Raw genomic sequence first — 72,089 nt, forward strand, 5'->3', positions numbered from 1 at the left:
TTCTTTCTTTCTGCTTCTCTCTGTACTTTTCTTCCGTGAAAATATCCAGAATTCTAAAAAATGATGGGTGTGTCCTTCTATTTCCGGCTGCCTCCTCTTTAGGGTACTTGGTTTACCCTAATTAGTAAGTCAAAGTCAATTGTGCCCTCTTGTCCTTTGCCACACCATCCAGGTGACTCATTGTACAACATTCTCGCCACATAGGCATCACTTATTCTTCATTAAGTCCAGCTGGAATTTGTCACGTTTCTTCACTGGTCCTTGCCAATTGTTACGATAGGTTTGCTACAGCATTAAGAATACAGCAACATGCTCTTTCCAGAATTGTTCCTCTTCATGGTCCAAAGTTCCCAATCACCTGTTTTAGCCTCCTTTCCTGATTAACATAAACACGAAACTACATAAATCACTAAGAAAAATATGATAATACAGATACACAGTCCCTTGATACAAATATACACTAAATGGACACAATTACACTACTTACAACTCATTACTCTTTTGTTTTGGTTTGAAAATTAAGTTTAAAGATGTGAAAATAACTCTAAATCCTAGAGTTATCAAATACCCCCAAAATATGGGTTGAAGGTGGCTGTGGCAGAAGTGGGTTTTGACCCACTTCCAACCAATAAAAATGTGCCACGTAGGCAGGGTGTTGGGCTTGCTTCAGACTGGACTGGCATTGGGCTTGCTGCAGTGAGGCTAACGTGGATCAAAGGCTGGGAGAGGTGAAAGCTGGCTTTGCTGGGCTTCACGTTATTGGGCCTGTTGGGCCTTTGGCAGATGATGTTGATGGTAGAGTTGGTCACATGGTGGAATGGCTGAAAGGAGGAGCTGAAGGGAAAAAGGGAATGGATGTGGACACGTGGCGCGAGGAGAGCACGCCACCTGGCAGCTGGGTGGAGAAAGAGGCCAGCGGGCCTGGGCTTTCGTTTGGGCCTTCGGGACTGGGCCAAACTCCTTCAAAAATGCCATTTTCTTCATTCCTTTCTTCAACTTTATTTATTTATTTCTTTTCTTTTCTTTGTGACAAAATGCATATTTAATTCCTACAAAATAACAATAAATTAAATCATAATTAAATATTTTCATTTATAAAATAAATCATATTAATTCAATGAAAATATTAATTAAACTTAATTTATTTTGGCTATTAAAATCAATAAATAATGCAATTTTTACCACTAATCAAGTCCCTTGAGAACTTGATCGAGAGCTTGCTCACATGCAATTTTCTCAGAAACCCGAGAAGTCTCCCCAAGGGACACACCAACGGTGGTGGGGCTCGTGAGAGATACACCCAGAAGGTCTGCGTAACCACCAACCTTTGACATTTCGGTGCGCCACCTTTCTATGCACAATGACAATCGAAGTGGTGACACTACCACCACTTGGTCCCCCTCCATTTCCCATGCACAAAGGGGATCACTTCCTTTCCACAAAAGGGAAGTTCATAGGTCAAAGCAACCTAGCCAACCTCACCAAATCAATCACGATGCCTCTCGCTCGACGACAAGTGTCACGCATCCCATGCGTGACTCCCACTTAATCGAATAATTAATGCTGATCTCATTACTTAATTCTCTGTACTAAATGTCGTGTATTTGTAAGGATCTGAAACCCTATTTTCGATCTACCATTGTTACCTTGGCGCGCGACTATCCTCTTCCCAAGTTGTAAAACCTAAGAGACTTGTAATTCTTGCAAGCCTTAAGTAATACAAGTGACTCGTAGACTAGGCCACATTAACGAATGAATCATGTGAAAACCCTTTTTTGTTTTTCTTTACAATTTTCTACAAGTTTTTCTTTTGTTTATTAGTTGACAGAAATTGGAGTCAACAAGTTCAATCTAGGAAGAGGGAATGTGAGAAGTAGAGAGAAATATATTTTAAATTTTGTTTCTATATTAAAATTTATTTTTTTTAAAATACTTTTTTTTTGTAGCAATTTTTAAAAAATAATATAATTTAATTTAAGATAATATAATTTCCAAAAGTATTTTAGTCATATTTAAGGATTTTGACCAAAATTAAGTAAAGAAAATTATTTTAATTTATTTTGCAAAACACGTGATTTACAAATACACTTTTCAAAACAGAAAGTCTAATTGGATAATTATAAAAATAGAGTGGCTAAAATGGTATTTTCCTATTTATCTTAACTAAAAATCTTATAAAATGTTGTAAAAAAAAATCTAAGAAAAGGCACATGAGTCGCACGTGTTAATATGATAAGTGAAATTTAATAATACCAACACCGGCATAAACCAATTTTTCGCGATCTAAAAGGCTAGGGCTCGCTCTGTTATTGGTTTCTTTCGTTTTAGCTGGGATCTGAAATCTCTTCTTGATCGCCGGTTCTTGTGATGCTCCCGGAACGAAGGTTTCAATTCGGTTTGGGAAGTTCACCTTATAGTCCCACCCACCGGTAATTTATGGTTTAGGGTTTTTCTTTATTCTTTGATTTTCATTTTTTTTTTCTGCGGAAAGCTTTCAATTTTGTTTTCAACGCAGCTTCAAGTCTAAACCTTTTTTTCAGTTCAATTTCAAAATTAATTGGGTTTTCCCCGCAATAAAATTTCTTGCCGATTACTTTTAGTTTTACCGGCAACATTTTGAAATTAAAGAAATTTAAGTGTTTTTAGTATTTTAGATTACTCACACCGAGTGGTATTCTCAGTTTTCATTATTTGAAGAAATTGGACCCAAGCATATCATGACATCAACATTTTTGCGAAAAAAATTCCATATTTTTCAATATAATTGATGTAATTAATGGCCAAAACTTTGTGTGTGTGTTTTTTCTCACTGTCCATAAATTTTTAACCTAGATCTTTCATCCTCAAAAATTAGTCAAGCCCTTTGCGGTTATAAGTGTTGAGTTGGGGAGTATTGGTTGGGATAATCAGATATGGTAATGTTAGCTCCATGATTGATACACATGCAGACATTCGAACTCTATTGGTGGTGATTATATCGTTATACACCATACAAACTCCATATCAATTGGAAAGGATCAAATTAGTGGTTTGCTATGATTTTGGATATGACTGTAACCAAGGCAAATAGGTACCCGGGAAGCTATTACGGCAATGCCATTCAAACAGCTGGTGAGTCTGAGGGTTCGGGTAGCTCAGGACGAATAGACATGGAAATCGCTGCCTCTGAGGCTTCAAGCGCCTTGACGAGGAAGTGTATAAGTTTGAATTCTAACAAGAGTGCCGACTTCTTTGTTCCTAAGCAAGTTGTTACCTTGTCAAATTTGTCACGATCTGAGAGAAAGAATCTGTTGCATAGATTGAGAAAGAGTCTCGGACAGACTCGAGTGATTCTGAAGAAAATTGAATTGCAGAAGGCTAATGGTCTTGCAAGGTCTTCTTCCAGCGGCATTCTTAGCTGTAGCAGTGGACAGAATGTGCCAAACATTGGAAAGTCCAAGAAATCCTCAATGGTAACTCCTGGCCAGGTTAAAAATTCGAATGCTGGAGGTAAGAAAGCTGAAATGAATCGGAGTTCTTCTGGAAAGTTTGAATCAACAAATCGGACTTCAGCTTCAAGCTCTACAATTGTGATGTTGTTGAAACAATGCGAGGCATTGTTAAAACGTTTGATGACTCATCAGTTTGGATGGGTATTTAATGTCCCGGTTGATGTAGTGAAGTTGAATATTCCGGATTATTTTACTGTTATCAAGCATCCAATGGATTTGGGAACGGTAAAGAGCAAGATAGCTTCTGGATCGTACTCAAATCCCATGGAGTTTTATGCTGATGTGAGACTTACTTTCACAAACGCCATGACCTACAATCCTCCAGGAAATGATGTCCATGCTATGGCTGATACCCTTAATAAATTTTTTGAAGTGCGGTGGAAGGCTATTGAGAAAAAGCTGCCAAAAGTTCATTCTGAACCACTACCTGAAAAATTAGGTTCTGGTGTGGACTTGGAAGTAGCTGAGCCAACCCCCCCTTCAAAAAAGAGGAAAGTTATTCCTACACAACCCGAGGTAAGACCAGAGCCAGCGAAAAGAGTAATGAATGAGGACGAGAAACATAGGCTAGGCAAGGAATTAGAATCTTTGCTGGGTGAGAATGAGATGCCTGTACATATGATAGATTTCTTGAGAGAAAATAGTTCACATAGCAAGGACTCTGAAGAGGATGAGATTGAGATTGATATAGATGATCTCAGTGATGATACCTTGTTTACACTGCGTAAGCTTGTTGATGATTACTTGGGGGAGAAGCAGAAAGCTCAATCACAAGCTGAACCTTGTGAAATAGAGGTATTAACTAGAAAATGCGCGAAGCAAACTTATCCTTCTATGAAATGCTCTAGGCAAACTTATCGTTTTTATGCTATCTTTTGTAGCTTTTGCACGACTCAAGTTTGAGCAATTCATCCATGCATCATTACAAAGGTGATGTTCTGTTGTTTGGTTGTATATTTCTCGTTTTAACTCTGTTTGGATGTTTTTCACATTGCTGTGCATTGTTCTTGCTTGTTTTATTAAATTGACATGATTTTGTAACTTGTTTTTCCTATGTTCTACACACATTTAGGAAACGAGCCAGCTGATGAGGATGTTGACATCGGTAGAAATGACCCCCCTGTCTCCAGCTGTCCTTTGGAAATAGAGAAGGATACAGGCCATGGGATCAGTAAATGTATCAGTTCAGGCAGCTCCAGTGGTAAATTTAGCTTGTTGTGTTAATTTCATTATTTATTTTTTGTGGTTTTTTTTTTTTTACTTCTTGGATCTCCTATACGATACCTGAACTTCCAATGTGATCTGAATTCTTGTTTTGTTAAGAGTGTAAAATATATAATTTAAGGTGCATATTGGGATTTGGGAGAGGATAAAAAAGAGCCTTCAACTTAATCAAAACATAGAGAAAACTTAGTCACTGTATCTTGTGTATGATCCACAGATTCAGAATCCAGCTGTCCTTCAGAGAGTGAGTGTGATGGTGCAAAAGCCTCAACTTTGGTTAATGCCTCAAAGGTATCTTGTTATTTTATTTATTTATATATTTATAAGGTCATACAAATTTATTTATATATTTATTTTATTTTATATATATAAAATTTATTTATATATAATTTATTTTATTTTATTTATATATTTACTTCTGACATAAGCAGTGGTTTCTTTTAATACATGTTCTTTTCTTTTCCTAATCAATGAGTTCTGGGGTGATAGTAAATGGTTGGTTTTGTCCTTCAGGTGCCAGAAACATTGGACTCTGGAGCTGAATTAGACAAAATGGCAACTGTTAGTGATTTACATGAAATAAATCGTAAGCGTTTTTCATTAGGATCGCATTCTATTAATAGTTTTGTACATCTAGAATTATTCTGATCCTTAGAGTTTCCATTGTACAAAATTATGTAAAATTGGAGGTTAAAATTTGATAGAAGGGTTATTACTTACTGGTATATCATTAAATTTATTTATTTATTGTTGCTGTTGCTACGATATTATGTTCAAAGTTCTCTGCAATTCAACTATTTATTCACCAAAATGGTTTTTTTGACTTTATTATTATTGCCTTGATCTTTAATTTTTAATTTGTTGCTAAGGTCGTTGATTTTAAGAACAGTTTGGCTGTCTCCAAATGTTTATGTACTCTCGATTGCCTTAAAAATAAGTTTGTCCGAGGTTTTATATTACATATTTCTAAAATTTGCTAATTCCTTGGTGGTTGTACAGAGTCTGATAGTTGCTTGGACCAAGTTGAACAACCTCTTGAGCATAAGCCAGATTCTGTTGAATCAGAGAGCCGCCAAGATGGTAAGCACAAGAGTTAGAAAACTGTTCTACTTTTGGTTTTGGGGCATCATGTCACTGATCTGTCCTTGAAATAAATATAAAAATTTAGCGGACAGTGCACCAAGTGGGAGGCACGTATCCCCTGAGAAGCAGTACAGGGCTGCACTATTGAAAAATCGTTTTGCTGATACCATTTTAAGAGCTCGTGAAAAAACTCTTAATGAGGTAGGTTTCCAATTAACACTAATTTTATTTCGACCTGTCTATTATTGAGTCACTTTCCACTCAGTATGTGATTTCTGTGCAATTTTTATTTGGCTGGGATCAGGGCGACAGGGATCCTGAGAAATTGCGGCGGGAGAGGGAGGAACTTGAACAGCAACAGAGAAAAGGTTGCAATAAAATTTCATTCTCTTATGTTTGCTTTTGTGCAAGGAAAGTGAGATGAATACATGTTTCCCAATTATAACAAATTTACAGTGACTTATGTTGTTATTTTGAACTTTGCCAATGTATCACCAGAAAAAGCACGGTTACAAGCTGAAGCAAAGGCTGCTGAAGAAGCTCGAAGAAGAGCAGAAGCAGAAGCTGCTGCTGAGGCTAAACGGAAGAGGGAACTTGAGAGAGAAGCAGCACGACAGGCATTACTACAGGTAAATAACTGCACACTACATGTTGCTCAGTCTGTGATCTTTTTTGGATCTTTATTGGAACACATGGTGTTTGTGCAGATCGAAAAGACTGTTGAAATTAATGAGAATTCCCGGTTTCTAGAAGATTTGGAAATGCTTAGGGCTGCCCCTGCAGAGCCGATACCTAGCTCTGTAGACGAAACTAGCCCAGATCACTCACATGATGGCTTAGGGGGGTTCAAGTTTGGGAGCTCTAATGCCTTGGAACAACTTGGCTTGTTCATGAAGGAGGATCATGAAGAGGAAGAGGAAGTTGAGGCACCTTGTGCTCCTAGGTCTCTAAATGATATAGAGGAGGGAGAAATTGATTAGGTACTAGTGCCTTTTTGTATTCATGACTGAATTGAGAAACAAGAATATTATATTTGTTACCAAAAGGGGGAAAAGTAAAGAAAAGTAGTACTTGGTTAATGTTACCAAAAGGGGGCTAAAGTTCTTTCTTGTTCATTCTGATGGCGCTTCTAGCGAGACATGCAGAGAGCTATCGCAGACGAGTGTATATATAGGTGGTGTATGGTTATTCTTCCAGACAGAGCATTGAATTGCAGAGATCTTAGATGTTGGAACTTGGAAGTACACTACCATAGTGGAGTGAGTCTTGAGTGTGGCCTTTGCTCTACCAATAAGTCCAGGGAAGCAGAATGTGATATATATATATATATATATAAATATACACCCCTCACTCTATCTATTCTCTAGGTTGATTCTATTACAAAAATGATGTTGAGTCAGTGGTGTTTTGTGATGGCCGAGTGACCTAATTTGAGCTTGGCGTCAAAATCAAGTAAAGGAACTGGTATATATCTTACTCTGTTTTTAGTGGTACGTCTAACATTTGTTAGTCTTTAGTCTTAAGATGCAATTAGCAATTTGTTTTTTCCTATTTTCTCTGGGGTCAGTTTTATGTAAATCGTAGTTCAACTGTAGAGATTTTGTTGTAGAGCAAGTGCCCCCGAATAATATATAGACATTCTATGTTATCCAAGTGCCCCCCAAGTACAGTACTATATCTGCATTATTGTATTATTGTGAAAATATCTCAATGAATGAACAATCAACATTGGGTGATCAACACCTAAGCTCCAGCTCACGATAGAATTGAGCGCTACCTTTAAAATGAGATAAAATACCTTATTCTCTAAAATGAGATATTTTACTTTCTTTTTTTACCTCAATAAATAGTTGGAAATAACTGTTGAGCTATAAATATTTTATTAATTTTCTTTTTCAAAATTTTTATATATGCGTGATATTATTATATTTAAATATTTTATTTTTAAAAATGAATAAAATAAATTAAAAATAGAATATTTAAATGATATGGAAAAAAACAATAGAGAAATTGATGCATGAATAAAATGAAAAAAGAAAAGTGGATTTTTGATGACGGATTTTAAAAAATAAAGTAGCACATTTGTTGTGCCTGAGGCAATCTCAAGAATTGAGAAAGTCCTCCAATAAATGGTCCCTCTTTGAACAAGGCCACTACAAAATTAGAAATTCAAATTCAAAGCACCAAAGCTTCAAGAACACATTTGAAACACAATACATTTACCCAGTTTCGTCACAAATCAACCTACACTTGTGGGATCAAATAACTAAAAGTTATCTAGTTAATCTTATTGATCCTTGAGAAAATTCTCACGATTTGTGAAAAATATCATGCCAAATAGCAGCTGGTTTTTGAGGAACATGATGAAATTGAAGTGTAGAATGATAAGCAGTAGGCAATATGGTGGAGTGAAAGACAGACTTTGATGAAGGCAATCTGTTGGGAAGAGATGAGATAGTTTGTAGTGTGTATAAGCCGCGATCAAGCAAGCCTTGATGAAGAACTTTCTTCGAGTGAATGTCCTTAACAAAGAAAGAGTTAGAATGAAATTCAATAAATACATGGTTATCAAGGCAGAATTTTGATACATATAAAAGATTAGTAGTAATATTGGGAACATGGTAGACATTTTTGAGCTGAAAGGAATGTTGATTAGTTGTAAAAGAAGAATTACCAATAGATGTAATAGGGAGTTGATGAACATTACCTATGGTAACACTGCCAGAACCAGAGTAAGTGGATGAGGAGTCAAGTTGAGAGGCATTAGGTGTAAGATGGTGAGATGCACTCATCTGTGACTGTGTTGGAGTTGGCTAACAGTGCTGAGACATTTGAAGAGGATGCCGAGTTAGAAGCAGGTGGTGCAGGTACATTTAGATCAAAGCCACGATAATAGTGGTAAGCATTGTGACCAGGCCTGAGGCAAAGTTGGCATATGAGGCGTGAAGCATTTGAGTTGAGACGGACTTGCGAAGAACCTCGACCAGAGGAGTAGTTGGACTGAAATGCTTGCTTAATGGGTGAGTTCTTGAAAAATGAGGTTGGCAAAATACCACATTTGTTGCAAAGTTTTGCTGCTCCAATCTTGATTCATGAGCAAGAAGAAGACTAGAGACCTGTTCGAAGGCAATGGGTTTGGTCTTGGATGTAACCGATACCATAAATGAATTGTATTCGGAATTGAGACCAGCAAGAAGGTATTAGACTTGATCACGATCAGAAACCTTCCCAGAAATGGCAGCTAATTGATCGGTGAGGTTCTTGACTTTGAGGATGTAGTCCATCATGGATAAAGATCCTTTCTTGAGGGTCTGGAGTTGTAATCGGAGTTTCATTATGCGAGCATGAGAGGAAGAAGAGTAGATCCGTTGAAGGGCGGACCAGGCAGCAACACTTGTTGTTTGCCCAACGATTTGGACCATAATCTCTTGAGAAAAGGAAGAATAGATCCAGGATTGGATGAGTTTATCCTTCCTGCGCCGTTGAATGAAGTCCGGGTTGAGACCAGTCACAATTGGGAGAGTTTGAGGAGGAGCTTCAGTTGTGTCGTTGAGGAAATTGTCAATGTCATTTGCAAGAATAACGTTCTCCATCTGAGCATGCTAGAGGAGAGTAAGTTAGTTAGAACGATCAAGCTTCACAGGAAGGCCATGGTTGAGGGCCTGAGAGAGAGCAATGAACTATTATTGCGGAGCTGAGAGACTAGAGAATGTTATATTATATTATAATATATTGTTTTAGATGTCTCCTATTGTAATATATGACATAGAGTTATAATATTTAGATATATGAAATTTATCCAAATATGTAACATATTTGGTGTTACAAATTTGTAGCTTCCAAATATTACCCTTTATTGTGTAAATTTGGTGTTACAAAATATTGAGATGAATTTCATAAAGTTATATGTGAAATGGCTGTTAGAAATATGATTTTAACTTCAATAATATGTTTTGGGGATTAGAAAATCATTTGGGAGGGTTTGGAACCGTTTGGAAAATAACACATTTTCAAGTGTTGAAATTGGTTAGTGACCGCAGCTTGTGGGACAGAGAGCAGTAGTCGCGGCCACTGATGTCCCTGGCCGCAGCTATAGGTGTAAATCTGACCAATTTTTCAGTTTTTTCAATCTTTGTTAAACGGCTCAAAAAACTCAAATAACTACTAAATCTAATTTTTAATTCCATATTAATCAAATTAAACATTGGTAACAACCATGGGATTGGTGGAATTTGAAATTCAAAGGGTGTCTCTAAACTCTATAAATAGGAGCCTATAACTCACGTGAAAGACATAACATTTCTATCCATTAAAGTATTTAGCTGAAAACGCCTTGATGCTTGATAATTCCATAAAGCTTTTCCAATATTTGAGAGAGATCCCTTAGTGCTTGAGTTAGGGAAAAATAAGCTTTTAGACAAATGTTTTAAACCTTGTTCAAGTTGGTGATCCACAATACTCTTCACTTAGGTTGTGTAAGTGAGAGTTTTCTTTGTTTTGTTCTTACAATTTCTTCTATTGCTTTTCTTCTTATTTGTCTTGTTCTATTTACTTGTAATTTTGTTTAGAGTTGTAATCTTCTTTTCTTTTGTTTCAAACATTTTTACTTTACTTGTAATCTTTTGCTTAGAGTTGTAATTTTCACTATTCCATTCTTCTTCTATTCTTCTTCTTCTTTTGTTTATTTGTAATTTATGTTATAGAGTTGTGACCTTATTTAATAAATCTATATTTATTTGTATTATATTGCCTAGAATTGTAATATTCTTACCTATTTCCATTGAGGCAATCTAATCGTTCCTAACAGAGAAACCAGTAGTGGAGGCAGGTGGAGGAGGAGTGACTGGAGATGTTGTAGAAGAGGCTTGAGAACCTTCGTTGGTGGCCATGGCGATCAAGAAAGTGAGAGGAAAGTATTTGCAGAAGTGGAGGGTTTTGGCTCGGATACCAAGTTAATGAAATTGGTAAAATGGAAAATCAACAATAATGAGTGAATAATCGAGGTTATGTTATTTATAGAATAGAGAATGTACACAAAATGTAAAGGCGGGAAAACAACATTGAAATAAAGCAAACTAAACTAATATAACAACCCCAACTAATAGTTAGTTAAACTGAACTAAATCTATACATTAACAAAGTGCTACATACATTCTGTATAATGTTTAGGTGCACATATCATTACTTATAGAAAGATCATTCAATTAATTTTTTATTAGATTTTTAAGAAATAGACAAAAATAAATTAATTGAAATTATTTAAAGTAATATTTTATTTATTAGTTTTTATAACAAATAAAATAATTTCCATATATATATATGAAAATAAAAAATATATATTTATTAAAAAAAGCAAATCGTGGAAATTATTAATTTTTTCTTGAATTATTACATTTATTAATATTAGACAAATGATAAATATATATAGGGAGCGACTACAACGCATCTTATTTTTTTACAACACCGGTGCATTATTTTTCTATTTTCGGCATCTGGATAGATATAATCCCAAATTTTTATATGAAAGTGTACATTATAGCTATCTAGAACATCTTACAAATTTTTAAGAAATTCCGAGTAAATTATGGTACCAAAAACATGGTCTGAATTGTCTGTTTTCGGCTTTGTTAACTATTCATAATTTCTTGAAAATTTGTAGGATATTCTAAATACTTATAATGTACACCGTCATATAATTTTTTTTAATTATATCTATCCAGGTACCAAAAATAAAAAAAGATACACCAATGTTCAAAAAATGAATGAGTTGTAGTAGTTCTATATATATATTATACTAAAAGAAAACGAAAAGTGATTCAATTCTTTTTCAAAAAATTCTCACGATTTGCTTTTTTTTTTTAACTTCACCGAGATAGTTATTATTGTTATACCCAGATTTCGAGCCATGTTAATTATGACCTCGAAAGTTGGATTTGCAAATAAGTGGACTCATAAGGTTGGAAGCAAGCTCCAGGATCATATGCCGAGCTTGCAGGATATGGACGATCTCGAGTATGGTGACCTCGAAGAGTTCATGATCTCGAAAGATAGCCCCGGAATCACATCCATCTTCGGAGACAACTTCGGATCAGGGTTCCCGAGCTCGACGCGCATACGATCTCGAACAGATTGGGTGACCTCGGAAGATGTCTCCAGCTCGTAAGGTGACAGGAAACCTGGGAGACTAAAGCCTTAGAGATACGCAGTAACCACATTGAATATCTACAAGTATTATAAATATGAGATGTAATCCTCATTTATTAATGTAAATCCCCTAGAATCGTGGGATATTATTTGATCAGTTATGTGTTTCCTGGTCTTCAGGGACGTTTCCTTTTATATTTGATTATAGGCATTTAAGGCCATTTATTTTATTCACAATAAGAGTAACTACCCAAAATATGTGGGATAGTATTCTGCATCCTTCTCTATAAATAGAGAAGTCATGCGCCATTGTAAAGGACCGAAAATTCTGATCCTTGAGAGAAAACTCTGAAGAATTCATGCTTAAGAATTTTCAGAGATAATCTTGAGTTTAATAACAGAGACTCGTGGACTAGGCAGATTTAACTGCTGAACCACGTAAAAATCGTGTGTTTGATTTGTTTTATTGTATTTGGCCATTATCTATTATTGTTTTTGTGCTCTTCTTTCACTGTTTGACGAAAAACGGCGTCAACAGTTTGGTGCTTTCATTGAGAGACTTAAGCATTCATCCCTGAGAGATTCATGGCCACGAACAATCAGAACACGCCTGATGAAAGTTACCCAAGGCGTCCTGGAAAACAACCAATGGAGAACCCGGATGCTGAGGAGAGAAGTGGGTCTTCTGATTCTCGGGGACCACCGCCTCCACCAAGGGATGAGGACATGTACTACAATCTAGAGCGTTACGTTCCTATTGTAGAACTGGAAAACCGGCAGTTGAAACAGCTGTTGGCAGAGGCCAATAAACGGAATGAGGAGCTGACTAGGATAGCCGCAGAGGTGCAGGTGGCTCAGCCCCCGCCTCCGCGCGAAAACCAAATCCCTCCTCCAAGGGACGTGCATGTTCCTCCCCAGAGGCCCCGTGGGCGGCCACGAAAGGATGCTGCCACAAGGAGGCCGACTCAACCTTCGGCGCCAGCAGAGCCATCTGCTCCTCCTAGGCCCCAGAGGAGTACCCGAGCTCGGGTCCCGCCTAATCCACCTGTGGAAGTGCCTGCAGGAACTGAGAATAACCGAACTCCTGCCGAGGCTCGGACTCAGGTTCCTGGTAGTGCACCAAACGCGACTGACCCATCTCGGGCAAATTCTGGACCCTCTAGGCCGAGGCAAGGGCGACAGCCACCGTCGCCTATACGGTTCCCTCCGTCTCCCATAAGATATCCTTCACCTCCCCGCAGAAACGCTCAACCTGTTCGAGATCAGGATCAAGGGAGTACGAGGGAAAGACAAGGAAATAGGGAGACATTCCAGGAACGGAGAGGCGCACCCTCTGAGAAAAGTCAGACGTCTCGGTCTCGCACTGCGGAGACGAGGCGACATGGGAAGAATACATCACGAAATGACCGATCAATGAGTTTCACCAATGACGAGTCCGGAGAGCCCAGGTCCGTCAGTAATCACGACCGAGGTCGTAAAAATACTGGAAGTCGCAAGAATCGTCATGACCTGCGAAGTCATCTAAATCATAGTAGGGGGAAGGAAGATCAGACAAATCCGGACCTGAAGGATCGCTTGAATAAGCGTAGAGATCCCTCACGGAGACGCGAGCCTGGAATCACGATCAATGACAGTCAATTTCAGACAACACCTCCTACTGACCTAGTCTAAGCAAGGATCGATCAGCTCGAAAAAGCCTTTAGGCTTTTAAAGAATGAACGAGGAAATGGTCGATATGAGGACTCTGATGAGGAGCTCGAGCCGTTTGCTCCACATATTTCCAACACCCAATTTCCTCAAGGATTCCGGATTCCTCACGTCCCAGCGTTTGAAGGAAAAACCGACCCATGTAGTCACCTGAGTACATTCAACACTATTATGAGAGCCAGTAACGTGGGTTACGAGCTCAGATGCATGTTGTTTCCAACATCATTGGCAGGACCTGCCAAAAGTTGGTTCGAAAAGTACAAGAAACACTCAATAACTTCATGGGAACAGTTGTCTAAAGACTTCAAGAAGCAGTTCCGAGCTATGGTGGGAGTCAGACCAGAGGCATCCACTCTGACCAACGTCCGACAACAGCCAGGCGAAACACTGAAAAGCTACCTGACGAGATTTAATCTGGAGGTCGCCCGAGCTCGAGATGTGGATGACAGTGGGCACCTTATGGCTATCCGAGCTGGTGTTTTACCCGGAAGTGCCCTTTGGGATGACATGCAAGGGAAACCGGTGAGGTCAATAACCGAGTTTAACAGACGAGCGCAAAGGTTTGTCAATGTAGAGGAGGCGAGGTCAACGCTCAAGGCGACCTCGCAGACCGAAACTACAACGATAAATATTAACTCCGCCTCAACCTCGGCTGACCCAGCAGCTCCGCAGCCTACCTCGGAAGATCCCTCAAAGAGGAAAAAGAGCGAGGGAAATAACCCCGAGGTTGAGGGAGGAAAGAAAAAGAAAGGAGAGAGGTATTTCTCCGTGTATAAAGTACACACCGAGCTCAACGAGTCTCGGGAAAACATATACCTGGCTAATGAAAACCAGGTTCCCTTCAGGCGTCCGGACCCAATGAGAAATCAAAAATCTAAGAGGGATTCCAGTAAGTATTGCCGGTTCCACAGAGACACCGGACACACAACTGATGAATGTCGACAGCTGAAGGACGAGATCGAAGGGTTGATCTCGAGAGGTTACTTCCGGCAGTATGTCAAAAACCAGAGTACTGGACAGACTACTACGAGCCAGAGAGTAGCCGTACCTTCGACGGCACAAAATAATAACTCCCAACCTCGGGAAGAAGACAGGCCCCCACCGATAGATGGAGAGGACGTGATAACCATCTCGGGAGGGCCTCATCTCGCAGGAGGGGGCAGAAATGATCAAAAGAGATATGTAAACGAGCTGAAGACAGGGGACGGATCTCCTTATGAACCCGAACCTAGGGCACCGAAAATCCAAAGGATTGAAACATAACCGATAACCTTCACTGAGGAGGACGCTTCCCATGTTCAGTTCCCTCATCATGATCCATTGGTTATTACTCTTCAGCTTGCCAACAAAAGAGTCCGCCGAGTTCTCATAGATAATGGGAGCTCGGTCAACATTCTTTATAAAGCGACCCTCGAGAAAATGGGGCTCTCCCTTCGCGACCTGAAGGCGTGTGCAACTACTTTGTACGGCTTTTCAGGAGAAGGAACTGCCTGTATGGGATCCATTGAACTCCCTGTGACCTTGGGAGACTATCCGGTCTCGGTGACCAAGATAATGGAGTTCGTGGTAGTAGAGTTACCATCTGCCTACAATGTACTGCTCGGGAGACCCGCCCTGGTCGGGCTGGGGGCAGTTTCATCTGTGAGGCATCTGGCCCTTAAGTTCCCAACTCCAAGCGGGGTCGGGACATTAAAAGGAGATCAATTGGCAGGAAGGGAATGTTATAGCATTTCTTTGAGGGGAAAGAAACAAACGAGCGCTCAAACACTCGCTATCATACAAAATAAAGATGGAACAGTCTTAGAAATTGACGAAGAGATCGACCCGAGGATTGAGGAGAAAGTTGACCTCGAACCTTTAGAGGAGCTCGAGGAAGTTGATCCCTCGAAGAAGGTGAAGGTCGGAAAACACCTCCGAGACGAGGCAAAATAGCAATTAATTTGCTTTCTGAAGAAAAACCAGGATGTCTTCGCATGGTCACACTCAGACATGGTGGGGATAAGCCCGAATGTTGCGAGCCACGCATTAAACATAGACAAAAGCTTTCCCCCGAAGCAACAAAAGCGAAGACAGCTGGACGAGGACAGAAAGAAAGCATTAAAGGAGGAAGTTGACAGGTTAAAAGCAAACCATTTCATTAGGGATGCCTTTTACCCTGACTGGGTAGCCAATCCAGTGTTGGTCCCAAAGCCCAATGGGACATGGAGAACCTGTATTGACTACTCGGATCTCAACAAAGCTTGTCCAAAAGACTGTTTTCCGCTGCCAAGAATTGATCAGCTCGTGGATGCCACGGCGGGGCATGGCTTGATGTCATCCATGGATGCATATTCTGGATACAACCAGATTCCCATGCATGCCCCCGACCAAGAACATACGAGCTTCATCACAGATAAAGGGCTATACTGTTATAATGTTATGTTGTTTGGGCTCAAGAACGCTGGAGCTACATATCAGCGACTCGTAAACATGATGTTTTCAGAGCAAATAGGGAACAACATGGAAGTTTATGTTGATGACATGCTTGTAAAGTCTCAACTTAACAAGAACCATTTTGATGACCTCGAAGAGTGCTTTGGCGTGCTCAGAAAATACAACATGAAGCTAAATCCTCAGAAGTGCACTTTTGGGGTATCTTTGGGAAAATTTCTGGGTTTCATTGTCAACTCTCGTGGAATCGAGGCTAATCCCGACAAAATAAAGGCCCTGATTGATATGCCTTCACCTCGGAAGCATAAAGATGTCCAAAGCTTGACTGGCAGGATGGCCGCCCTGAGCGGATTCATCTCGAAGTCAACGGATCATGGCCTTCCCTTCTTCAACTTATTGAGAGGAAGTAAGAAGTTTGAATGGACAGAGGAGTGCGAGCTGGCCTTTCAGGAGCTCAAAAGACACCTCGCTGAACCACCCATCCTGTCAAAACCCGAAACGGGAGAAGTATTGTACCTATACCTCTCGACCACAGAACACGCGACAAGCGCGGTGCTCATTCGAGAGGAAGAGAGGGTGCAGAAACCCGTCTATTGCATCAGTAAGAGATTACTGGGGGTAGAGTCAAGGTATCCATTGATGGAGAAACTCGCCCTCAGTCTAATTCATTCGTCTCGTAAGCTCCGCCCCTATTTTCAGGCACATCCCATCCATGTACTAACAGATCAACCACTTAGGCAAGTCCTGTCTAAACCAGAGGCGTCAGGTCGACTCCTTAAATGGGCTGTTGAGCTCGGACAGTTCGAGATCACCTACCATCCAAGAACGACCATTAAGGCACAAGCATTGGCGGACTTTATAGTGGAATGTACTGGGATAGCCGACGACGAGGTAATAACCACAGCCCACGAGCTATGGAAACTTTACGTCGACGGCTCGTCAAATGAAAATGGAGCGGGGGCAGGAGTTATCCTGATCACTCCTGTAGGGAGCAAATTTCACTCTGCTTTAAGATTTGGCTTTAAAGCATCTAATAATGAAGCTGAGTACGAGGCTCTACTTGCGGTACTACGAATAGCAAAAGAGCTCAAAGCCAAAGCTATACATTGCTACAGCGACTCCCAGCTTGTGGTTAATCAAATCTTGGGAGAGTACCAGGCTCGTGGCACAAGAATGGCAGCTTATCTGGAGAAGGCAAAATCCGCATTGGAGTATTTCGAATTTTATGCAATTGAACAGGTTCCCCGATAACAAAACTCAAATGCAGATGCCTTAGCTCGACTCGCCATTTCTGCCGAAAATGAAGAGCTGAATGTTGTACCCGTAGAACACCTATCAGCACCCAGCATTACTGAGCCAGACGAGGAAGATGTGTGTATGATTGAAACAGAACCGACCTGGATGAGTCCAATAGTTGACTATCTCGAAAATGGAATTCTTCCAAAAGATCGAAATCAGGCTCGAAAGTTGATGTATCAGCTTCCTCGTTACACCATTTTGGACGGAAAGCTATACAGAAGAGGATATTCCATGCCGCTGCTTAGATGTGTAACCCCTCCCGAAGTAAAGAAGATCATTGAAGAAATTCATGAAGGGTTCTGCGGAGACCACACCGGGGGGCATAGCCTATCCAAGAAGATCATACGCCAAGGATATTTCTGGCCAACCATTAAAACATACTCTTTTGAGTATGTGAAGAAATGCGACAAATGCCAGAGATTCGCCACGATACCCCGAGCTCCACCATCCGAACTAACCATGTTGACATCCCCATGGCATTTCGCAGTATGGGGCATCGACCTCATAGGCTCTCTCCCAACTGGAAAAGGCGGAGTGAAGTATGCTGTAGTCGTCGTTGATTACTTCACGAAATGGACGGAGGCTGAACCATTGGCAACCATAACTTTGAAAAAGATCCTTGATTTCGTGGTAAAGAACATCGTATGCCGATACGGAGTACCGAGAAAAATCGTATCTGATAACGGAACTCAGTTCGATTGCAATTTGTTCGCCAGCTTTTGCAAAAAGAATGGCATAATAAAGAGTTTTTCATCTGTGGCTCACCCTCAGGCGAATGGTCAGGTCGAGGCCGTTAACAAAACTCTCAAGAGTTCTTTGAAGAAAAAGTTGGAAGAAGCCAAGGGACGATGGCCTAAGGAATTACCTCAAGTCCTTTGGGGGTATAGAACCACAGCTCGGACCTCAACAGGGCATACCCCGTTCTCTCTAGCATACGGCTGCGAGGCAATGTTGCCCATCGAGGTCGAAATCCCAACGATTCGAACTCAGGTTTACGATCAAAGTTCCAATCACACTCAGCTCGAAGAAACTCTAGACTTGATTGATGAAAAAAGAGAAGAGGCTCAGCTGAGAAACGTTGCTTACCAACAACGAACTACACGATATTTCAATAAGAGGGTTCGAGATCGAAAGTTCGGAATGGGAGATCTGGTATTAAGACGCGTATTCTCGGCAACCCGAAATCCAGCAGCTGGAGTGCTCGGGCCGAACTGGGAAGGACCATACCAAATAGAGTCAGTCATCCGACCTGGTGTGTACAAACTTGCGAGATTGGATGGGAGCCCAATACCGCGAGCATGGAATGGCGAACACCTTAGACCTTACTATCAATAGTGTAGGAAGTGTTGCCTGTAACCATGGCTTTCTATCTATACTAGTTTGTTTGTTTGTTTTTTTTTTGAATTTCATCAAAAAAAATGTCTATTTTGTTCCATATGTAATTTCTTTTTATTTTTGCAATCTCTCTTAACTTAATAACCTATGGTCACACTCATAGGACATTAAGGGGGCATCATTGGTATATATACCATCAGATTAAAAAATAAAAAAAATATATATATATACATGAAGTATTTGGAGATAACCAAGTACGCGAGCTTAGATAGTTTGGACATAACCGACTTATCAAAAAGATAAAAAGTATTTGGAGATAACCAAGTACGCGAGCCTAGATAACTGAGTTATCAAAAACATATGAAGTGTTTGGATATAACCAAATACGCGAGCTTAGATAGTTCGGACAAAACCGAACTACCAAAAACCTAAAACGTTTGGAGTTAACCAGATGTGCAAACTTAACAGGTCTGGAACCAGCCAAAAAATTGATCGATAATAAGTAGGAGCCTAAACCTATCACGAGACAAGTCGAGATCGAGGCTGGAATATCTTAAGAGAAAAATAGTTTCAAACTCTTAACCTCGGAACAAAAATGAGGATGAGGAAAAGTGACTAAAAAAAAAAAAGAAAGATATAACTAGATCATTCACATTACATACCATATAAGTACTCTTGAGTTCATGGTTAAAGTAATATCCGACCTTGATAAGTAACGAGGTCGGAAGCGGATAACTCGAATAGACTATGCATGAATGCATCGAATTTCGAGCCTAAATCCAAACTATGTTTGTATGAATTAAGTAAACATAACCGGTTCGTCAATATAAAAATATGCAAAATATTTCGAGCCAAGAAATGTAAAGCATATAAAAGAATGGTAAAAGAAATTGTATCAGCCCCGTGGGCATATATTAAAATAATTACAGAAATAAGGGGACGCAGCCCCGATAACTGATCTCCCCGAGGTCAGATTCAAGGAAGAGGAGTCTCCTTGGCCTTCTCAGTGTCGGTGGCACCGGACCCCCCAGGATGAATAGCATGACTATCCTCCTGAGCTCCCTCCGAAACGGTGTCCGGAGCAGCCTTCTCCTTCTCGAGCCGAGCATTCCATCGTTCAAGAAGCGGCGCCTCGTGGGGACCTAAGAAGCTGGTGTCCAGATCTTCATTATAAGCCCACATCCGGTACATGGCTGAGTCGACCGCCTTTTCCTTCTTTTCTTTGTACTCGGCAAGAAGGCGAGTTTTGGCATCCTCTATGATGTCGAAGGTGGCGGCCTTGTCCTCTTCGAGCTTCTTATTGGTCTCCCAAAGCTGGGTATTATCTTTCTTTTGCTCCTCGAGTTCAGCTCTCAGCTTTCCGAGCTCCTTGGCCATGTCCTCACGCTCCTTAACCACTGCCTCGAGCTTAGCATTCGCCGCCTTCAGATCGTCATTCGCTCTAAGGTGGAGGTCCTTCGCCTCTTGAGCATGAGTCCTGCTCGAATGGATCTCGTTGTTCAGCTCGTAATTGAGCTGGGCAATGAAGGCAAGAGCCTGAAAAAAGGAAGAAACCACCATTAGCCTCAGGTCAGTATGAATGTAAGCAAAAGGAATATAGAAGGATACTTACCGCAGCAGTGTGCTCGATACTCTTCTCGTAAAGGACAGTGCGGTCTCGGGTGCCAGTTAGGCACTGCCACTGGGGAGCTTCGAAACTGCCATAGCTCTGGCCGATCCGGGACATGACATCTGAGATCAGCGTAGATCCGTGAGGTCCAGTAGCATTGTCCACCACATACGAGTCCATATGGGTGGAGATTGTTAGCTTCTGAACTCGAGAAGCAGAAGGCCTTCTGGAAAGTTGAGCAGAAGACGTTTCGCCCACCATAGGAGGTTGGGACTCAACAATGGCAGGGGCACCAACCAACGAAGTCGGTGCAACCGCGGAGACGACGGCCTGCGAGGATGGCATTGTCGTGGAGGCGCTGGCCTGGACAGTCGACGCAGCAATAGAGCTTAAAACCGGCGAGGCAAGGGGAGGTGTCTTCTTGGATCTCTTGGAGCCTTTGCCCGGCTGACCGGTCTTCAGTGACCCCGCCCTAGGGCGTTTGCTCCTCTTGGCGCCTGCATTGTCGATAAGGGTGTCAAGGTCGGAGTCCATCTCGCCTGTACAAGTCAGAACACAGTGAGTCAGTAAAAGAGAAGTGTACATCAAGTAATTTTGGTATCAGACATATAGAGTGATGATAGAAGAAACCTAACTGGAACTCTCCCCCGAGCTCGAGCTTGGGGACCATGAAATTCCCCCGTCTTCAGAGGAGGCGGGGGGAGTGCCTTCCCTATAAGTAGGTGATAACCTCGAGAGGTCCCTATAATCATTGGTCCCGTACAGCACAGCTATCCCATTCCACACCTCGTCCGTGGTGTACATGGTATCGTATTTCTCGAGCCCACTATTGAACCTATGGACACAGTCATCTACCCAACTCCATATGTAGAAGTGGTATCTATCCTGTGGGCATGAGACTAACCTATTGGGCCTGTGTTCTAGTAGTGTGGGGGACCACATCCTCGAGGTAGGGAGGACTTTACCTTCATCTGAGTCCGAGCTCGAGGCTTCATCATTGGCCTCATTCCTGGACCGCGGACTCCTGAGATGAACTGGGAGTGATGGCCTCCTTTCTCTCCTCGAAGGAAGGGCGCCTGTGGGCAGTGGCACCTCCTCCCAGCGTTCATATTTTTTGCTGGACCAGTCAGAGGTTGACTGGCCCTCTCCCAACAGCCCGCAAGCTCGGAGCTTACCCTCATGTAATAGGTACGAGAGAGACCTCCTACCATAAGGGAGTTGGAGTAAGGCCTCTCTGTGCCTCTTCATCGCTTCATTAGGGGTGGGACGTTGAAAGTTAGCTGAAAAACGAAACACATTTCAACTAAATGTGGATTTAAGAACTAAAGTCTCAAGCTCAGGAATAAAAGTAACGAGAATACTTACGAATCCGCCTGAACGAGTAATGTCGAGACGGGGACAGACCATCTGTCCAGAAGAAGGCCCTCTTGAAATCAGGCGGATGATTGGGGAGATCCCCAAAAACCTTCGTCTCTTTGGGATAGCTCGAGAGATAGTAAAAACCATCCTCTCCCCGAGCTCGGGAGGGGTTACTTTTCAAACAAAAGAGATATAAAATCTCTTGAGGTGAAGGTCATTCCCACCCCAGCTCGTGGAATAAGGACCTCAGGGCAGACAGCACCCTGTACGAATTAGTATTGAGTTGGAACGGAGCCAACCCAACGAAATCAGTAAAGTCTTTGAAAAAAGACTTCAAGGACAGCAGTGCTCCTGCCCTCATATGTTCTTGGCTCCATGCCGCATATTTCACTGTGGCATCGCGGCCGCCAGGGGCGAAACAGCTCCGTTCTTGACCAGTCGGAGCTCGACACTTCAAGGTGCCTGACAAATGAAGGCCATGGAAGGCCAGTATTTCAGATATTTGGCTGGTTGTGGTAACCGTGCTCCAGTAGAGCTCGGCCTCGAACATTTCTCTCCTCGGGTGTGAGGAGGAAGGTTCCCCCATTAAGGAAAACTGGAGTTCCCCTGGACGATATGCAACAGTAACTCTTAGCGCAGGATCGAGGGGGATTGGCCTAGGTCCTGAATTGAGCTCCGGATAGAGGGCCTCCCGAAGAACTCTTCTCTTCTTTTCTATGACCTCGTCTATCTGGCAGCGATAGTGGGCTCGAATGTCTTCCTGCTCGCGTGCAAACTCGTACTCTCTTATCCGGCGTTGGTTCCGGGCGAAGAGCGATTCTGGGCTCGGAGATTTTGGCTCGTAAGGGATTGCCAGCAATGACCCCCACCGTCTTTCCAGATTCTGTGACATCTAACGAGAAAGAAAATATGGTGAGGGCCATGCATGCAAGAATTACGAGCTCGATGGAGTGAGCTCAGAAATTTAGGAACGAGACACTAAATACTAAGATCCTTATTGAAGAGTCAGGGGCGTGTATTCCACGAAAAAGAAAAGGAGCGTGGATGATTTTTTGAAAATCCCGAAATTCAAGGGAAAGAAGAGTGGCGGTTAACCAGGAAAGGCGTCTTTGGGTTTCGTGCATTTATCAAGACCCACGTTTTTATCCGAAATCTTAGTGCACAAGAAACGTTGCCTAAAAATTTCAAAACCCAGAAAATGGGAACCACATTCAAACGTCAAAACTGGGTATAAACCAGAGACGAAAATCCAGAATGAAAGTCTAAAAGGCATGAAAGCCTCTCGTGTTAAAACTTCCTATCGTGGATGCAAACCAGTATAAACAGATACACAGCAAGAACAGTTTAAATAAAAAAATGGCATACTTACACAGTAATGGCGATTGCAGAGAGATCGTCGATCGAAGAAGAGGTTGCAGGAAAGAGCTCACTGACTTGAACAGACCAGGATTCCTTTGCTTATTTGGTCGAGAAAACATGCACAGAATAGGAATTTTGCAAAGAGGTCTCTGAGTTTGTTTTTCTTTTTTGCTTATGGCGAATGAAGGTAAAAGTGAAGAAGAAGATGAAGAGTGGGGTCTTGTATATATAAGTGGGGAAAATGAATTAATCAGGAGCATCGAGTGAAATCCTCACTAGATCGAACGGATGGGGATCAATGACAAAAAGGCGCCGAAAAGTTGTCAGACGGACGATCGTGGGCGTGTTTCCAAGGCACTCGAGTACCAAAAGTGAGCAATACCCAGCTGACGCGTGTCCATTTTCAAAGGTGTGACGGTGCAGTTCTCAGGGAAAGTAGTTCAAAAGTTTCATTCTCTTAGGATTCGAACAAATACTTTTGAGGGGGCAAAATGTTATACCCAGATTTCGAGCCATGTTAATTATGACCTCGAAAGTTGGATTCGCAAATAAGTTGACTCATAAGGTTGGAAGCAAGCTCCAGGATCATATGCCGAGCTTGCAGGATATGGACGATCTCGAGTATGGTGACCTCGAAGAGTTCATGATCTCGAAAGATAGCCCCGGGATCACATCCATCTTCGGAGACAACTTCAGATCAGGGTTCCCGAGCTCGACGCGCATATGATCTCGAACAGATTGGGTGACCTTGGAAGATGTCTCCAGCTCGAAAGGTGACAGGAAACCTGGGAGACTAAAGCCTTAGAGATACGCGGTAACCACATTAAATATCTACAAGTATTATAAATATGAGATCTAATCCTCATTTATTAATGTAAATCCCCTAGAATCGTGGGATATTATTTGATCAGTTATGTGTTTCCTGGTCTTCAGGGACGTTTCCTTTTATATCTGATTATAGGCATTTAAGGCCATTTATTTTATTCACAATAAGAGTAACCACCCAAAATATGTGGGATAGTATTCTGCATCCTTCTCTATAAATAGAGAAGCCATGCGCCATTGTAAAGGACCGAAAATTCTGATCCTTGAGAGAAAACTCTGAAGAATTCATGCTTAAGAATTTTCAGAGATAATCTTGAGTTTAATAACAGAGACTCGTGGACTAGGCAGATTTAACTGCTGAACCACGTAAAAATCGTGTGTTTGATTTGTTTTATTGTATTTGGCCATTATCTATTATTGTTTTTGTGCTCTTCTTTCACTGTTTGACGAAAAACGGCGTCAACAGTTTGGTGCTTTCATTGAGAGACTTAAGCATTCATCCCTGAGAGATTCATGGCCACGAACAATCAGAACACGCCTGATGAAAGTTACCCAAGGCGTCCTGGAAAACAACCAATGGAGAACCCGGATGCTGAGGAGAGAAGTGGGTCTTCTAATTCTCGGGGACCACCGCCTCCACCAAGGGATGAGGACATGTACTACAATTATAAATATTTAAAATATACCTTATTTTCACATATATATATACATATATAGCAATTATTTTATTTATTATAAATATCAATAAATAAAATAATATTTTAAATAATTTCATTTAGATATTTTTGTCTTTTTCTAAAAAAAAATCTTACCAAAAATTGATTGAAGGGTCTTTTTTGTACACTTTTGTAAAAAATGGAGTAGTATGCATAGCCACATGGTGATTTGTGTAGGCTCTGCCTACTTTGAAGTTTAATAAATAAACTATTTAGTTAATTATAACATTAATTTTACTTGGTAAAAAAATCTTACGAGTTCAAACACATAAAGAAATATAAGGCTTGCTCAATAATTGAGCTAATACTTACACGTGTTTGATAATTAAAATATTTATATATTATTCTTTAAAAAAATATAAAATAATTATTATACATTAACTAATTTTTTTTTAAAAATAATTATCAACCTCTCTCTTAAAATAATTTCTAGTGACATGTCACTGATAGTATGTATGGTAATTTTTTAAATCATAATATATAAAATGAAATTAATAAAATGCTATAAATGCATAAAAATGAAAAGAAAAAGAAATAGAGTAAATACCCTTGAAAGAAGATAGGTTTGCACATGAGTCACACGTGTTAATATGATAAGTGAAATTTAAATAATACCTAAAACATCGTCAACCGACTTTTCGCGATCTGAAGAAGGCTGGCTAGGGCTCTCTCTGTTATTGCTTTCGTTCGTTTGAGGTGAAATCTCAGGCCCTGAAATCTCTTCTTCGTCGCCGATTCTTCTGATACTCCCGGAACAGAGCTTTCAGTTCGGTTTGGGCAGCCCGCCTTACAGCCCCACCCGCCGGTAATCAGTGGTTTAGGCTTTTTCTTTATTCTTTGAGTTTTCACTTTCTTTTTCGGTGCGTAAAGCTTTCGATTTCGTTTTTCAACACAGCTTCAAGTCTAAGAGTTTTTTTTTTAATTCACTTCCCCGTTTTGAAATTTCTTGCCGAGTGTTTTCAGTTTTCCCGCAACATTTTGTATTAAAGAAATTTATGTGCTTTCAGTGTTTTAGAATACTCTCACTGATGTTTTCTCAGTTTTTCAGTATACGAAGAAATTAGACCCAAGCATATCGTAAAATCAACATCTTTTTTGCTGTTTTTACATTAACAATTCCATATTTTTCTACTTAGTTGATGAAATTAATGGCCACAACTCTGTGTGTGTGTGTTTTTCATTGTCCCCAAATTTTTAACCTAAATCTTTCATCCTCAAAAACCAGTCAAACACTTTGTGGTTGTAAGTGTTGAGTTGGGATAAGCAGTTATGGTAATGTTAGCTCCATGATTGATACATATGCAGACATTCGAACTCTGTTGGTGGTGATTATATCGTCATACACCATACAAATTCCATAGCAATTGGAAAGGAGCAAATTAGTGCTTTGCTGTGATTTTGGATATGACTGTAACCAAGGCAAATAGATACCCGGGAAGCTATTATGGCAATGCCATTCAAACAGCTGGTGAGTCTGAGGGTTCTGGTAGCTCAGGACGAATAGACATGGAAATCGCTGCCTCTGAGGCTTCAAGTGCCTTGACGAGGAAGTGTATAAGTTTGAATTCTAACAAGAGTGCCGATTTCTTTGTTCCCAAGCAAGTTATTCCCTTGTCAAAATTGTCACGATCTGAGAGAAAGATTCTATTGCATAGATTGAGAAAGAATCTTGGACGGACTCGAGTAACTCTGAAGAAAGTTGAATCGCAGAAGGCTAATGGTCTTGCAAGGTCTTCTTCCAGCGGCATTCTTAGCTGTAGCAGTGGACAGAATGTGCCAACCATTGGAAAGTCCAAGAAATCCTCAATGCTAACTCCTGGCCAGGTTAAGAATTCGAATGCTGGAGGTAAGAAAGCTGAAACGAATCGGAGTTTTTCTGGGAAGTTTGAATTAACAAATCGAACTTCAGCCCCAAGCACTACAGTTGTGATGTTGTTGAAACAATGTGAGGCATTGTTAAAACGATTGATGACTCATCAGTTTGGATGGGTATTCAATGCCCCGGTTGATGTAGTGAAGTTGAATATTCCGGATTATTTTACTGTTATCAAGCATCCGATGGATTTGGGAACCGTAAAGAGCAAGATAGCTTCAGGATCGTACTCAAATCCCATGGAGTTTTATGATGATGTGAGACTTACTTTCACAAACGCAATGACCTACAATCCTGCAGGAAATGATGTCCATGCTATGGCTGATACCCTAAATAAATTTTTTGAAGTGAGGTGGAAACCTATTGAGAAAAAGCTGCCAAAAGTTCATCCTAAACCATTACCCGAAAAAAAATCAGGTTCTGGTGTGGACTTGGAACTAGCTGAGCCAAACCCCCCTTCAAAAAAGAGGAAAGTAGTTCCTACACAACCTGAGGTAAGACCAGAGCCAGTGAAAAGAATAATGAATGACGAGGAGAAACATAGGCTGGGCAAGGAATTAGAATCTTTGCTAGGTGAGAATGAGACGCCTGTACGTATAATTGATTTCTTGAGGGAAAATAGTTCAGATAGCAAGGACTCTGGAGAAGATGAGATTGAGATTGATATAGATGATCTCAGTGATGATACCTTATTCACATTGCGTAAGCTTGTTGATGAATACTTGGAAGAGAAGCAGAAAGCTCAATCACAAGCTGAACCTTGTGAAATAGAGGTATTAACTACACGTTTCTTTTACCTGCTGAATACAGAACATTCTTATCCTTTGATAAAATGCGCCAAGCAAACTTATCGTTTTGATGTTTTCTCTTGTAGCTTTTGCACGGCTCCGGGTTGAGTAATTCATCCATGCAACCATGCAAAGGTGATACCCCTCTATTTAATAGTATACTTTTATTTAAAAAATCAGTTTCTAAGCTAGGTTGTATGGAATTGAATCCTTTTTACTTGTTTTTCACATGTGTTGTGATATTTATAATTTTTTTTTTCTTTCAGGAAATGATCCAACTGATGAGGAAGTTGATATTGGTGGAAATGAGCCTCCTGTCTCAAGCTATCCTCCTCTGGAGATTGAAAAGGATACAGACCATATGATCAGTAAATCTATGAGTTCAGACAGCTCTAGTGGTAATTGCGCTTGTTATGTTCTTTTATATCATTATCCATTGCTCGTTTTTGTTTTCTTCTATTTATTTAGATCCCACTATTTTGAGCGAAATATTTCAACCTGTTCATATTCTTTCTTTAATTTAAGAGGTTGCTTATGAGATTTAAGCTACCCATTTAGTCTTTGGCTTGTCTTTTGGAAAAAAATATACGAATGAGTCAATGTATGCACACCAAAACCTAGTGACTGAGTTTCATGTGTATGATTGTTGATTCACAGATTCAGAGTCCAGCTGTCCTTCTGAGAACGAGTGTGATGTTACTAAGGTCTCAACTTTAGTTAACGAATCTAAGGTATCTGGCACTTAATTTTGTTTCATGTATCATGTTGCAAATTGAAATTGTTTAGCTCTCATGATGGATGCTTGGTGAATGGTTAAGAGTTTTTTTTCTTTTTCGCAACTCAATGAGTTGTGTGGGGCGATAGTGAATGGTTAGTTGTGTTTTATTTTTCAGGTGCCAGAGACCTTGGACTCTGGATCAGAATTAGACAAAAAGACAACTATTAGTGATCTTAATGAAAGGCATGGTAAGTTATTATTTTTTTTAAGGAATCCTTTTCTTATTTTTAATCACATCTAGATAATTTTGATCTCAGTTTCTGTGTAAGAAAAGCGCTAAGAGACTGATGAGATTTGATTGAAAACTGTCAAGTAGATGAAAATTATTTTTCTACTTATTAACTATCATCGAGCTCAAAGATGTTGGCTTTGCATAGCATCAGAATGATTTGTTGCCACCGTAGTTGATTTTAAGACTAGTTTGGCTGTCTCCCAACTATTTTATGAGTTTCATTTGACTAAGATTTTTACTTTGGAATTCAGATTGCATATTTATGAAATTTGTTAATCTTTGGGTTATGCAGAGACTGATAGTGGCTTGGACCAAGTTGAACAACCTTCTGAGCAAAAGCCAGGATCAATTGAGTCAGACAGCTGCCAAGATGGTAAGCATGGAATTTAGAGAGAAAGCTGTTCTGCTATTGGTTTTGGGGTGTATTATTTCACTGATCAGTCCTTACAAAATATAGTGGATAGTGCTCCAACTGGGAGGCGGGTCTCCCCTGACAAGCAGTACAGGGCAGCTCTATTAAAGAATCGGTTTGCTGATACAATTTTAAGAGCACGAGAGAAAACTCTGAATGATGTGGGTTTCAATTTTGGCTCTTTTATACTCATTCTAGTTTTACCTGACCATCTCATGGCTAAATTCTTCTCTGTACATGATCATGTGTTTGATTATTGGCTGAAATCAGGGTGATAAAGGGGATCCTGAGAAATTGCGGCGGGAGAGGGAGGAACTTGAACTGCAGCAGAGAAAAGGTTGCAACTACTTATTTAATTTCTGTGTAGTTTTGTGCTTTGTATGCATTGAGATGCATCTATATGCTTTTAGTTTCATGCAAAGGCAGACCAAGTGAGATGTATAAATTTTTTGTGTTCAAATAAGTGGAGAATGATGTATGTATTTTATTTATTTGTACTTAATGTCTGACCAGAGAAAGCAAGGTTACGAGCTGAAGCCCGGGCTGCTGAAGATGCTCGAAGACGAGCTGAAGTGGAAGCTGCAGCTGAGGCTAAACGAAAGAGGGAGCTTGAGAGAGAGGCAGCACGGCAGGCATTGCTACAGGTAACTGTTCAAACCTTGTTGCACAGAGTAGGATCATGTTTGAATTTTTATTCTAACATTTAACATTTGTGCAGATCGAAAAGACTGTTGAAATCAATGAGAATTCTCGGTTCCTGGAAGATTTAGAAATGCTTAGGACTGCCCCCGTAGAGCTGTTACCTAGCTCAGGAGACGAAACTAGCCCAGATAATTCACAGGATGGCTTAGGTAGCTTCAAGTTTGGGAGCAGTAACGCCTTGGAACAACTTGGTTTGTTCATGAAGGTGGATGACGAGGAAGAAGAATGTGAGCTAGCTTGTGTTCCTAGTACCATAGACTGTATGGAAGAAGGAGAAATTGATTAGGTTTCGACTGAATTGGGAAACAACAACATATATTTGTCACTGAAAATAGATAAAGAAAAAAAAGAAAAAAAGGCGAGTTGGTTAATGTTATGCAAAGGGGGCCGCAAGTTGTTGGTTGTGATGGTGCTCGTCATCTTATCGAGAAGTAACCGTAGTAGAAGAGTGTACATAAACTTGGTTTATATTTGAATTATTCATGTGGCTGCATTGAGTTGTGGAAAGCTTAGAAGTTGGGAAGTACACTATCTTAGTGTGGAGTCTTTCTTCTGGGCTTATGTTTTTGACCTTTGTCAACAATTTTGGATCTCTTGGTTTCAGTAGTAGGTGTTGCTGCCTCGTCGAAGGAAGCCAGGAAAAGCTAATAGATGTGTTATGAGAACTGAAAAGTACTGGAAAAACAAAGAGAATGTGTTTATATTCCTTTTCTCTCTGTCTCTAGTTTTTTTTTCTTAGTCTTATGCAAAAGTAGGTATGGTGATGGTGAAGATGACAATTTTTATCAAATAAAAAAGAAAAAGAAAAGAAATTAGATGTGAAAAGACGAGTGCTTTGTTTGATTATCCCCATTGGTAAATTTTGTCTGGATTTTGTGTTAAGTGTACTTGCTTGCACTTTTTTTTTGGGTGAAAAACTCATTCAAAATGAGTTATTTGAAAGGTTGGATTGCGTTTGTATTAGGAAATAGAAATGTTAATGTATTAGGGATTGTTTCGAATAGGGTTATTTTGGCATTAGAAGTTAATTTCTAATTAATAGGTTTTTTTCAAAACTAATTTTTTTTATGGTTCTTGAAAGTTATTTTTTCTCTATCAAAAATATAGACTTGGTTTTAGAAAAATAGGACTTTTAAAGTTATGTTATTTATAAATATGTTGTTTTGGTTGTTATACTTAAAATGTATCGAAAATATACCTAAAAAGATTAAATATATATTTAAAATAAACTAGCAGATACTATAATTTTTTTTAAAAAAAAAAAAATCACCAAACAACACTGATATTATTTTGATATATATAATTTTTTTATTAGTTGTTTTGATATATATTTTGAATTTATTTTTTTGAATATATTTGTACGTAGTTTAGTTTGTTAATGTCTAATTATTGTTTTTTTGTCACTGGATTTTTTTAATTAAAAAACTTTAAAAATTATATTTTTGAAAACCTAAGATAGCATTTTTGAAAGAAAAAAAAGAATTGTAAAAATATAACAAAAAAAGGTACATATGTGAAAAAAAAACCCATATTTGATCCGCAAGTAGACTGTTATTTACTTACAAGGATATAATACATAGAAAATTAATCCATGAAATTAGGATTTATATTTTCATTCGGTCTCCCAAACACCCTTTTGCACCCAAGTAGAATTATCCCAACTAAGATAGAACCCGTCCGGTTTAACCAACCAAAAAGCTGATCGGTGATCAATATCTCTGTTTGGTTCAAACGCATTCACTGAAGCCATGAATCTTCCCCATAGAGCCTCCAAGTAATATATACTACCACTATCTGTTACCTCAAAATTATAGTCGTCTCCCCATTTCAGTGTCGTTTCCAGCTTAGAAAGACTTTGTTTGGAATCAGTTATCTGCATATTGAATTCATTTGGATTTGTGTTATTTTTGGGCAAATCATTGGTAATGATATAAATAGTGGCTAAAGGCCCATCCTGGATTTTTTGAGCACCAAATGTTAGTGTTGCTTTCAGAGAAATTGAAAGCAAAAGGAAGAAGATAACATTGCTTGAGAAAGACATTTTTTCTTAACTGGAATCTTGTTGTGTTGTGCTAAATGGTGATCATGAAAATATAGAGAGGGTATAGTGTAAAGTACACTTAGTGAAAATCAATGCAGTAACATATAAAGTTTAGGAGTTTTTTTTTTTTTTGGAAGTTTAGGAGATAAAAAAATAAATAAAAAATAAGGGTTCACCTGAGATAGACTCTTCTAAGTATACAAAAAATATTATGAAAAAAAGTAGTGTGTTTCTAGGAGGAATGGATAATAATATATGGAAGGATATCTCTATATAATTAAATATTGAGATTTTAGTATGAAAGTTTGAATTTCTTAATTTAGGACGTTTAGTAATTATGTTTTTTAGGTAGATTTTTTTTTCATTGATAAATATTTAATTATAAAATATAATGATTTCATCTTTGTAGAATCTGTCTTTTTGTTATAATATAAGTATAAATCTTAAATTCAAAATTTTATAGGAAACTAAAATTTCAGATTTTAGGACAAGTTTAGAAGTAATGTTTTAGGAAATTTAATGTCATAATTCAATTTTTGATTACTTCAACTTTCTATTTTTTTTAAATTGGAGATTTTTTATTTACTGGTGAGAATTTTTTTTTTTCTTCTTAAAGAAGTGTGTGGTTCTCCAATGGATGCACATGGATTGGGTTGCGAGTGTGGATGATATTTTAGTGGGTTTGTTTATATAAGGGTGTGGTTATGTTAGGTTTATTGGGTTAGTTATTGGGCTTCAAATTTATAAAAATAAACAAAATTTAATTTTGCATATTTTTTTCTATGATGGAATTTGAACCCCAAAAATAATATTCAAATTACGTTTAAGAGCAAATTTAAAACACAATTAGCACGTAGACTAAAAAGAATTTGGAAATACAATATGGAATTATATCAAAATATCACTATCACTTTTAGAATGGCACTAAGGTTAGTGCATGACCCAAAATCCGAAAATAAGATAAGTTCAAAAAAATGAATAACTTCAACCACTTTCTAGCATTATTAGTTTCAACTAAATGAATCCTAGCCTACGATCTTGAAGCAAATTTATGAACTAATTCATGTAATATTGTTAGATTTTATTTATTATTATTTTTATATATACATTTTATGTTTTGTAATGTTTTATACATTTAATTGGTAAGCATAATTATGAGAAAAACAATCTCTCCTAGGCGAGTCATATCTTTTCACTACAAGAAAAATGATTACCATGGGCGACACTATTGGGAGTGACACAATGTTATAATGCCCCAAAATCCCTAATGATGTTTAACGATTGGATTAGTAGGCCAGGAGTGTCATAATTGATTTATTATGTCATTAAATGATTATGTGCATGTTTATGTGAATTATATTATAATATGATGTTAAATACATGCATGTGGGCCCACATTTCATCATAGGGGCATTTTGGTAATTTGGCATGTTGAGGGCGTAATTGTATATTTTCATGCATGTTGGTGAATTATTGATGATGCCGCATTATAATGTGAATTTGTTTGAGCCATTTAGCATAAGACGATCTTTGATATAAGTTATTGGTTTGGTCATAACGGGGTTGATTTCGGGGCTCGAGGTGAGTCTCGGAGTAATTTGGTGATTAGAACGTTACCGAGAATTAAAGGGTAATGAGATATGATTTATTGGTATTTCATAATATTGGGAATAACAGAAATTGGAGAGTGTTAATTATGATTAACGAAATAGGCAGGAAATGACGATTTTACCCTTAGAGGTCTTTAAAGGATTTTAAATGACCTAGGGGCAATATTGTATTTTTACCTAAGGGATATATGTGAACCAAAGAAAGCTGTAGAAGCTTAAACCAAAACAAAGCTTCCTTCTTTTCTTCTCCCGTGCACCATTTCTCCATCTTTTCTCTTTGGATTTTTGAGCTTCTTTTGAGGAATCAAGCTAGGGAAGTGAACCTTAAGGGCTTAGAGTTGTGTTCCACCATTGAAGAGGGTTCTATACTGAGCTTGAGGTAAGGTTCTAGCCATTAAAGCTCTAGTTTTATACTCTGTTTTCATTTGGATTTTGAGTTGGATAGTTGAGGATTGATGGGAGTTTTTGGCTATGATTGCTTGGGTTATGATGCCTAGGACTTGTGTATATGGTTTTTGGATTCATTTGGGAGTTTGAATGAGGTTTGGAAGCTTATCTTGAAGGTTGGGAATGGAGATGTCAAAGGAGGGAAAAACTAGGGTTGAAAACCCTGGTTGTAGCTTTACAACACTAGCCAAGGACTTTCCATTCTGCCTATAGCGCTGGGGCGCTAGGGGGGCAGCACTACCCTGCTTTTCCAGATTCCTAATTTGGGCACTTTTGAGGGTTTTTGGCTCGGGGTTTCAATTCCTAAGGCTCGGGATCAAATCTACTCACCGTTTGGGTACAATTCAGGGTCCCGGGAGTGAGGTTTAGGTCAAGAACCTTTTATTGCTCATTTTCATTGATGGGAGTTATTTGGTTATGACTAGGTGACTGCTAAGGAATCAAAGGTTCGATCATTCTCAAGGTCGCCCTGTTAACTATTTCTCGCTCGAACTAGAGGTAAGAAAACTGCAACCCATATGTGACATGCATGGTTATAAATGAGACATGTTGAGTGTTTAAATGTGGGCATTGATTGCATATCAAGTGCGTAGAAAATCTTGCTTACTTGTGAATGGCATTGACTTATTAGTCAGAATCGGCAATGGTGTCGGTATTAACCGTGAAGCTGTGACTTACTAGTCAAGTTCGGCAGTAGGACTGAGCACTGGTCGTATGGTATTGGCTTAAGAGTCAAGAACGGTTTAGCGTGTTTAACGCAAGCCGAAAAGATTAGATCTAATTGACATAAGCATTATCGTCCTGAGCATGAAATGCTTGACCGACCTTAAGTTCGATGAAAAACAAAAGCGCTTGTCTAGTCTAATGGCTAGTCACTTAGAGCCAAGGCCAGAAGGCCCAGGTGACTGCATCGTCACATGGCTAGGGTGCAGAGCCCAAGTTAGTGACTCACTCATTGGTCACTCATCTGATTCAAGTTGTGACTCCATGGTCACTCATCTGATTCAAGTTAGTGACTTGCTCATCAGTCACTCATCTGATTTCAACTTAGTGACTTACCTATCAGTCACTCATTTGATCAGGGCTATACACCCCAGCATGATTATCAGAATATCGATATTATCTGATTAGGGCTACAAGCCCCAGCATGGTTACCAAAACCTTGAAGTAATATTCACTCATCTGTTTAGGGCTATAAGCTCTGTATGATTATCATAATCATCATATGATATTATATACATGCGGTAATGAGTTTTCTTGTTGAGTCTTGGCTCACGGGTGTTATGTGGTGTAGGTAAAGGGAAAGAAAAGCTCACCCAACCTTGAGTGGAGAGCTTAGGTGGCGATGTGTACATATGCGGCCGCTTGACCACCACGACCAAGGTGTTTCTCGGAGGAACTAGGGGGTTAGCCCTATTTTTGCCGCTTAGGTCGGCGGGTTGTAATTTTACATTGTAATGACCATTTTGGATTGTAAATAACTTGTAAACGCTTTTATGGGCCCATGAACAGTTTTATGTTTTAAATAAAATACATCATTTCCTTTTGATCGAGTTTTTCACCCTAGCCTATTAATAACACCTAGATGCACGTTTATAACCAAATGACTCGATTAGCGAGTTAAGCACGATTCAAAGCTCACAGTAATGGTCTTGGAGTAACCAGGGCGTTACAAATGTCGTTGTTAATATTTAAAAATATAGGATTTTAATAGTTAATATATAAAAGAAGAAATTACATTTTATATAAGATTTTTAATAAAGTGTGCAAAAATATGGTTTTTTTTAAGAATTTTCACTTTTATGGGTTTATTTTCTCATATTTTTTTTTATAAAAGTTGGTTTATGTCATAGTTTTACTCTTAATCAAGTTTTATTAATTTGGAAGGGTATGTTTGTAATTTAATTATTATTTTTTTAGCTTATTTTTTTTTTAATATAACTAATTTTATATTAAAATTTTCTTTGGTTGTTTTGCAATTTTTGTTTTGTAACATGAATTGTGTTTATTATTATTTTTTATTTATTTTAATTTTTTTAGATTGTATGTTTTTTTTAAATCATAGTTAAGGTAACCAATTACTTGATTGATATTTGACAGTTGTGTAAAAAAAAATTCTAGAGCTAGGTTAAATAACATGTACCAGGAGAGGTAACCAGTTACCATGAGAGGAGTAACCTTCTGCCATAAGAGGGGTAACCAGTTACCATAAGAGTGGTGACGGGTTACTCATATTAATTATGAAAAGAAACATCAAATTTGAATGAGAAAGAGGAAGAACACTTCATTAAAAAAGGAAGAAAAAATAACTATGATTTTAGTAACATAGGTAATCGATTACCATAAAGAACTCAGAAATATACACACACATTGGAACATAAAGATAACCAATTACCCCAAAAAATATACACACAAAAAATGGGAAGGTAACTATTTACCCCCAGAAATATACACACAATAAACATGGAAGTAACCAGTTACCACAGTTATATAGTATATAACTGATAAGACTTGTAGAGGTGATTTCCTACAATTGATTAGATGGGCACCAGCAACCTGTCAATAACAAAAAGAAGAGAGACGAGAGTTCAATTGGGAGCACCGGTGGGGTGTCAGCCAAAGGGACTCCGACGCTCAAGTCAGTCGGGTTGTAACGAGAGCTAATAGAAAGTAATAAAATTAAGATATAAATAGTCGAAATGATGATGGATGAAGGAGTCGTAAAATGGTCAGAGTGACGGTGGCGATGACGGAGGAGTCAAGCGACTAGGTCAGGTCCAATCAGACTGACTAATTAGTCTTGCTTGACTGGATTGCTCAGAAATAGAGTAGCCTTCGTTTCAATTAGAGAGTAAAGAAAGTTCAGTGATTATTTGATGCCTTTTCTCAACCTCTGATGGTCTTATTTATTGTCCTCCTCCTCGTTCCGTCCTCCTCCGTCTTTCTCCTTCGCTTGACTCGCTCCAAGTGGTTTTATTCCGAGATTCTTGGCGAACGTGATGGGAGCCTTGACTGTTTCAAGGTCCCTGGCTGACTGAGTGTATCCGAATTCGGGTCCGGGTATGGTTTTGGGTAATTGGATGGTACTTTGTATATGCGAGCCTATTTTACATGGGCTTTGGGCCTTCTTGGCTAGTTAGATAGCTTATTGGGCTGACTGACTGCTTGTTGGACTATTATTTTTCAAGTATACGAATTTTGTCCACTACAGTTTGTCCCTCACTCTTTGGTATAGAATTCATTCTTTTATCAAAGAGTAAAAAAGAAATTAATTCCATCAGAATTTATCCATTTTCCCAATAGTTACAGAATATGCATCCGGCCGAGTGATGGGCACCTACGCATCCGGCTGTCCGAGTGACCTGTGGATGCGCGCGGCCTGGTTGGCCGATCGGCTGTTTGGGCCGACTGGCTGCTTACTTTGCGGCCGAGTGATGCGCACCTACGCATCCGGCCGAGTAATGAGCACATATGCATCCGGCTGTCCGAGTGGATTGCGGATGCGCGCGGGCCTGGTTGGCCGACCGGCTGCTTGGGCCGACTGGATGCTTGGGCCGAACGGCCTTCTGGCCTAGTGGTCCACGGGGTGGCCCTGAGGCATGGCCGAGTGGGTCACATGTTGGCCGACTGAATGGGCTGCACGAGCCGAGTGTTCCTCCGGGAAGGCCGAGTGTTTCGTTGGCATGGCTGATTGCTCCCCCGAGTGCTTTACCGGGGTGGTCGAGTGCTCTGTCGGCATGGCCGCGTGCTCCTCCGGGTGGGCCGAGTGCTTCGCCTGGGTGGCCGAGTGACTCGTGTGTTTGGGCCGAGTGGTCTGCCGAGGAGGTAGTGTGTCCGGGGGAGATGGCCGAGTGGGCCTAGTGCGCTCAATGTGAATTTTCATTTGTCTCTGAGACTTTAAGTGTCCTTAGGAAGTTAAATCCTTTTTGGTAGGGCCACCTGATGGTTGACACTTGGCACTAATCGGGTGGATTTGTGTGCCTATATAAGGGTGGTTTGTTTTTACTATTGCATTCATTTGAGGATGGCTTGGAGAGGAGGTGCAAGGTGTGGAGTAAAAGAGCTTCTCAAGATTTCTCTCATTTGTTTTCCTTTCAATGTCCTTATGCATGTTCTTTGTGTTCTTCGTGTTCTTCATGTTCTTCGTGCTAGGTTAGTTTATTCAACTGTTATTTTTGTTTGATCCTGTAGATTTTCTGTTTGCGTTTGATCTGATTGCAATGGTGGCATATGAATTTCTGTTGTTTAGGCGTATGTCTAATTCATGTGTTTCTGTTCCTTGAGCTGAGTGGTATGTCTGACTGATTAGTAGAGACTTATAGGCTGACTGCTGTTTAACTGAATACTTTGTAATCTAATTTGATATAGTAGTCTGTTTTGCCTCGTTTAATCATATGTTTTTTATGTTTGGTCCGTCTGACTGATTGATTGATGAGTCGTCCAGCGCTTCTTGATTGTGTATCGAGCTAAATATTCTTCATGTCTTTTTTGTGTTCCTTAAGGCTTAGCTGTTGTTTTGCTCTAGGTGATCAGCTCATTATGTCTACAAGTAGGTGTGATAGTCACGCTGATTCAGTCTGTCGACTGTCTTGTTCGTTTAGTGAAGAAGATTTTAGTTCTCTCTTTCAAAGTTCTGCTGAGATGGTTGATTGCAACCGAATTACAGTAGTAGAATTGGGGGGTCGTCCTTTAGGTGATGTTACTGGAAGGGGAATAGATTCTAACGAACCTATTGATGGTGGTATGCCGGGTTCTGGTAGTATGCTTAGTTCTAATCCTAGGTCTTCCATAAGTTTAGGTGAGTTGACCTATCTTCGTCGTCATTATGAGATCCCTGATACCATCAGTCTGCATGCTCCTGCTAAGGCGGAGCGGCCTGACTGGCACTTACCTGGTTGGGTGTGTCTGTATGAACTTCCCTTCAAAGAAGGGCTTCGGTTTCCCATCCCCCGATTAGTCGTTGAGTTGTGTGAGTACCACGAGATTTCGCCCGGACAACTAATGCCAAATTCATGGCGGATTTTGATGTCTCTCGAAGTCCTTTGTGAAAGGCACAAGATAACACTTGGGGTGGCTGACTTGTTGAGAGCTTACTACTTGAAGGCACACCTTAATGACAAAGGTAGGTACCAGTTAACAACTAGGGGGAAGGACCCTCCTTTAATTATTAGTTTGAAGAGTGGAGATAAGAGGTGGAAGGACCGTTACTTCTTCGTCCCTTTCGTCTCGTTGGGGTTACCTGCTGATAGTAGGATACCTTGTTCATGGTCTCCTGCATGTGAGTCTTTTATGCTTGCCTACTAATCCGTTTCCTTGCATATACATGTTGTTGTTGTTTTTATTTTATTTTGTGTGCTGATACTTCTATCATTTTGCAGGTAGGCTTCGAGTTGAGTACCTTTGGGATTCGAGGGAGTCTTCTGGTCGACTTAAGAGTATTCTTGCTATTCCTGAGGCGGAGCGTGAGTGGAGTGATTTGCTGTCTGAATCGAGTCTTCGTCAGAGTTCTTTGTGGCGCTCTGTTGAAAAACTCCCTGAAGGTATTCCTCTTCTACAGAGTCCTGATAATCCTCGTGTTGTGTTTATCAAGAGAAGTTTAGAAGTCTTGGGATATACTCCCAATTTTTTGACTGAATTGACGACAAGTGAGCGGTTGTTTGCAGACGTAGCTATGTCCCGACCCTTTACACTTCCTCTAACCGGTTCTAATGCCTTGGAACGTTTGCGTCAAGCAAAGAAATCGTCCGTTGGGAGCTCAGAAGCTGATAGAGAGGTTGTTGTGCCTCCGGCTGATCCCCCTGTTTTGACGCGGAGTCAGACGAAAAAAAAGAAGAAGGCCGTGCGGGATGATTCTTCCGACCCATTTAGCGACACCGTTGCCCTTTCGTTCCCTTCCAATGCTGCGGCCTATAGTGAGATTGGGCCTCACTTAGGAGAGATTGATAAGTTGTTGTGGCCCGAAGATGATCACAGAATGGAGCAGGTTGGTACGGATGGGTCAATTGATACCACTGTTTCTCATTTGTTCCAGGTACGAATATTTCATTTAGTTTTGTTTGTGCCGACTAGCTGATTTCTCTTGTTGTCTTACATTTTCTTTTTTATGTGTCAGGGTTTGCAAGGGGTCATTTGGCTGAAGAAGAAAATCAAGTCCTTAATGGCAACTCTAAAGGAAGTAAGGAGTCAGAGAAATGATCTTCGGGGTGAAGTTAGTCGGCTGAAAGATTCCAAGAAGGAGTCTGATCAACTCATAGCTGATTTGAAGGCTCAACTAGAATCCAAGGAAGCTGATGTCGAGAAGCTGAGAGTGACTCTTGGTCAAGTTGATGATTTGAAAGCCGAGGTTGCTTCGTTGGAGAATCGGATGTTGGCCATTGGGCTGGAGGCTGAGATCCAATGCCGTGGCGTAATGGCTAGTGAGTTTCGGGATGGTAAGGCTGATAGCTGGGATGTTCCCAAATACATTGCTGATCTTGAGGAATTGGAGAAGATGAGGGCTGAAGAGATAACCCGGGCCGAAGAGTTAGCCACTTCTTTTGGCATCATGACTACTAATGATCTGGTTGTGGATGACTGATTCCTCTTCTACTCGTGTTCATTGTCGTGGGATAACAGAGTTTGTCGGGCCTTTTCTAGTTGTAGTATGAACTTTTTCTTATGTAGTATTGTATCCTGATCTAACTGACCTAGTTTTGTTGTATTATGGCTTGTTGTAGCTTTTGTTAGTGTTGTTTAAGTTATTGTTCTGGTAGCTTTTGTAGTCCTTGTATCGGATGCTGATTGGCTGAATGACTTATGGAGTATTAGTGTCTTATTCCCCCAATCTAAGTATAAAGTGACTTAGTCAATTTATATTTAGATTTGTTATTGAACTGTTCGTAGTATATATATAAAGAAAAAATGGTTGTGATAGGGGGCTGCGCTCCGTGGAGCTGCCTACATACCCTTTGCAGGGATCAAGCCCAAATGTAGTTCTGACACTTCCTGCATTATAAGTGTCAGTATGTTGCTCGAATGAAGATCTTGTGAGAATACTGATGAAAGAAAATGAAAGTAGACTGGGTTAAGTTAAGAGTGATACAGTCTCAAGTGGATAGCATTCCAGCTGTTGTTGATATCGCGTCCCTCCTTTGTTTGTAGCTTGTATGCTCCATGTCCGACTACCTTTGTGATGAGGTAGGGACCTTCCCATGTCGGGGAGAGCTTACCTGCTCCAGCTTCCTTAGTGTTCTGGAAGACTCTTCGTAGAACCCAATCTCCTACTTTGAATGTCCGAGTGCGGATGTTCTTGTTGTAATGTCTGGCTATGCTCTGTTGATAGGCTGAGACTCTTAAGAGTGCTTTGTCCCTTCTTTCGTCGATGGTGTCGAGTTCATGGCACATGTTTTCCCAATTTTCTTCGTCTGTAGTTAGCTCATATCTGGCTGTCGGAACTTCGCTCTCAGTTGGGATGACTGCCTCCATCCCGTAAGCTAATGAGAATGGTGTCTCCCCTGTCGCAGTCCTGGTTGTGGTTCGATAGGACCACAGGACTCCTGGCAACTCGTCAGCCTATCTTCCCTTAGCTTTTTCGAGGCGCTTCTTGATGTTGTTCATGATGGTCTTGTTGGATGACTCTGCCTGTCCATTTGCTTGGGGATACCTTGGTGTCGAGAAGCTGAGCTTGATGTTCCAGAACTTGCAGAAGTCTTGGAAGTCGAAACTGATGAATTGAGAACCATTGTCTGTCACAATTTCTTTTGGTACTCCGTACCTACAGATCACATTCTTCCAAATGAAACCCTTTACTTCTTTGTCTCGGACTTGGTGGAATGAGTCTGCTTCGATCCACTTGCTGAAGTAGTCGGTCACTGCAAGCATGTACATTTTCTGTCCTGGTGCGGTTGGAAGCTTGCCTACTATATCCATCCCCCATTTCATGAATGGCCAAGGGGACGTGATTGAGATGAGACGCTCCGGAGGTTGGTGGGATATCTGAGCGAACCGTTGGCATTTGTCGCATCGTCTGGCATAGTCAGAGGCATCAGCTCGCATGGTTGGCCAGTAGTAGCCTTGTGTTAGGGCACGGTGCGCCAAGCTTCGTCCTCCAGAGTGGTTGCCGCACTCTCCTTCATGCAACTCAGCCAGTACGTATTTGGCCTCTGCAGGGTTAATGCATTTCAAATATGGACCAGAAAATGAACGTTTATATAGTTTATCTTGTATAATAGTGAAGCGGGCTGACTGAGCCTTGACCCGACGTGCTTCGTTCTTATCTTCGGGAAGTATGTCATGTTCTAAGTACTCGACTATTGAAGTCATCCATGTTCGGTTGTTGGAGATGTCATTAACTTGCTCTTCTTCATCTTTCCAGACAGCTGGCCATTGGAGATATACTACAGGTATTGTCTTGGGGTCGGTTGTCTGGATGGAGGATCCAAGGTTTGCTAATGCATCTGCATGGCTGTTCTCCCCTCTTGGTACTTGGTTGATAGTGAACTCGTCGAAGACTGACTGCAACTCTTTAGTCTTGTTGAGGTAGGCAGTCATCTTGTTATCCCGGGCCTGGTAGCTACCTTGCATTTGGTTGACTACCAATTGAGAATCACTGAAGACCACGATCTTTTTTATTCCCATGTCTTTGGCTAGTCCGAGTCCTGCTATCATTGCTTCGTATTCAGCTTCATTGTTGGTAGCTTTGAACCCGCATCGGACTGCTTGTTCGATTATGTCACCTTGGGGTGAAGTCAGGACGAGTCCGAGTCCACTTCCTCTGGTGTTACTTGAGCCGTCTACTTGCAACTTCCAGATTCCGACTGATTGTCCCTTGGTCAGACAACAAAGTTCTTTTTCTGCCTGCACATGCATGTTAGGTGTAAAATCTGCAATGAAATCAGCTAATACCTGAGATTTGAGGGAAGTTCGTGGCTTGTATGTTACTTCGTACTCGCTGAGCTCTACCGCCCACTTGGTAAGTCTGCCTGACAATTCTGGTTTATGGAGGATTGTTTTGAGTGGGAAGGTGGTCAAGACCGTTATTGGATGGCACTGGAAGTATGGGCGTAGCTTCCTTGCTGCGTGGATGAGTGCTAGTGCAAGCTTCTCCAGCTGGCTATATCGGGTTTCTGCATTAAGCAAAGCTTTGCTTACATAGTAGACTGGAGACTGCTTGCCTTCCTCTTCCCGGACTAGGACTGCGCTAACTGCCGTCTCGGATACTGCTAGATAGATGAATAATGTCTCATTGTCTTTTGGCTTTGAGAGGAGAGGCGGGCTGGTCAGGTACTGTTTTAGCTGGCCCAGTGCCTCTTCGCATTCAGCTGTCCACTCGAAGGTTTTTGATTTCCTTAGCGTGTTGAAGAAGTGGTGACATCGTTCTGAAGACTTTGAGATGAATCGGCTGAGTGCTGCAATGCGTCCAGTTAGTTTCTGTACGTCTTATATGCACGTTGGGGAAAGAATCCTTTGGATTGACTCTATCTGTGCTGGGTTTGCCTCGATTCCCCTTTGGGTTACAAGGTACCCAAGGAACTTTCCTGCAGTCACACCAAAAGAACATTTAGTTGGATTCAGTTTCATATTATATTTCCTGAGAATGTCAAAAGATTGTTTTAAATGGTTGATATGGTCCTCTGCAATGAGGGATTTGACGAGCATGTCGTCAATGTAGACTTCCATCGTCTTCCCCAGTAATCCGGCAAACATCTTGTTGACTAGTCTCTGATATGTTGCTCCTGCGTTCTTCAATCCGAATGGCATGACCTTGTAGCAGAATATGCCTAAGTTGGTCATGAAGGCTGTCTTTTCCTGGTCGTCTGGATGCATCAGGATCTGGTTGTATCCTGAGTATGCGTCCATGAAGCTTAGGAGTTCATGACCGGATGTGGCGTCTACTAGCATGTCTATGTGCGGTAATGGGAACGAGTCTTTTGGACACGCCTTGTTGAGGTCTGTGAAGTCAATGCAAACTCGCCATTTGCCATTCTTTTTTTTCACAATGACTACGTTAGCCAACCAGTCGGGATAATGCACCTCCCTCACGAACCCATTATCAATAAGCTTTTGAACTTCTTCGTTAATGGCTTTGTTCCTTTCAGGGGCAAATTTTCTTCTTTTTTGCTTCCTTGGTGGGTAGTCTGGATCAACCTGCAATTTATGGACAATTATTTTGGGGTCAATTCCAGTCATGTCCGCATGGGACCAAGCAAAACAATCATAATGGGCAGATAAAAAGTCAATGAGCTTAGTTCTGATGTCAGGATCCAATCGTGATCCGATTTGGACTTTGTGATCTGGAAAGTCCGGATGTATCTGGACTTCGTCCAACTCCTCCATGTCTGGTTGGTTCAACTGGGAGTCAGTCAGTCTGTCTTCCTGTAATTGCTATAACTGAGCGGGTTTGGGTTTCATGGTAGTCTGGTAACACGCTCTCGAATCTTTCTGTTGGCCTTTAATTTCTTTTACTCCCCACTTAGTTGGGAACCTTAAAACTTGGTGGTATGTTGAAGGGACTGCCTCCATTTCATGTATCCATGGTCGTCCCAGTATCACGTTGTAAGCAGACGGAGAGTCTACTACCAGGAATCTTGTGCATAGATTGACTCCTTCGGCATAGACAGGTAGCTCGATCTCTCCTAGTGTGTTCTTTTGTTCTCCACTGAAACCGATGAGGATTGTAGTCTTCTTTATAATCTTTGATTCATCTATCCCCATTTCCCTGAGAGCACTTAAAAATAAAATGTTAGCTGAACTACCATTATCAATAAGTATACGTTTAGTAAGAAAATTAGCAATGTAAAGTGCAATGACAAGAGCATCATGATGTGGGTTGAGGAGTCTGGTTGACTCTGTTGTTGAGAAACTGATGGTTTGAGCTGGTAGGTTGATGGTATTCTTCTCTGTCTCGTCGGACTCTCCTTTGACCCAGTTGGTCTGCCTGGCATGTCTTTTGGCTGCTGAATGGGTGACTCCGCTTACCTCAGAGCCACCAGTTATTACGTTCACCGTCCGTTCATGAGTAGGTGGTTTCGGCGGGGTTACTTCTCTTCGGACGACTGACCTGTCTGCCTCCTGCTGGAATGTTCTTTTGCCTTTGTCTGTAAGTAAGTCAGTCAGGTGACCACGCTTTAACAGGTTGGATACTTCGAGTTTTAAGGCAATGCACTCATCCGTTCGGTGACCGTGGTCATTGTGGAATTCACACCATTTTGCTTTGTCTCGCTGGTCAGACGGAGTCCTCATCCTTTCCGGCCATTTCACTTTGTCTCCGAGTCCTTTCAGTACGCCAACGACTTCAGCTGGTGAAATTGAAAGATTGTATTCTGGTATCTTTGGTCCATCTCGCAGACGTGTCTCGGACGACCGGTTGTACTCCCTCCTTCTGTTCTCTGATCTGTTGGGATACGGGTATGGCTCGGATCGTCTATCACTCTGCCGTCTGCCTGCCCTCGAGTCTCTTCGAGTGTCTTTCCTCGGAGAAGAGTGATAATAGTTAACTTCATCCTCCTCCCACTTGATCTGTGCCCAGGCTTTGGCGAGAACATCTTCCATCGTCTTGCAAGGATACTTGGTAAGTTCTTTGTATAGGTCTGAGTCGTACCGGAGTCCCTTGCGGAAGGCTGAGATGGCTGTGTCCTGATTACAATGGGTTATAGAAACCTTTTCTTTGTTGAAGCGGCCTACGTACTCTCGTAAAGGCTCACCCCGTCGTTGAACTATGATGTAGAGGTCTTCTGCAGACTTTTCAAGTTTCCTGCTACTAGCAAACTGCTCAACAAAAGTGTCAGTCAATTGTGCAAAAGTAGAAATAGAATTATTAGGTAAATTAGTATACCACTGGAGGGCTGGTCCAATCAGACTAGAACCAAACCCCTTACACATGCATGCTTCCCTCATATCACGTGGGATGGCAACGGTGAACATCCTCTGCCTATACTGTGCGATGTGATCATCCGGGTCAGACGTCCCGTCAAACATCTTCATATTTGGGAAGTTGAACTTCTTTGGCATTTCCACTAGTGCAATGTCGTCTACGAATGGAGAGTCCGCATAACAGCTTGCTGCACTCTTCTTAATCGGAGCCGGCATCCCAGGAATCCGTTGAATGAGCGCCTCCATCTCAGCTAACTTTCGAGCCAACTCAGGATCTTGGATTGGAAATGAGCTTGTGGTTGCTCGGCGGATTGGCTCGCTCAAGACTGGGTGATTAAATCCGATTGCCTGTTGCTCAGGTATATTCTGACCAGCTCCAATGATGATCTGGCTGGCTCCAATGGTAGGCTGACTAGCACTTGGAACCTGCTGCTGTCCGGGTCCAGTGACTGGCTGACTGGCTCCTGGAATCTGTTGCTGTCCGGGTCCAGTGGCTGGCTGACTGGCTCCTGGAATCTGTTGCTGTACAGCTGCACCGGCTGGCTGACTGGCTCCTGGAATCTGTTGCTGTCCAGCTGCACCGGCTGGCTGGCTGATTCCCGGAATCTGCTGTGATCCGGGCGCAGATGAATGTCCATGTTCAGTCATGGTTACCTGTTCGCCTGTATTGACAACATAATTTTGAATGTTAGACATGGTGGGTGGAGTTTGATAATTCCTTACCGAGGGTGATGGAACTGTCTGATTCGGTCCATCACTGTTAGAGATAGGAGTGAGGTCTCCCAGAGGTTGCATAAGGCTGACTGGGCCTCGGAAGCGGGATGGCTGAGCCTCGGTGGCTTGAGAGGACATGGCCTCCATTCGTACGAGCAGGTCAGCATTTTCAGTTTCGAGCCTCCTCATTTTCTCGCGTTCTTCATTCATCTGGGCAGTAAGAGCAGCGAGTTGAGCAGACAGATCGGGTGTCTCAGTCACGTCTGACATGGCTCTCAAGTGAACTTTTTGATCTCTTTGTTGATCGTTTGATTGCTAGGGCCCCACGGTGGGCGCCAAATTGTAGAGGTGATTTCCTACAATTGATTAGATGGGCACCAGCAACCTGTCAATAACAAAAAGAAGAGAGACGAGAGTTCAATTGGGAGCACCGGTGGGGTGTCAGCCAAAGGGACTCCGACGCTCAAGTCAGTCGGGTTGTAACGAGAGCTAATAGAAAGTAATAAAATTAAGATATAAATAGTCGAAATGATGATGGATGAAGGAGTCGTAAAATGGTCAGAGTGACGGTGGCGATGACGGAGGAGTCAAGCGACTAGGTCAGGTCCAATCAGACTGACTAATTAGTCTTGCTTGACTGGATTGCTCAGAAATAGAGTAGCCTTCGTTTCAATTAGAGAGTAAAGAAAGTTCAGTGATTATTTGATGCCTTTTCTCAACCTCTGATGGTCTTATTTATTGTCCTCCTCCTCGTTCCGTCCTCCTCCGTCTTTCTCCTTCGCTTGACTCGCTCCAAGTGGTTTTATTCCGAGATTCTTGGCGAACGTGATGGGAGCCTTGACTGTTTCAAGGTCCCTGGCTGACTGAGTGTATCCGAATTCGGGTCCGGGTATGGTTTTGGGTAATTGGATGGTACTTTGTATATGCGAGCCTATTTTACATGGGCTTTGGGCCTTCTTGGCTAGTTAGATAGCTTATTGGGCTGACTGACTGCTTGTTGGACTATTATTTTTCAAGTATACGAATTTTGTCCACTACAAGACTACGCTCTAAACGTGAGAATATTAGTCACTGTTTACTTTGGCGTCAATTCAAATTATTAGTATCTGGTAACTATGCACCATGAAACTGATAACTGGTTACTTTGACATCTTTTTCAAAATATTAGTAACTAGTAACTATGCACTCTCATATTGAGAAAAGTGTAAATAATTACTGTGACACATTTTCTAGATTAAATGCAAAAAAAAAATTAGATTTAAAAATTAACTACCTACTAGTTACCTGGTAACTAAGAAAATTGGTAATTGGTTATTTTGACGTCTTCTCTTAATATTGTTTGTTTGGATATGGAAAGTATGAGATTTTCTCCTTATATATTATACAAAATTTTCCATATTTTGTAATTTTTTTCTACGGTTACATTATTTTATTAGTGAAAAAATTATTTTTTTCTATATATGTAAAATAATATAAAAAAAATCCCACAAATATGAAGGAAAAAAAGCCAATTAACTATCACACTATATATTTCTTCATCACCGTATTTAATTTCAATTACTTTGTTTACACATGATTTTAAGGTTTCGTTGATTAAATTTACTTGATAAACATGATATCTGTAACTATATTAGATTATAATTGAGAGTAAATTACAGAAGGAAGCAAAATAACGTTACAATAAAATAAAATAAATGACTAAAAAAGGAATATTGAAAATATTTAGGGCAGTTTTTCATGTAAGGTTGTTTTATGATTAAGAAATTAATTGGTTTATGGTTTTCATGAAATTAATGAGTTTGATTTTAATTGTAATAAGGTAATAAAATGATGATACGGTTAAAAATAATCAAAATAAATGCATAGTTGAGTTATCTAATTTATTTAATAATAGTCACTACATCTCTTCTATATAAAAAAATATGTAGACAACGATTTTTTTTTTTATTTTAACCGTTTTTTATTTTTTTCTATTAATTTTAATAAAATATTCTTATATTTAACGGTAAATTATAAAATATCTTAAAATTAAATAAATAATTAATTAAATAAATTAAAATATGATATTTTAATAAATTTTACAATGATAATTATTTTAAAATAATAAAATCATACATTTTATAACTTAAATAAAATTTAATTAAACTTAAATTGAATATTAAACATGTAATATATAATTTTTTTTTGTCACTACTAAATTCAAAAACTAAAACAAACATAAAATTAAACAAAAATAAATAAATTAATTGATTAAACTATGATATTTTAAAAATATTTCATGATAATTTAAAAAAAATAAAAACTTACTTATAATATTTTATCTTATAAATTTGTGATAGTTTGTTTTTTATCAAGTGATTAAAACTTTTTTTTATTCATCAAATTCACTAAAGGATATTGCGAGAAACATTGAAAACTAAAAATAATTGATGCATGTATATTACTGTATACATTATGACTTTTTCTATTCTTATTTTATTTCTATTATTAATTTCCCATGTATTTATATATCTATGTCAACAACAATCTTTAGATGTCATATATGTAGAGATTATTGATAAAAATATTTATATATACTATAGAACTATAATTCATTATATTATATCTCTTCTATATAATAAGTGTGTAGATAATAAAAATGCTTGGTTTTAACGGTTTTTTATTTTTTTAATGTTAACTTTAACAAAATATTATTATATTTAACGGTAGTTTGTAAACCCTTAAACTTAAATAAAATAGGATATTTTTGAGATATTTTACAATGATAATTATTTAAAAATAATAAATAATTAAACAAATTAAAATATGATATTTTTGAGATATTTTACTATGATAATTATGTTAAAATAATGAGTAATTAAACAAATTAAAATATGATATTTTTGAGATATTTTACAATGATAATTATTTAAAAAATAATAAAATCATACATTTTAAAACTTAAATAAAATTTAATTAAAATTAAACTCATTAGAATAATATCATATCAAACATGTAATATAATCTGTGAATTAGCAATAGTTTTTTTTTTAAAAAACTAGCAAGAAACTTAAATTTAAAATTTACGTATAATATTTAATATTACAATAAATATATAATCTCTTGTTGTTACTCTCAAATTCAAAAACTAGAACAAACATAAACTTAAATAAAAATAAATAAATTATTTAATTAAATTAGGATATGTATTTGAAATTCATTAATATAAATTTAATAAAAATAATTAATAAATTCTATAAATAAAACTAAGTAAACGTGTATATTACACGTTGTTTATATCTAGTATATATTAAAAAAAATAAACCAATTTTTATTAAAATTATAAAAAATATTTAAAATTTTAAAATTAAGTAGTATGTTAAAATTTATGTAAAATGAATAATATGGACTTTTCCGATGCAAAAATTCAATAAATACACTTTTTTCACGTGATTCTATCAATTACAGGAATCCATCTTTAATAATAAAAAGGGTTACATTCAATAGTTTCTACAGTGAAAACACAGGCCCTCGAGTATGAAAAAAAAGTACTTAAAAAAAATCGTAATTTATCTTTCAATTTGAGAAATTATATAATAATATATCGAGAAAAAAAATGAATTAATCTAAGGCATTAATATATCTACATTATTAATAATAAAAATTATATATTTTTTCTTTCTTTCAAAAACTACAAAAATTTTATATTGCGACAACTTCTATCTGTCATGACAACTATATTATGTTACATTACGACAAATATATGAACTATTCTTGACACAACAAAACAGTTTTGTCGCAGTTGCAAAATTAATTTTTCAAATGTGTCTTTTTTTTTTTAGTTATATTCTATAAATATAAAAAAATAATAGAAAATGACCTATTTTTATTGGTGATTTTTGCATTTTGGCATATTTTTAATAATTTTATGCAAAATAACTTGCTAAATTTTTTGATCAAAATATTCAACTGATTATTTGAATTTTTTTACCACTTTTGTCTAAATTATAAGAAAATATTTTGTAAAAAATTATTAAACAAGAATAAAGTACAAAATAACTTTAAAAAATAAATCATTTTGACAAAGTACCACATTTATATATTTTAAATGACTAGAAATTTTAAATTTCAATAAACAATAACAAATATCATGATGATAATTGTGATGATATTATTCTTATTGTCTTCAAAAAAGTAATTCATGATACAAAATTATGTATCGTACATAAAATAATGAAAAGAAAAATAAAAGAAAATACCCAATACTTAATAAAATCATTTTATTTAAGTCGGACACATAAATAAATAAATAAATATATATAGTTAATTATTACATTCATTCAGTCTCCCAAACACCCTTTTTAACCCAAGTGGAATTATCCCAACTAAGAAAGAAGCCATTTGGTTTGATCCACCAAAAAACTTTTTTGTGACCATTATCTCTTTTGGGTTCAAATGCATGAACTGAAGCTATAAATCTCAGTCCCCAAAATGCTTCCAAGTAATGAGTAATCTTTTTCTCGACAACAAAATCATAGTCTTCTCCCCATTTCAGTGTAGCTTCGAGCCTTGAAAGGCTTTGTGCAGTGTTACTTACCTGAATCTTGAACTCTCTAGGGTTTGTGTTGTTTTCAGGCAAAGGATCTGTGATGATATAAACAGTAGCTATAGGATCATCATTATCCTTGGCTATTATTCGAGCACCAAATGTTGAGGTTGTTTTCAGAGCTATTGATGATAAAACAAAGAAGAAGATTATATTTCTAGAGAAAGACATTTTTTTTTCCTTTCCTTCTAATAATTGTTGTGTCAATGTGAGTATATATATATATAGTTATATATGATGAGATTAATTGGTTGTTAATAAATGACGATTCACCATGTATATCGAGATAGACTTTTCTAACAATACAAAACACAGCAAAAAGAATGAACTTAATTATATTTGGAAGGAAATATATAGAATTAAATATATTCAATATGTCTTGATTTAAGATTATTTGGTAATAATTGTATGTTTTCTTAAGAAGATTTTATTCAGTGATATATATGGTTATGAATGGGGGCACGTTATTTATTGTCCAGGTTCATTGTGTAATTAAGAAAATAGTTTATATTTTTTGGACCTGTGTTTTGTCCAATTACCTGTTTAGACATTGTGTTTTGATAAATGATTTTTTGGATCCTGTATTTTGTAAAATGATTCAAATAGAATCCTAAATTCGATTTTTGTCAAAGTTTTTTTAGCTAAAATTATAAATAATTCACTAAACTTACAATTTAAAACAAAAATAAAATCATTTTGCCTAATAATTATGTTATTACATTCAATTATTTCTTCATCAAAATTGAGTTTAAGGGTCTATTTAAATAATTTTATAAAACAGAGTCCAAAAAAGAATTTATCAAAATATAGAGTCAAAACAGGTAATAAGACAAAACACAGAGTCCAAAAATATATAAACCCTAAGAAAATAATAAAATAAAAGTGGATTTTTTTCTCGTAGGAATATGTGTAACGAGGTCATATCTTTACATTTTTTACCGTTTAGTCCTAATTAGTATTTAAATTCTGATTATAATTAGCTATTAGCCTAATACATCAATTAGTTCTTATCTTTAATTTAGTTAAATTTTCTGTTTAAATATTTTGGTATGTACAGAGCTATATATAATAGCCAAATAAAAGCAGAGACATAAACTAGAGATTTGCCACAAATTAAGCAACAATTTTGATTTCCTTTTTTTCTTTTCTTTTCAAACAATATTGAAAATATATATGATAAAGAACCGATCCAATACCCGTAGATTATGCCTACAATTAATTAGAACAATATTTAATAATATGTTGTACAAATAGTCAACCTTGATATTATAACAAACAAAATTCTTATTTTGAAGATATTATTAGAATTATTATATGTATTAATATAATTCACAAATATAATCGTATAATCACAACCATTATTAATGGCAGTAACTATTAATTGTTAATAACTATAATTGTATTTTTAATTCTTACTAATTGTATTTGAGTCACATGATAATATTATAATGAGTAATGACTATAGGTTGGTCCACTAAATCATAGTTCACCATCACTAATAATATGAGCCCAATAGTCTTGATATACCCCTTAAAATAAAAAAACATGATAAACATAATTGGCGGTTTTGATAAGATTTTGTTCTCCACCATAGGTTCTCTCTTGCATTTCACTCTCTAGATTTTATTTCTCTTGTAATTTCTTTGACATATTTGTATCAAAGAGATGATTGGAGATGTAATGTCAAACTTTAGAGATATGTTCATTATTGCAATTGATACCCTAAATAAAATATGACATTGGAATTTAATATAAGCATTGAAATTATTGTTTTTGAGTCTGATTTGTGATTTCCTAATGCTTGTTTATAAATCTGACAAATATAACTTGTAATTATGCCAAAATGAAGTATATATAAGTCTCAATCATTCTCTTATTATTAGTAAATTGCAATTTTAAAAGTAGGAAAAAAAAAGTACAAAAATATAAACGGAATGATGAATTTTATTTAAAGAAAACCATATTTTTTCAGTATTTTAATTAAAAATTTATTTATAGAAATTAATTAATAATTATAATAAATATTTATTTATTGAATATTCCCGAATCTTACTTAATGATCTTTTTAAAAAAATAATATATTTTAAATAAATTCTATTGGTGGCAAATTAATTTATGGTGGCCACGTGTCATCCATATAGAGACACTCACAAGCAAAGGGCTCAAGAGTATCCCCATTAGTACTCCTCTAATTATATTAATATCAAAAGTCCATGGATGAGTATTATTTAAGCATATATAAGATGATAAAATGATATATATATATATTTTATTATTAATTTATATATAGAGTGATGGTGATCGATTTCCCGTTCAGACGTGAGTTTGGAAATATAAATTTGATCGACCAGCACATTAATTATATATATTTTATGCATATAAGATTCTATTTTATACGTAAATGGACCAATTATCAAAGAAATTTCGAGGAAACTTTGAAATATCGTGATATATATATATTATATAAAGTATGATATTTATATATAGCAACGTGAAATGCACGTTTGTTTAGTTTTAAAATTGTAAATGTTATCTATAATTTTAATAAAATCTGGTTTACTATTTTTTAAAAATATATATAATAAAATGATTTATAATTCTATATTATATATAAATATTTATATCAATAATATCTATATATAAGATATTTAAACACAATGTTGACATAAATATATATTTACATGACTATATGATATATGTTGACTGTGTTTTTAGTCAACGACGTGAGAATACGTCAAAAACGATAAACCTTCAAGAGAATTTAAACGACACAGACAGTTTAATCAAGAAACGTAAATAACACACAAGATTTTATAGTGGTTTAGCCCCGTTCAGTCGGTAATAGTCTAATCCACTTAGAGATTTTATTACTTTATCTACACTCAAGATCAGATGAACCAGTGTCAACTGAGTTTCTTTAGTGTAAATTTTTAGGAATACAAAAAATGGTTCTCTCTCAAGGAAAACGCACTTTCTCTCTCTAGAACTCAGACTAAATCTCAAATTGCCAAAAGTTCCTTTCTGATCCCATTAACCCTCTATTTATAGGCTTGTGATCCTAAACTGATATCCCCCTAGAATCGGGATATTCTATTACTCACATTATATTTAAATTACACAAAATATTCAAAATACAACAGATTCCTCAATTTGAGTGAGGAATGAGAGATTCCCGCGATGCTCAGACCGATTCTTGCTGAAACCGTTTCTGGGAATTTGACGTAGTCTGATCCATTTGTTTGATGAATATCTTCTTCTGATCGGACATATGCATGCTGGACACATGCATATGGACCATACCCCTTACTCTCCTCGAACCAAGGTCCGAGCCACATTCTCCTTGGCTCTCCTCGGATCAAGGTCCGAACACATGCATTGGCTCTCCTCGGACCATGGTCCGAACACATGCATTGGCTCTCCTCGGACCAAGGTCCGATCCACACCTCAAGGGACTTCTCCTCAGATCATGGTCCGACCGGACTTCTTGTGCACTTCCCCTAGGCTCTCCTCGGACCAAGGTCCAATCCACACCTCAAGGGACTTCTCCTCAGATCATGGTCCGACCGGACTTCTTGTGCACTTTCCCTAGGCTCTCCTCGGACTAAGGTCCGAGCCACACCTCATGGGGCTTCTCTTTGGATCATGGTCCGACCGGACCCCTTGGAATGCCTTCCTCGGACCAAGGTCCGAGCAAATCACTTGTGCTCCTCCTCGGACTAAGGTCCGAGTCCATCACTTGGACTCCTCGGACTAAGGTCCGAGCACACTACTTGGACTCCTCGGAATAAGGTCCGACCGGATCTCTTAGCCCAAGTATTCTCCTTGGGTGTATTTGGCTTGGTTATAGCATCTCTTAAGCAATCCAAAACTCTTCACTGATGTATTGGGCTACTGCTAAGCCAGATCACCCAACTAATCCATGCCACTTGTCAATTTTATTGCCACATCATCATTTTCAAATTTTGGGATAACAATATATATATAAAATATAATAATATTTAAAAAGAAATTAATAATAGAAATACATTAGAATAGAAAAAGTCATAGTGTAGACAGTAGTATATATGCATCAACTATTTTTAGTTTCTAATGTATCTCACAATGTCCTTTGGTGAATTTGATGAAGAAAAAGAGCTTCAATCACTTGACAAAAAATAAACTATCACACAAATTTATAAGATAAAAAATGATGTATGCCTTTATTATTTTTAAATAAATATGATTTAATTATTTAAATTATCATAAAATATCTTAAAAATATCATTTTCAATTAATTAATTAATTAATTTATTATTGTTTAAGTTTATATTTGTTCTAGTTTTTTAATTTGACAATGAAAATAAAAGATTATATATTATATGTTTAATATAATATTAAATTTTATTTAAGTTATAAAATATATGATTTTATTATGTTTAAATAATTATTATTGTAAAATATCTAAAAAAATATCCTATTTTAATTTGTTTAATTATTTATTTCAATAATTTTATTTAAGTTTAAGTCATGTTTACAATTTATCATTAAATATTAAATATAAGAATATCATGTTAAATATAAGAATATTTCGTTAAAATTAACTGAAAAAAATGAAAAAGCTTCCGTTATCTACACACTTGTTATATAGAAGAAATATGATGTACTCTTCTTATTATTTTCAAAAGTTGTTTCAAAGGCACTACTTTGTGGCCCTAATGTTTAAAGAAAATATATATTATATATGAGTTTTGATGATTTGTACGTATCTTTTCTTTTCTTTTTTAAATGATATATATGAGTGTACTCTTTAAGTTAAACAATATGAATTATTTAATACTTAATGAGTAGAAGATAACATAACATCTTGATTGAAATAAAGTACATAAGATATTAATTAATTTCATGGTTAATAAAAAGATGGAGAACATAATAACAAAGTAGAGATATCAAAAATTAATTACAAAAATATTTGAAAAATGGTAGGCATGCAATCCGTGACAAATTAATGGATATGGATCGATCAAAGCAGAGACACATTATGGTACGTAGGAGAAGTGGGATCCTACCGCATTATATTTATTATTTTTAATTAATCGATACACATTTTTTGTTTTTATTTCTCCAAATATGTGGTTGTATATATATTATATAATATATCATGATGACACATATGCCTATTTAGTTTTATTATTTTGAGTTGATATATAATAAGATTCTTTTTCTTATGGTAGATGTAAACCATTTTGAGATATTTATAGATGTATATGATATTTTGGCTTGTTTTGAAAGATCTTCGATGGTGCCTTTATGAGGAGATTCAGGTTTCCTATTTGTAGAAATGTGGTCCTCATTGTTGGGATATCTTATACTTCTTTTTTTTAGAAATTCAAGGGATATCACATGTCGGTGTCATATTATTATTGGTGTAATTTAATATTGGGTCTCACACATTTGAATTTAATAAGTATTATGATGTATCCCTAATCAACTATAGAGTGTCACCTCGTGTGGTGTTGGACACCTTAAGGTGCCAAATAACAACACTTTTTTTTTTTTTTTACTTTGTCATGTTGGTACTTGTGATTTTGTTCTTTACGAGGATCATTCATTAGTAAAAATTAATTAGTCTTTTTAATAATTTTGCATGTATTATTTATTATTGGGTAGATAAGATGATCATTTTTTTTTTTAGTTTTTTTTGACAAATGACCAAATACTCATTGATAAAAATAATAAAATAAAGTACTTAGGTCATAATATAAAGTGATACTCTTCCACCCTCTTTAATTTATTATTTTCATGATAGTTATGAAAGGTTAAAAGCTACTTTTTTTTGTTGCAATAACAACTAGAATCAATATTGATTGAAAAACAATGCATCGTTTCATATAGTAATTGAAATAATACATATTTGTACATATAAAACGCTTTACAACAAATTAGAACCACTTCAACACAAACAAACCATTCATAATTATTCGATATTATTCTGGTAATTAAGTTTTTACGAAGAATAACATATACATATAATTTGTTTCACTACTCAGACTCCCAAAGAGCCTTTTTGACCCAAGTCGAATTATCCCAACTGAGAAAGAATCCATTGGGTTTGACCAACCAGAAAACAGAGTCACGACCAACATCTCTCTTGGGCTGAAACGCATGCCATGAACCCATGAATCTTCCCCATATGGCTTCGCCATAATACAAGGCTCTTTGTTCAGCCACAAATTTGTAGCTTTCTCCCCATTTCAGTGTCGTTTCGAGGCTGTAAAACCTTTGTTTGGTATTACTTACCCGAATCCTCAACTCCTGATCTGCGTATGAGTTGTTTTTGGGCATGTTAGCGTCGGTGATGATGTGAACGGTGGTGCCTAAACGACGGTCGTTGGGTTGTGAAGCAGCATATGTCAATGTCGTTTTGAGATAAGTTGTTGAAAGCACAACAAGGAAGAAGATAGTGGAGAAGAAGCTCCTAGAGAAAGTAGACATTTTTATGGTGATGAAATGAAATTATGTGGAGGGTGTGTGTTAATATATATCTATATATATATACATATATTATATGTATATAATCATGACTTGTATTACTATGGGTATATTCAATGTTTAGTGGGTACGAATATTAATAAATTAAAAGTTATATGTTTTAATTAATTAATAACGTATGTTATTGGTGGATTACTTTATGTATAATTTAATTTATGTTGGTCTCAGTAACCAATTTTTTTTTCGGTTTTTTTTTCCTTTTGGAGACTAAAACGAAGAATAGCGCATTAACAACTTCATATCGTCTCTATTTTGTCATAAAATTTTGAGTGTTTAATACTTTTGGCCTTTTGCTTTTTCCATGCATTATGATGTGATTTGACAAGGATATTTTACAAAAATAAAGATTCAATTGAGATATTTGATAATATTATTAAAATAATGTTAAAATTAAATTGTATAGTCCTTTTCAAATGGAAAACCAAACCCACAAGTAGGTAGAGAAAGCAAGAAAACAAAATTAAAGTAGGATGGATATAACTATAATAATTATTCAAAATAAAAAAAAATATAAATATAGTGAGTATGTGTTTAATATATGAGTAAAACACATACTCACCATTGAAATTGTATTTTTAAAATAAAAAATAAAATTTTATCTTTAAAATCAAAACATTTTAATGCCGTAAAAATAATAAAAAATATTCATAAAAACTAATTGAGGAACGAAGTTCACTTGATGTTGAAATTATTAGTCCATCCTAATTTTTTTCCTAAATATTTAAAAGAAATTAGTATATTAAATATATGCATAGGATAATTTTTTTTAAAAAGTTAAGTTATAATCAACTATTGTTTAACGCAAGTTTTACTAATTAAGTGGTGTTCATCAACAAATAAATATATTATACCTCTAAATTATACAAGTGAAGCCGAAGGGATATAGTAGAAGGCATCTTATTTCCAAAATTAACTAGAAAAACTATTTTCTTGTGTGAGTTATTACACACAGTGATGTGTTACTGCTTTTTAAAACAGTGAGTCACAGTTTTAATAAATGTGATTGCTATGCCAAACTGTCACATCACTGTGTGTAATGTTTGAGTGTATATTTTTTGTGCACATATCATTACTCCTTCTTAAATATGTGTACATAATAAATAAAAATTGTACTGAATTTACTTTGAGGATAACATTTAGCTCATGTTTGGTAGAGAGGAGAGAAAAAATATAAGGGAAAGAAAAGTAAAAGGAAATAAAGTAAATGTCTCGTACACCTTTGTTATAAGAAGAGAAAGGAAAACAGAAAAAACTAATTTATTCATGGGAATATACTCATTTGGTACCCTGTGTTTTTCCAAAGTATCATTTTGGTACCTTCTGTTTTCAATAATGCTCATATGATACCTTGTATTTTAAAATCGTACATATTTGGTACCCTAAACTCATATTTAATAGATAAAATTTTGTCAATTTAATCAAACTGCTGTCAATTATGTAAGTTACAAATTTAAATTTAATTACATAATTACATATAACTGATGACAGATTGATCATATTAACAAAATTTTATCTATCAAATCTGAATTTAGGGTACCAAATATGTACGATTTTAAAATACAGGGTACCATATGAGCATTATTGAAAACAGAGGGTACCAAAATGACACTTTGCAAAAACACAGGGTACCAAATAAGTATATTCCCTTTATTCATTTAGTTATTATTTTAATTGAAATTCAGAAAGAAAAAAAAACATATTTTGACACTTTTATCTTTATATTACTTAATTTTTGAAGGCTAATTTGGTCATATTATCATCAACTACAAAAGTAGCACGTATTTTCCTCACATTTCTTTCCAATTTGGAGAGAAAATATTTGGTATGGACCCCACCCATTTTTTTTCTTTTCCACTCTATATTCTCTTTTACCAAACTACTCTATTTTTTTTACTTCTCCCCACTTTTCCCTCAAAATCTTCCATCCTCCAACTTTTCTTCCTTAACAAACAAAGGGTTAAAGGGAAGAAAAAAATAAGAGAACACGTATGAAGTGTTTTCAATATTTAAGTTTATGAAATTATATTTTAAAAATTTATTGTTATTATAATTATAGGGAGCGACTACAACGCAACCCTTTTTTTGCAACACCGGTGCATCCTTTTTCTATTTCTGCACCTGAATAGTTATAATCCCAAATTTTTTTATATGATGGTGTACATTATAGCTATCTAGAACATCCTACAAAATTTCAAGAAATTCTGAATAAATTATGGCACCGAAACAGGGTCTAAATTGTCTATTGCACGCGTGCCTGTTTTTTTGTGTACGTGTGTAAAATTTGATAGTTTGAACTCTGTTTTCGGCTTCGTAAACTATTCAGAATTTCTTGAAAATTTGCAGGATATTCTAAATACCTACAATGTACACCGTCATATAACAAAATTAGGATTATATCTATCCAGGTGCCAAAAATAGAAAAAGGATGCACCGGTGTTGCAAAAAAAGAGGATGTGTTGTAGTCGTTCCCTATAATTATATATTAAATAAAAATTTAACGGCTAAAATTTAAAAGAGAAAGGGAAGAAGTACTGGACACACAGAGATTATAGAGGTTCACCCCAATTTGGGGCTTCTTCTTCGAGCTCGCCTCAGAGTTCTTGGGGCACGATTATGCACTAAACAATCAGATCCAAGAACAACCTTGAAGATCAGAGATTCCAGTCACAGCCCGGAAGGTAATCTCCTTCACTTGATCTTCTTATTTTCTCAAGTTTTTCTCTCTTGAGCAGATAACTTCTCTCTCTTATTGTCTATCAGATTGCAAGACTCTCACACAAGATTCTCAAACTAAGCTCTGGCTTTTTCTGATATAGATAAGTCTTATATACTAAGAGCATTAGCCTTTTTTTCTTTATTTTGCAACTGAAAGAATAACGAGTGTAACAAAACAAATTTATTAGAGATTCTGCTGAGTTAAATATGTTGTTGGTAGATACAATCTTGATTCTTGGTTTGTTGTAACAGAATTTGGTTGAAATTAACTCTGTTTAGGGACTTGTTGTAACGCCCTAAACTCCAAGGACTGTTACGGCGTGCCTTTTAAACAGTGCTAAACTCGCTAATCGAGTCATTTGGCCATAATCGTGTAACTAAGTATGATTAGTGGTTTAGGGTTAATTTTTTTGGATAAGATATAACGTTTCACTAAAACGTTTACGGTATACATTGAGATCCCAAAAATATAATTTAAAGGTTCATTACAAGAAAATATTTACAACCAGCCGGTCTAAGCGACAAAACAGGGTTTAACCCTAGTTCCTCTGTCAACCCTCGGCCGTGGCAGACGAGCAGCCGCATATGTACACATCGTCACCTAAGCTCTCCAACTCAAGGATGGTCCAGCTTTCTTTTGCGTTTACCTGCACCACATAGTACCCGTGAGCCGAAGCCCAGTAAGAAAACTCAATATGCTCATGCACAGTAATATCATGTCACAAAGTCATAACTGGCATGCCTAGCAATTTATATCCTATTCAAGCATGCAAATAAGTTCAGACAAAGCTGGGGAATCTAGGATAAGAAATCCTACCCTCCTGATTGGATAACTATCAAGTCAATCCTAATTAGATGAGTGATTTAACACTGGTGGTTCCGTTAACCATAATGAGTGACTGACAAGCAAGTCACCACGGGGCTCAGCACCCACAGCCATGTGAATGATGATCCTTATGATCATACAGAGCTTATAGCCCTGAACAGATGAGTGAATATCACTTTGAGGTTCTGTTAAACCATAATGAGTGACTGACAAGCAAGTAACTAGGGCTCAGTACCCATAGCCGTGTGACGAAGCAGTCACCTGGGCTTTCTGGCAATGGCTCTAATCAGATGAGTGACTAACGAACAAGTCACTATGGGGATCGACACCCACAGTCATGTGGTGAAACTGTCACCTGGGCACAACACCCATAGCTGTGTGACTAAACAATCACTGGGGCTCTCTGGCCCTAGCTCCAATCAAATGAGTGACTGCTGGGTAAGTCACTTCGGGCTCAACACCCATAGCCATGTGACTAAACAATCACTGGAGCTCTCTGGCCCTGGCTCTAAGTGACTACTTGTAACGCCCTGGATAGCCAAGACCGTTACACTGTGTATTTGTAAAGGTGCAAGACTTGCTAATCAAGCCAACCAGTTAAAAACGTGATTTCTAAAGCCATTAATGTACAAGGGTTAAAAGGTTTTGGTCTCAAAAGATAATTTCCATATAATTAAATATTTACCCATGGGATCCTAAAAGAAATAGCGTTTAAAAGTCTGTTTACAAAATTTCCAGAGTTCAGACAACCACCAACCTTTCTAAAGACAAAACATAAGTTTATGGTTTTCCTGTCCCTGTCTCCCCGCAACCGTGGCAGCTGAGCAGCTGATCATGTATATTCTTCCCTCAGAGCTCTCCAAATCAGGGCTGATCAAGCTTGCCCTTGCCTTTACCTGCACCACGAAGCACCCGTGAGCCAAGATCCAGCAAGAAAACATATCATATTTTATAACAAGCAATATTAACATCTAGATAACCCTTTAAGCATGTTCATACACCTAACATACCACAATAATCATAAAGCATGAAGATTCAACCAAAGAGTCAGCTAATCATCTCCCAGCTATGCAACATAACAATCCACGAATCAATTATAACAAACAAATCACATAATAAACAGGGTCGACACTTTAGGTCGCACCCTCTGTTTACCCCACTGACTCCGGCCCGCGTAAACCGAGCTCAGTGAATAATAAGCTGTCCTCAACTACCAGTGGCTGAGTCGCGCCCTATGCGCTAGTGTAAAATTTGGCACTCTTAGGCCGTTGAATTACTGTTTACATGGCATAATACCATCCTTTACAAAGCATACAAAATAGGGAACCCTTAGTCCCATTATAAATCCACAACCGGGTGCAGTTTTCTTACCTTTAATTTCCAAATTTACTGATTACGAGCGACGCCTCTCGAGCACAATCCGCTTCCCGAGCCCTAGCTTAATACCTAGCCACAACCAAGATAGGGAGTGTTGGATCTTAAAATTTAAATCTAGATGCATGCTTCCTATTATTTTTCCATACACTTAATAGAAACATAGAATAACATGACATACATATGAATATTAGATTCGTAAATTAACATAAACACAATGATGTAGAAACTTACGAATACGCAGCGGAACTGGAACAACTCCTTCCTTCAATCTCTCTAACTCTTGATTCCTTTCTGTAGCAGAGTATTATCAAGAGATTGAACTAGATCAGCAACACAGTCTTCCTCACCAAGCCTTTGATCAATCTAGAACTAGTGTGGGCTGGTTCTCAACACATGAGATAGAGATCTAGAAAAGAAGAAGAGAAAGTGGCTAAGAAAGGATTAGAGTGTCTAGGTTTTCACTTACCCAATGAATCAACTTAGACTGACTTGCTTCTCAAAACCCTAGATATCATATTCCTTATATAGGCAACTTAATGGGATTTATTTAAATTTAAATTAATTAAAAATAATAAACAAAAATAAAAGCCTTGGGCTGCCATAAATGGACTTGGGCCCAATCTCTTTATTTTGAATTTAAATCCCAACTGGGCCTAAATTCAAAACCTTTTATTTATTTATTTTTAATTAATTAATTAAATCCTTATTCAAATTAACTAATTATAATTTGAAACTTGATTTAATATTATTTATTTATATTGATACCAATTTATCAATATTAATAAATTTACCCAAAGATTCTCTTTTATTCTCTAAATCTCATATCTCTGTAAATTTTCCAAAATTGACCTAGTCAACTTTTAAAAATCCTAATTGATAATTAAATCAATTAATTGAGACATTCTAGATGATTTACTCAAAGGTGATGCGGGGACCATGGATCCATGAAATCAAGCTCCAACAAGTTACCGTGAATTTATTTACGAATAATTTCACTACCTTATTAATTCCTCGTGACTCCACTATAGACTCGGAATTGAACTCTTGAATTCATAGAACGTATTTTCAAAATCATAAATACGTTATCCATTGTTATAACCATTACAATCAGTCAATCCTCTATCGATGACTTACTAACGAGCTGGGTGCAAATTACCGTTTTACCCCTCATCAGTATTTTATCCTTAACTCCCACTAAGTTCCTTATAAATGATATTTCTGTGAACTTAATCACAGAAATGAGATCTCAATCATTTAACCTTTTGAACAAAGCAATTAAGGAAATCATCTTTTCACTTCTCATACAGAAGTTATAGATTTCGTATCTATGAATAATACTCCCACTCAATTACACTAGTAAATCTCCAAGATGTAAGTATGGGCTAGACCGTAGGGTAAGCTGGTAACGAACAAGTCAAAAGATTTAAATAATATAATTAGTAGAATATTATCACTCAGAATTAAGATCGACTTAATATATGGTCAACGTTGTGACATTGATTAGATTTGATAACAACGATACTTATTTATCAATCAATAATCAATATCGGTCCTAGTCCGATGTAACTAAATACATCCGATCTTATCTACTTGGTCGATGCCTTGGACAAGACATCACACCCTGAATGTGTAAGTAGATCATATCGTAGATTGCCTAATCAGTGAAAATCCAATGCACTGATCTAATCTTAGGACTCGTTCTTTTGAGCATATAATTACAACTATAATCCACTGTGACCTAGTCACTATAATTGTAACTATCCTTACGTTCAGGATTTTATAAATGTTTGTATTATTTCAATAATCATGTAATAAAACAAGCAAGCAACACAGTTTTCAAACTAAATGATTTCTACTACTTTTATAGATAATATGAAATCGTGCTACATGTCAACATGGTTTTATAAGGGCATAAAACCCAACAGGGAGTACCATTAATAATCGCGTTAATATTTCCAGATGGAGTTCTAGCTTCCGAGACATCGAATTCTACCAAACACGGTGGTGGAATCGATCCCGAGCACCCTAGATTAGGTTCCCACGCTTAAAACTTCCAAAAGATCAAAAATACCCTTAACGGCTGCGGCCCTTGAAACCCAGCCGCGACCCGCCCCTGAAATAGAGGCTAGGCCTCTCTGAAGACAGACACGCGCCGCGACCCTGCCCTATGGCGCTGCGGTGCTTCCCCACTGCAAAGCCTCCTTGGCTCTTCCTTGCTTCGCAAGGCCGCGACACTCTAGAACAGAGCCGCGGCCCAGCCCTGCGTGCCTAGAAAAACCACCATTCCCATCATTCTAACCTTGCTCAAAGCCACCTCAAAGCACCCTAATTCCAAAACCCATTGATCACAAGACTTTTAACATGATTCTAGCAACATAATCCAACAATAACCTAGCTTAAAAACTCATTAAAATCCCATTTTGATTTCTGAAACCCAGTAGCTAAAGAACTCTAAAACCAGTCATGAAAACTCAGAATTTAAACTCTAAATTACGAATTGAAGCTTACCTTCTTTGATGAACCACTTCCTTAACAAATTTCTGAGCTAAAACCCAAGCTTCTCAGCTTCAATTCAGTCCTTAAACATACAAAATCATAGACACTTTTAATACTCAGCCAAAACTCAGAATTCTAATGATCAAGAGTATAGTACATCCCTTACTTTAATCCTGGTTGAGTTTCCCTTAGCTGAACACTGGATTAAACCTTCAAGATTCCAGCCCAAACCACTGAATTCCCAGCTGAATTCCCTTAGGTTTCAGTAGTTTTTCTTGAGAAAGAGAAGAGAAGGGAGAAATAAATAAAAAGGGTTGGTTCGGGTTTTTGTTCTACTGTCTTCTATTTACTTAGTCTAATCTTAGTTAATTAAGTCAATCCCGAGGCTCGGGGTACCAAAAACGTCCCCGAGGGCAAAATGGTAAAATTCCCCAATATTCCCGCCTAGGCTTCCTAACCTCAAATATATATCCATATATTTATTTTCATAACCCGATAACCCAAATAATCATTTAATACCCGAAATACCCCTTGACTTGCCCCAAGTCAAATATTAAGCCCCGTTGTGACTTTCCCGTTAACTAGCTCCCTAGGATTGCCTCGAGTCGCACGCTACAGATTTACCCACATAATAATGTGGTTCTCACAAATACAACATATAATCACATTTACATTCATATAACCATACAAGCATGTTTATCATATAATCACACGTTAATTAAATAAATTCACACATAAACCAATTATGCTCTCCCGGCACACTAATCAAGGCCCTTAAGCCATATTAGTGATTTTGGGTCGTTACACTGATGGACCCAAAATGGGTATGTTTTAAATATTTATACTCGCAAGCGCACGAATCTTATATGGAATATAGTGTTCGTGTAAGCACGAGATCGAACCCAAATGAGTTGGCTAAAATCGAAAAGAAAACTATTTTAAACCAAAATTAATAAATTCTAACTTAGCTCCAAAGATTGAAGAAATTTTTTAATAATGAAAATAAAATAAAAGACAATATATATTAATAAATTAATAATTGTAAACAAGATGGTAAAATAAGATTATTAAGGATTAGAATCCACAAAATATAAGTTCAATAATATTTATAAGTACATTGATTCCCAAGTTTTAGTGATAGAATAAATCAAACTATCATTTTCCAAGTAGATTTATAATTTTAAGCACAAATTACTTCTAAAAAGATAAGATTTTTCTTCACTTTAAAATTATAATTTCAAAGCATTTAGTGTAAATCAAACTAATGAAATAACAAATAAATCAATGAACATTAATAAATACTATCTAGTTACATATTGTTTCATCATCACCTTAATAATCTTAAAAAGATTAGAAACTCATAACTAAAATAACAAATACAAACTAAAAATTACAAACATAAATAGGAAAATTTGGAGGATGAACCCCCAAATTGTTCCTCTAAAAATACATAGAAAATAACCAAAAAGAAGATGAAGATGAAGAGAATAGAGATGTTTTGAAATGTGGTAAGTGTGTAGTGTGGTAACCTCCCTCCCTCCCATTAGCACACTAAACTCCCTTATTTATAGCAAAAAAAAAAGGTATTAAAATAATCAATTTAAATTAATTAAATTGATTAAATTAATTGAATTAATTATAATATGGCAAATAGGGGTAAATTGTAGGGTGTAATGATGATGTTTTGGGGTAAAATGTGTAGAAAAGTTTGGGTAAAAATTGGTATTTTTTGACATAAGGGGACAAAGGGACAAAATGATTTGTTGGGCTCAAAAATGCACAAAGGTGGCTGGTGGGAGGCTTGGCCTGGCGTGGGGCAGCTGGGTGTCTTCGGTGGAGATATTCCGGCCGAATGGGTGCTGGCTGGAGGAGGCAGGCCCGTTGGAAGCTGATGGAGTTGGTTGCTGAGTGCTGTGTTTGATGGCAGGAGCTTGGGTGACTTCAGGCCCAAAGGAGATGAAGGGGTTGGCTGGGCAGCTGAAGGGAGCTGCTGCGTGGGCCTGGGAGCTGAGGAGGCGGGCTGGGCCAAGAGGAGCTTCTTGCTGGCAGGTGGCATCAGGCGTGGGCCTGGAAGAGCTTGGGCCTTGTTGGCTGAAAGTGTTTCAAAAATGCCATTTCCACTTCTTTTTCAGCTTTTTATAATTTTTTCCAAACACAAAAATACAATAAAATCCCTACAAAATAAACATAAAATAAATCAATTTAATTATTTGAAAATATTAATTATAACTTAATTTATATTTAACATTTAAATTCAATAATACAACATTTTTTTACCTCAAATTCAACTACAATAATTCAAATAATTAACTACATCATTTTACAACAAAATAACTATAAAAACACACAAAAATATATAAAATCAAAATAAACCCAATAAATTTAAAATTACTTTGAAACTTAATAAATAAATTAAAAACTCAAGAATTAAGCAACAATTAGCACATAAAAAGTGGTAAAATAACTCTATTTTGTAGAGTTATCATACAACAATCCCCTCCTACTGAGAATTTCGTCCTCGAAATTTACCTGAATAGCTCGCGATACTGATCCTGCATCACCGTCTCTAGCTCCCAGGTCGCTTCCTCAACCTTGCTATTTCTCCACAATACCTTAACTAACGGAATTGTCTTATTTCGTAGAACTTTGTCCTTCCGATCCAAAATCTGAGCTAGTCGCTCCTCATAGGACAAGTCTGTCTGTAATTCTAGTTCCCCATACTTCAATACATGTGTTGGATCTGAAACATACTTCCGGAACATGGAGATATGAAATACATCGTGAACTCCTGACCACGAAGGTGGCAAGGCCAACCTGTAAGCCACCTGTCCAATCCTTTCTAAAATCTCGAAAGGTTCAACAAACCGAGGGCTCAGCTTGCCCTTTACTCCAAATCTCCTCACCCCTCGTAGTAGTGAAACTTGCAGAAACACGTGGTCCCCAACCTGGAACTCCACGTCTCTACGCTTAGGATCAGCGTAACTTTTCTGTCTACTATGTGAAGCGAGCATTCTAGCTTGAATCTTCTCAATAGCCTCGTTTTTCTTCTGAACCATATCTGGCCTCAAATATTTTCTCTCACCCATATCATCCCAATGAATGGGCAACCTACACTTCCTTCCATATAGCAACTCATAAGGAGCCATTCCAATCGCGGACTGATAACTGTTGTTATACGAAAATTTGATCAATGGAAGATACTTACTCCAAGATCCCTCGAAATAAATCACACATGCTCTAAGCATATCCTCTAACACCTGAATCGTCCTCTCAGACTGTCCATCAGTCTGAGGATGAAAGACTATGCTAAACTTCAACTGAGTCCCCATGGCTCTTTGCAGAGCTCCCCAGAACTTAGAGGTAAAGATAAGGTCTCGATTAGATACAATAGACTTTGGAACCCCATGGAGACGAACTATCTCCCTCACATACAATTCTGCATACTGTTCCACTGTATAAGTCGACTTCACTGGCAGAAAATGAGCAAACTTGGTGTATCTATTCACTATCACCCACACCGAGTCACAAAGTCCCACTGTCTTGGGTAGACCTCCCACAAAATCCATTGTAATGTCTTCCCACTTCCACTCAGGAATACCCAAAGGCTGAAGCAACCCTGCTGCCCGCTGATGCTCAGCCTTCACCTGCTGCATGTCAAACATCTGGCCACATACTCTACAACATCCTTCTTCATCCCAGGCCACCAATATAATGTCCGTAGATCCTAATACATCTTTGTGGTACTTGGATGAAGCGAGTATGGCGCAGTGTGGGACTCATTCAGTATCTCCCATCTGATTCCCTCATCTGCCGGAACACAAATCCGTCCCTGATATCGAAGCATGCCAGCTTCAGAAACAGAATAATCCTTAGCTATCCTTGCTAAGACATTCTGTCTAACTTCCTGTAGATGTGCGTCTACCAACTACCCCTTCTTGATCCGCTCTAACAGGGTTGACTGCAGGGTAATATTGGTTAACCGGCCTATCACCAGTTCTATCCTTGCCCTGGCCATCTCATCATCTAATTCTCTCGAGATCTGAATGGAACTAAATAATTGCCCCGAGCCCCTTCGGCTCAATGCATCTGCCACAACATTGGCTTTCCCTAGGTGGTCAAGAATATCACAATCATAGTCCTTAACCAACTCCAACCAACACCTTTGCCTCATGTTCAGATCCTTCTGGGTGAAGAAATAATTCAAACTCTTATGGTCAATGTATTTCTCGCACTTCTCCCCATACAGATAATGCCGCCAAACCTTCAGTGCGAATACCACTGCCACCAGTTCCAAATCATGGGTAGGATACCGCTGGTCATACTCCTTCAGCTGTCTTGATGCATAAGCTATAACTTTCTCATTCTGCATCAACACACAGCCTATACCCATCCTCGATGCATCATAGTATACTACAAACTTTCCTTCAACTGAAGGAAGACTCAGTACAGGTGCAGTAATAAGTCGTCGCTTCAACACTTGGAAACTGTTCTCACACTTCTCTTACCAAACGAACTTCTGGTTCTTTCTTGTCAACTCTGTCATTAGTGAAGAAATCTTCGAGAATCCTTCTACAAACCGCCTGTAATAGCCTACCAACCCAAGAAAACTCCGCACCTTTGAGGCGTTCCTTGGCCTCGGCCAATCTCTCACTACTTCCACCTTGGACGGATCCACCTTAATCCCCTCTACACCAACTATATGCCCAAGAAAAGTTACCTTTGGCAACAAAAACTCACATTTTTTAAACTTAGCATATAACTGGTGTTCCCTTAATCTCTACGAAACCTGTCGAAGATGCCGCTCGTGCTCTGCCTCTGAACTGGAGTACACAAAGATGTCGTCGATGAAGACAATAAAGAACTGATCCAAGAAGTCCTTGAACACCCTGTTCATCAGATCCATGAAAGCTGTTGGGGCGTTGGTTAAACCAAAAGACATGACCAAGAACTCGTAGTGTCCATACCGCGTTCGGAAGGCCGTCTTCGGTATGTCCTCATCCTTGATCCTCAGCTGGTGATAACCAGATCGAAGAACAATCTTTGAGAACACCGTCTTTCCCTGCAGCTGATCGAACAAGTCATCAATCCTTGGTAAAGGATACTTATTCTTGATAGTCAACTTGTTCAATTCCCTGTAATCTATACACATCCTCAAAGTCCCGTCCTTCTTCTTAATGAACAAAACTGGAGCACCCCATGGAGAGTAACTAGGTCTGATGAATCCCAAATCCAGAAGTTCTTGTAGTTGTATCTTCAGTTCCTTCAGCTCTGCCGGTGCCATCCTATATGATTCTCTTGATACTGGTTCTGTCCCAGGTGCTAACTCAATAACAAACTGAATCTCCCTGCGTGGCGGCAACCCCGGTAGCTCCTCAGGAAATACATCTAAAAACTCACAAACCACCTTGGTCTCACTCGGCCCCACTGACAACATCTTGGTAGTGTCCACTACACTAGCCAGAAAACCCATACATCCACCCTGTAACAAGTCTCTGGCTCTCAATGCAGATATCATGGGTACGTGGGGTCCACACACCGCACCCACAAAGACAAAAGTATCCTCGCCCTCAGGCTCAAAAGTCACCATCTTCTTCCTGCAGTCAATAGTATCCCCATATCTGACCAACCAATCCATCCCTAAAATCATGTCGAAATTGTAACGCCCTGGATAGCCAAGACCGTTACACTGTGTGTTTATAAAGGTGCTAGACTTGCTAATCAAGTCATTTAATTGAAAACATGTTGCTGAAACTATAATGGAACTAGGGTTAAAAGATTTTGGTCTTAAAAGTCGCAATTCTTTTAAATGTCATTTCCTGTGTACACGGGATCCCAAAAATGATCAGATTAAAATCACTACAAAAGATTCACGATTTAAATACAATATTAGCCATACTAAGGAAAAATAGACAGTTCAACGATCCCTATCCTGATCCACTACTCGGCCAAGGCGACCGAACAGCTGACTATGTACATTCAGCCCCGTAGCTCTCCATCTCAGGACTGGTCTAACTTGCCTTTGCCTTTACCTGCACCGCGTAGTACCCGTGAGCCAAGGCCCAGCAAGAAAACACAATAACAGAGCATAAGCAATCAACAGACAATCCAATATTTCATATTGCATAAACATGTTCTCAACCATATAAACATTCAGAATAACCAAATATTCAGCATACTACACATATAAACTCATATCATACACCAATTCACAAATGATAACTAGGGTTAGTGCTCTTAGGCAGCACCCTCTGTTATCCCACTGACTCCGGCCCGCTTAAACCGAGCTCAGTGAATATAAAGCTATCATCGGCTACCAGTGGCCAAGCCGCGCCCTGTGCGCAAATATTATATACGGCACCCTTAGGCTGTCTATCACATGTCCCATGGCATAATACCATCATTGACATTATACAGATATCGGGAGCACTTAGTCCCATCACAAATATATAACTAGGTGCAGTTTTCTTACCTTTGGATTTGCTAGCCTTGATCGCTGTGATACTTGAGCACGATCCCCCTTGAGCCCTAACGCTCACCTAATTACAACCATAGGTCAAAATCATCACCAAACCTCAAGTCCAAAACCTAGCCTCGGGAAGCTCCAATTCCACCAAACGGGGTGGTAGAATCGAACCCCATACCCCCGGGCAAAAACCCTTGAAAATAACTCAAAAACCCTTTTCTAGAAACAGGGTAGCGCTACAGCGCTCTAAGGAGGGTGCTACAGCGCTACAAGCATAACCAAAACACCCTCAGAATGCTTGGCCTAGTGCTACAACGCCCAAAGGCTAGCGTTGTAGCGCTAGTCACAGACAGCCAAAACTGCATTTCCCCTTCTTGCGATTTCCTCGAGCCAACCCTTACCAAAATTCTTCCAATCCTCAACCAAACTTAAAAACAAGATTATTAACATACTCCACTCATCCCAAGCATCACAATCATACAAAACCTAACCACATGCACCCCTAATCCCAAAAGTCACCATAGCTACTCCTAGACATTAGAAACTCAGCAAAACAATCAAAACTTCAAAGTTTAAAGCTTAGAATTTTATACCTTTGATGGAAATTCGACTTTGAGTTAGCTTCTAGACCTCCTTAGTTTGCTCTTCCTCAATCCTTGGCTTGAATTCCCCTAAAGCTCCCATTAATTCAGCTTAGACACCATAATTCAAACAATCCAAACCAGAAACTGAAAACTCCAAAGTCTTACCTTAAGTTATGGTGTATTCTTGCTAAACCCTTGCCAAATCTTCAAGCCTAACTCAGAAACCTTATGGCTCAACTTGATCTAGCTCCCCTTTGAACTTTTCTCCAAGAACCCTCAAGAAATTAGTGGAAAAAGCCTAAACCGACCTTGTCTTTCTTCTCTTCTTTCTCTTTCTTTTCTTTCCTTCTTTTTCCTTTATTTTCTTAGACTTCTACCTTATTCTACAACTTCCACTAAGCATAAAGCCTCAGCAATACCTATCTCTTAAAATCCAAATGACCATAATGCCCTCCCCTTTAATCCTAAGTCTTTTAATCCACTTAGG

The 72,089-nt window shown here is 38.0% G+C and overlaps 3 protein-coding genes across 5 annotated transcripts; all 3 read left to right on the forward strand.

Moving 5' to 3' along the window:
* The first annotated feature begins 2,267 nt into the window (after positions 1–2,267).
* On the forward strand, positions 2,268–7,446 carry LOC133819747 (transcription factor GTE8-like). Its single transcript, XM_062253074.1, has 11 exons — positions 2,268–2,429; positions 2,949–4,286; positions 4,373–4,421; positions 4,564–4,692; positions 4,933–5,006; positions 5,229–5,301; positions 5,715–5,795; positions 5,884–5,999; positions 6,103–6,166; positions 6,297–6,427; positions 6,506–7,446. The coding sequence occupies exons 2-11, from the start codon at positions 3,036–3,038 to the stop codon at positions 6,776–6,778; spliced, it is 2,241 nt and encodes a 746-aa protein (XP_062109058.1). The 5' UTR covers positions 2,268–2,429; positions 2,949–3,035; the 3' UTR covers positions 6,779–7,446.
* Positions 7,447–25,209: 17,763 nt separating this feature from the next.
* LOC133819748 (transcription factor GTE8-like) lies at positions 25,210–30,191 on the forward strand. The gene is made up of 11 exons (XM_062253075.1): positions 25,210–25,386; positions 25,887–27,227; positions 27,329–27,377; positions 27,509–27,640; positions 27,900–27,973; positions 28,136–28,208; positions 28,545–28,625; positions 28,710–28,825; positions 28,935–29,001; positions 29,178–29,308; positions 29,383–30,191. The coding sequence occupies exons 2-11, from the start codon at positions 25,986–25,988 to the stop codon at positions 29,650–29,652; spliced, it is 2,235 nt and encodes a 744-aa protein (XP_062109059.1). The 5' UTR covers positions 25,210–25,386; positions 25,887–25,985; the 3' UTR covers positions 29,653–30,191.
* Positions 30,192–37,562: 7,371 nt separating this feature from the next.
* On the forward strand, positions 37,563–40,331 carry LOC133819749 (uncharacterized). 3 transcript variants are annotated; one of them, XM_062253077.1, is made up of 4 exons: positions 37,563–37,616; positions 37,990–38,742; positions 38,843–39,495; positions 39,577–40,331. In XM_062253077.1, the coding sequence occupies exons 1-4, from the start codon at positions 37,574–37,576 to the stop codon at positions 40,039–40,041; spliced, it is 1,914 nt and encodes a 637-aa protein (XP_062109061.1). In that variant the 5' UTR covers positions 37,563–37,573; the 3' UTR covers positions 40,042–40,331. The 3 variants fall into 3 exon arrangements, with proteins under 3 accessions (XP_062109061.1, XP_062109062.1, XP_062109060.1); XM_062253078.1 differs by lacking the exon at positions 37,563–37,616 and having other exon boundaries at positions 37,626–38,742; positions 38,843–39,004; positions 39,128–39,495; XM_062253076.1 differs by lacking the exon at positions 37,563–37,616 and having other exon boundaries at positions 37,626–38,742.
* The last annotated feature ends 31,758 nt before the right edge of the window (positions 40,332–72,089 follow it).

The sequence above is a fragment of the Humulus lupulus genome, chromosome 2 (assembly GCF_963169125.1).
Source record: "Humulus lupulus chromosome 2, drHumLupu1.1, whole genome shotgun sequence".
In the NCBI taxonomy this organism is placed as follows: domain Eukaryota; kingdom Viridiplantae; phylum Streptophyta; class Magnoliopsida; order Rosales; family Cannabaceae; genus Humulus; species Humulus lupulus.

Excerpts from the sequence above, each read along its gene's own strand:
- LOC133819748 (XM_062253075.1), top strand. The coding sequence starts at position 25,986 with ATGACTGTAACCAAGGCAAATAGATACCCGGGAAGCTATTATGGCAAT. Across the intron at positions 27,228-27,328 it reads CTGAACCTTGTGAAATAGAG|CTTTTGCACGGCTCCGGGTT; the intron begins GTATTAACTACA and ends TTTCTCTTGTAG. Across the intron at positions 29,002-29,177 it reads TGAACTGCAGCAGAGAAAAG|AGAAAGCAAGGTTACGAGCT; the intron begins GTTGCAACTACT and ends ATGTCTGACCAG.
- LOC133819747 (XM_062253074.1), top strand. The coding sequence starts at position 3,036 with ATGATTTTGGATATGACTGTAACCAAGGCAAATAGGTACCCGGGAAGC. Across the intron at positions 4,422-4,563 it reads ATCCATGCATCATTACAAAG|GAAACGAGCCAGCTGATGAG; the intron begins GTGATGTTCTGT and ends ACACACATTTAG. Across the intron at positions 5,302-5,714 it reads TGATTTACATGAAATAAATC|AGTCTGATAGTTGCTTGGAC; the intron begins GTAAGCGTTTTT and ends GTGGTTGTACAG.
- LOC133819749 (XM_062253076.1), top strand. The coding sequence starts at position 37,944 with ATGTCTTTTTTGTGTTCCTTAAGGCTTAGCTGTTGTTTTGCTCTAGGT. Across the intron at positions 38,743-38,842 it reads TTGTTCATGGTCTCCTGCAT|GTAGGCTTCGAGTTGAGTAC; the intron begins GTGAGTCTTTTA and ends ATCATTTTGCAG. Across the intron at positions 39,496-39,576 it reads CTGTTTCTCATTTGTTCCAG|GGTTTGCAAGGGGTCATTTG; the intron begins GTACGAATATTT and ends TTTATGTGTCAG.